The sequence below is a fragment of the Lissotriton helveticus genome, chromosome 3_1 (genome assembly GCF_964261635.1).
Source record: "Lissotriton helveticus chromosome 3_1, aLisHel1.1, whole genome shotgun sequence".
Classification (NCBI taxonomy): Eukaryota; Metazoa; Chordata; class Amphibia; order Caudata; family Salamandridae; genus Lissotriton; species Lissotriton helveticus.
In genome coordinates, this window is record NC_136061.1 from 1,255,989,790 (window position 1) to 1,256,061,878 (window position 72,089).

At 46.2% G+C, this 72,089-nt stretch overlaps 1 non-coding gene across 1 annotated transcript; it reads left to right on the top strand.

The window, feature by feature from the left end:
- The first annotated feature begins 40,377 nt into the window (after positions 1–40,377).
- On the top strand, positions 40,378–40,450 carry TRNAV-AAC (transfer RNA valine (anticodon AAC)). Its single transcript has one exon. It is a non-coding gene; the product is annotated as a tRNA-Val (tRNA).
- Positions 40,451–72,089: the final 31,639 nt, after the last annotated feature.

The window sequence follows — 72,089 nt, forward strand, 5'->3', positions numbered from 1 at the left end:
ACAGGCCAATCAGCTTGATAGATGTGCTTCAAAAGATCTACACCAGACAATAATTGAACAGACTCGATGACTGGATAGAAACTAACAATATAATGTCCCTGTACCAGGCAGGATTTAGATTGTGCCCCAGTACAGTGGATCAAGTCTCTGGAATCCTATGCATCATCTGGAAATACGTCAAGGTAAAGGGGGGCCCATATCTAGGTAGCATTTGTAGATTTGAGGGCGGTCTTCGACCTCGTACCCAGAGGCTTACTGTGGGACTCATTAGAAAAACAAGAAGCTCCCCCTAGCTTGTTAACACAGATAACAAGCATTTGCAATGCAATAGAACTCGCATTACTAAAAGTTTGAGCTATTGCTGTTGCAAACAATAATGCAACGGCAATAGCTCAAACTTTCAGTAATGCGAGACCTATTGCATTGCAAATGCTTGATTGCTTTTGCTGTGCACAATTCATAGCGGATGAAACATGCATATCTACATGCGTCTAAGTGAGATCCTTGAGGGTGGTAGGTATACACGCCTCTGTAATCGCGGCACCCACGCTTTACTTTTAATGTTAAAAGTAAAGCGCTGGTGCCTCGTTTATACCCAAAGTAAAGAAATAGATTTTTTTTTCTACTTCTTTACTTGTGGTATAATCGCGGCACCCGCGCTTTACTTATAACAATAAAAGTAAAGCGCGGGTGCCGCGATTATACCAAAAGTAAAAAAATAGAAAAAATATCTATTTCTTTATCTTTGGTATAATCGCGGCACACACGCTTTACTTTTAATGTTATAAGTAAAGCGCGGGTGCTGCGATTATAACAAAAGTAAGAAATAGATGTTTTTTTCTATTTCTTTACCTATGGTATAATCGCAGCACTTGCGCTTTACTTATAACATTAAAAGTAAAGCAAAGGTGCCGCGATTATACCAAAAGTAAAAAAATCTAAAAAAATATCAATTTCTTTAGCTTTGGTACAATCACGGCACCCGTGCTTTACTTTTAATGTTATAAGTAAAGTGCGGGTGCCGCGATTATACCAAAAGTAAGAAATAGATGTTTTTTCTATTTCTTTACCTTTAGTATAATCGTGGCACCCACACTTTACTTATAACATCAAAAGTAAAGCGCGGATGCCGCACTTACACCAAAAGTAAAGAAAAACGGGCCCTGGTTTCGGTTCCAAGTATCGCGCCCATGTCTGGATACGATAATTGAAACCACGTGATGGTCTATTGGTGTCTATTACGCGCACCAAGCGCGTAATAGACACCAATAGGCCGTGGGCGGAGCAATGCGCCCTCATTTGGCCAATAGTGTGCAGTCTTTCATTAAAAGACGCACGCTAAGGCCAATGGGATAGCTGAAAAGGAAACGCACACGCACGAGTGTGTGCGATACCTAGGTCAGCTCAGATTCCCCGTTTTTCTCCCACAAAATGCCTCGTGCTGCTCAGTGCACTAGGCGCGAGACCTAAAAAGGCTGCACAATGATAATTATGCGAGAGTCCACTGTGGCGTGAATTGAAGTACCGAAAAAATAATTACAACCCAATAGAGCTATACTTACAAATAGCCCAAATACCAATTACCAATAATCAGTCAGTTGGCAGTGTAGAAGGTTCCATCATTTATTAAACAAACAAACTCTGCCAGAGGAGCCTCTCGCGACCTAACCCTTCGAGGTCCGCTGGGAAGACTGCTGGCACATTATCAACAGATCACATATATACTGTTACATTTCGAAACCGTTACCTAAGAAGGAAAAATGCAAGTTGGTACAGGTTGGTGCAAAGGAAAGACCATATATGGAACACAAAGCGCCCTTAGTTTAGTTCAGCTCGTTATAGCAAGGTCGAGAAGGGTGACTCCCTTCTGCCAGCACTAGGAGGGTCCGCACAGCACCTCCTGGAATGTGCTTATCCATTCTACCCCCACCTACAACCTTGACAGGCCTTTCGGGCAGAAGCAACAGTTGGCTACATTTGTCAGCCTATTTCTCGAGGGAAAGGCTTTTCTAAATGCAATGGTAGGTTCCCACTACTAACGCAAGCAGAGTAGGCCACAAAATGGCACCGGTCAAGTTAATCTATATTGCTTGTGATAAGGCAAATGATCGAAATAAGGCATACATTAATCCCTCAACTATTATATGTGTGAGGTTACTAACTCTTGAACACCTTCACTAAGCTAATAGATGCATCACGCTAATATCTAATTGAATCACTACGCTTTAGTAGGCCTAATTCAGATTTTAGTTCCTCAAACACTCCTTTTAGCGTGATGTAGCTAACTAATCCTGAAAAACATCATCATCAATGGCCATCAGCTCACGGACCTCCTGCTGGAGCATCTGAGATTTAGAAGGCTCGGGGGAAGGGATTATCATAGCTGTCAATTTAGCAGCACAATAAGAGCAACAGGCTGGACCACATTGCATGCAAAGGCAGCAAGTAAAGAGGATACCTGCTGCTCCAGCAACTATCATCAATAACTTCCAACCCCAGGTAGACAAAAGCCCCCGAAACCAGCTAGACAGTGACCAGAACCCATTGTCAGTGTGCATTTCAGCAGCGATACGGTGCAACTTCTGGATAGCTAAGTGGCCCGTAGGGGCGGAGTCTGGAATGTAAACATATCGATCACCCGGCATGCCCCTCCTCGATCAGCCAAGATGACGTCAAGAACCATCCGGTTCTGAAGAGAAACGAGCCTCGTCGCCTGAAGCTCTTCAGTTATATTGGTCATAATCTCAGTAGTGATATTTATGACATTCTCCACTATTCTAGACAATCGCCTTATCACCCTACTATTGAATATCGGGCCCTAGAATGGGACCAAACCCGTAGTGAAATCCGTAAATTGTTGCAGGGAAGTGTCAGTCTGGTCAACTTCAGTCACCCCGAGCTGTCTTCGCTGCCTATTAGAACTCGCCCTAGTACTATGGAGTTGATGTGTTTTATGGTAATCTGACGGCGCTATATATACAGGAGGATGTAGGAAGGACAGATAACATTGGCCTGCCCACCCTCGCGGCAACCAGGTATAGGCATTTTCCCCACATTCAAAATACACATTCGGAGGCATTAATAATGGAGGGCTACTAAAAATCTTCATTCTATACATATAATTGCAGATGCTATTCCCAACCTGTACATGCCCAATCCCCTGCACGCAAAAGAGTGAGGAAGTATTCAAAATAGGGATGGGCAAGACTCGTTCACTAGTAACATTCCTAGTAATGAACTGCTGAAAATACTGAGAATGGTTAAAATTAGAAACATCATAAAGTTCATCCTTCAACCAAGTACTGTTTTCACTCTCCGTATATAAGTTCATACATGCTTCTGGGTCCAGTGATCCCTCCCCCCCCATTTCCTGCCGGATCAAACCCCTGGTGTGTTTCAATATAAGCTAAAATCATATTATAATCTTTTTCCGAGTATTGCTTGGGGTTTACCACATAATGGTTATACAGCCTCACAAATACCCAAATATGATAATGGGAGAGAGAGGAATAAATCATGTTTATGCATGACTGATAACAGAAGTCCACAAACCCAACCATCGGTCATATTGGTGGAGATATGGGATTGATGGAGCATCTCTACAAACACATTTTTAGCAGAAGTCTGACGATGTCTTTCCTTATGTGGGGCTAAGGTGAACATCAAATGCTCAGGTGGGGCAACAGTAGTGGGCATAATTGCCTGCATCAGATGCTTAAATACGAATATACTCATAAAAATGGTTAATATAATGGTTATTACTAACACAAATGCTATTTTCACATGCATGGTCCAAGTAGAAAACATTGGCTCATAAAATGGCAAATATCGTGGTGCAAAAGGGCATTCTTCTTCAGTTACAATACGACCAAAAGGGTAAATTCCTAACTAAAAGTCCAAAACTAAACTCGGGCAAAGGAGTCCGTCCTGCCAGAGGGTTCTTCTCCCTGTTTCCGTCTAGAGTCTCACAGGCAGACTCCTATCGTTCATCCCAAGAAAACAAAACACCGTCGCTGTAGAAATCCGATGTACAACCTGGCCTCTTACATATGACAGTCTTTCTTTCTGAACAGAGCACAATACCAAAGTTCCAGCTCTCAACTAGTTCAGTCCAGTGTCTCGCTCAATACCTCAGCCATAAATCTAGCAAAGCCTGCTTATTCAAGTCTTTCCTTACGTCCTAACTGTCTGAGTTACCGTGATGTTTCCTTGGCCGCAGGTTGTATCGCACATGACCCGGAGCTTCCTGATCAGGAAATAGCACAGAGGAAGGTACGTTTCCTTCATCAGAGCCCCTGCTTACTGGAGTATCAGAGACAAGGTTTGGGGCAATCGGGAATTCAACTGGGGCCGTTTCGCCCAATCCCGTCACTCCTTCTTCTTGCCTTGGCTCTATTTCACAGGCGTCAGAAAAAGGAACAAATGCAGCGGCTCTTTCACCTTCCTGGGTCAAAATTCCATCCTGGTGCTGCTGATCATAAGGAAGCGGGAGCGGCAACCGTTTAAGGTGGGAGACGTGTATCCAGTGCTTCTTCCCGTCCACCTTAACAGCTGTCCACGTGGCGAGGAGGATTTGGAATGGCTTTGACCACCTCGAAGCCAAACTGGTGTCTCGTTCGTACTTCTTAACTAGCACCCACTGGCCGGGCTCCAATCGATGTCCGGGACCCTCTGGCAGCGGCTGCAGTACAGATGCTACCTGCTGATGAATAGAACGAAGATCTTTAGTCAAGGTATACAGATAATCAATCATCATAGGATATTCAACATCTGTAAAGGACCGTGGTCTAGGCACTCCCCATATATTAGCAGGCCGCCTCATATGGAGAGAGACCAGAACGGGAGTGAGGGGTAACTCATAATAATGACATAAGGGCCAGGGGCAAGGCTTCAGGCCATTTTAAACCAGTACTCTCTTGTATCTTAGCCATTTTTAGCTTCAATATCCCATTATACTTTTCCACTAATCCTGATTATGGGTGCCGAGCTGCGTGGAATTTCTGTCGTATCTGTAATCCGTTACAAATATGTTTGACAAGAGCCTCATGGAAGTGCCCCCCGTTGTCAGACCAAATCAAACGGGGCACTCCTTATCTTGGGATAAACTCCTTGATAAGAGCTTTTGCTGTAGCCAAAGCGGTGTTATCTTTAGTTGGATAAGCTTCTACCCATTTGCTAAAAGCACAAACCACTACCAAAACATATTTTAAGTTGTTGACGCGCTCCATATGGATATAGTCCATTTGAAGCACTTCAAACGGTAAAGTCGGAGGTGCAAAATTCCCACTCAACACACTTTCCCCTTTTCCTGGATTATATTGTAAACAGACCATGCAGTATTGGACCAAATGGACAGCCGTCCTTTGATTGTTGGGGTTATTCCATACTGGGTCTAACAAAGCACAGATACCTTTAGCTCCAATATGAGCGGGACCATGGGCCATAGTTACAATAGCCTGTACCAAGGCATTGGGCAGCAACCATCTTTGTTTTTCTGTTAAATCAACCCAACAGTTATTTTCATCCAATCTTCCCACTTCCTGCTCCCATTGTATCAATTCATCTGGAGTTGCTTCCTTCTGTATTTCTATCACACTCTCTATAGTATTATTGAACAAATCTGATTCCTCCACCCATCTTGCTGAGGTTGTTACATACATAGTTGATAACATGGACTGAGCCGTCTGCTTCGCAATCTGATCAGCAAAGGCATTCCCCTCGCCCACTTCATCCACCACCGCCTTATGGGCGCTGCATTTTATGATAACTAATTTCTTGGGCAAGGTGAGGGCAGCAAGTAATTGCAATACCAGAGGACCATTTTGTATTTTCTGACCATGAGAGGTAAGGAAACCCCGTTCCTTCCACAGCCGCCCAAAGCTATGGGCCACACAAAGGCGTACTGGCTGTCAGTATATATGTTAACCTCGAGTCCTTCACTTAATTCGCAGGCTCGCAACAATGCCACTAATTCTGCAGCCTGGGCTGATCGATAGGGAACTCGAGAAGTCTCAACTACCGTTTTCAGCGTGGTGATTGCATATGCAGCTGTTGTTGTACCATCTGCTAACTTGAAACAAGACCCATCCACATATAATTCCCCTTGGGGGTCAGATAGAGGAATGTCAGTAAGGTCAATCCTCCCCTTTGTTTCTTCTTCCGTCCGAAATATGCAATCATGTATATCATTTGTAATTTCATTCGAAGGGAGAGGTAACAATGTGGCAGGATTTAACGTGGCACATCGCATAATTGTGATATGCGGAGCAAACAATGTCAATTCATAGCCGGTGAGGCGTGCACTTGTAAGATGCTGCGTTTTCGGTTTTTTAGCAATGCATCCACTGCGTGCGGCACCATTACTGTTAGATTAGAATTTAGAACGAGCTCCTCCGACTGCAGGATGGCCACCGCAACAGCTGCAGTGGCCCTCAGACAGCTAGGAAGCGCTCTGGCAACATTATCCAATGTGGCCGAGAAATAAGTGCAAGGTCTTTGTTTACCACCAAATCCTTGCGTTAACACTGAAAGCAAACAACCGTCGACCTCATGCACATAGAGTACAAAAGGTTTACGGTAGTCAGGAGTACCCAAGACGGGGGCAGAGCAAAGAGCAGATTTCAAAGAATCAAAAGAATGCTGACATTCGTCAGTCCAGGGAAGAGGTTCATGCACATCTTTAGTGGTTAATGGTAACAAAGGTTTAGCAAGAAGTGAAAAATTAGGTATCCATTGGCGACAGTAGGAAGTGATGCCAAGAAAAGCACGAACTTCACGCTGGGTGCAAGGGACAGACATGTTAGAGATAGTAGTAATTTGTTCTGGAGTCAAACACCTACCCTCCTTTGACAGTAGATGACCTAAGTAGGTCACCTCCTGTCGACAATATTGAAATTTGGACAGGGACACCTTATTACCCTTGGCCGCCAAATAGTGCAGTAACGTAACAGTGGCATCCTTACAACCGTGCTCGGTGTCAGACGCTATCAACAAATCATCCACATATTGCAATAATACATTACCCGTGGGAAGAATTAAATCATCCAAAAGGGCCTTAAGGGCCTGACTATAAATACTCGAGCTTTTAGTATAGCCTTGGGGTGCACAACAGAATCTAAAGCTTCGGCCAGATAACGAGAAGCCAAAGATCTGCCTGCTATCTGGATGAATCGGAATGGTGAAGAAAGCATTCTTCAGATCAATGACCGAAAAATATTTGGCAGTTGGTGGGATCATTGTGAGGATAGTAGTGATATCAGTCACCACGGGGTACTGAGGTACCATAATCTTATTAACCTCTCGCAGGTCTATTACAAAACGATACGCATCAATATTCCCGGGAGATCCAGAATCTGGGGATTTCTTTAAAATCGGGAGAATAGGACTGTTACAAATATTGGCAGCGGTTTCTTCCACTTCTCCTTTATCAATCAAATCCTGAATAATTGAAAGTAAATCTCGCTCGCCAGTCAGCGAGATTTTGTACTGAGGTATACGTGGCATTTTCGCACCTGGTTTCAGCGTAATATGGACAGGAGGGATGTCTAATTTGCTGACATCCGCATCCCCTGTTGCCCACAACGAGTCAGGGATGCCATTGAATTCAGAGGGAAGAGGTTCATTTTTAGCAAAGCACTGTTTCATATTCTCTGTGTAGGGTTGTATCGTTAAGTACACACCATCAGGGGAATAATATATTTTTGCGTTTAATTTCTTCAACATGTCAAGACCTAATAAATTCTCACCACAATGCGAAGTCAACAGAAAAGGGGAATCAATTGTAGCAGGACCAATAGTAAATGGGAGGGGTTTAGAGATGGGGCTTACCACCTGAACTCCTGAAAATCCCACTGATACATTATTGTGCCCGGACAAAGCCGCCCCTGGAACCAATGATCGAGCAACAGAACTATTCATTGCTCCTGTGTCAATTACAACATTTTCAGAAGTCCCCATCAATTCCCCTTTCACATAGGGTCCTTGCTGATTGACTGGGATCGACGCTTGGCCCCTACTCTGTCCCTGGCTATCCTATGGGTGAGTAAACCCATCCTGATCGCCATACGCATAATCCTCATTAAAGTATTGCCTACCTTGAGGGTTATCAAAGTGGTTTCGTTCAGACCTGCCCTGAGCGACTTCCTCCCTACGCATATCGCTTCGGTCCTGACCACCTCGACCACGTCCCCGTCCTCGAACAGCTCCGTTCTGAGCCAGCAGTAACGGACTCTGAGCTTTCCAATGTCCTTCCTGTTTACAATAAGCACACTGATTTAGCCCTAATGACTGGGCTGGTCCTGCACTTCTTCCTGTCCCCACCCCTCTAGACACGGGTCCTCGGACTCCTCTCCCTCCTCCTTGTCCTCGAATGACTTGCTGTAGTAACACCCGGGTTTTAGGATCCTTAGTCTTTTTCTCTACTTTATCCTTACTTTCATTTTCCCTGTGCTCATAATATTGAGCCATGCTCAGTATAACGGAGGGGGTAGAGGTCGTCCAGGTACTCTCTGCAGCTTGCAGCCGAGCAGAGACTTCAGGTATCAGGTTGGTCACAAAGCGATTGACAAACAACCGGACCCCACCTTCCGTGGCAAGGTCCTGTCCACTAATATCAATAAAAGTACCTTCAAATCGAGTGAAGAAATCAGACAGACTTTCATCTTTCTTTTGTTTACAAGCGGTCAATTTATCCCAGTCGACTTTGCGTGGGGGAATTAACGTGTGCATATAGGCAATTATTTTCACGGGGAGAGGAGTAATTTCATCTCTGGGCTTGTCTCAAGGCTTGCGGTCCCTATCCCAGTATTTCTTCTGGGTCCATGTTCCCCCTAATTCTGCTCCATGATCGGTGTCATGAACCTGTCGCCATATATCTACAGGGACCAAAAGCCCGAAGAACAGTTCAACATCAGCTAAAGTCATTACAGCTGATGCTGCGGCTTCAGTTAACTCTTTATAGTAAGCGGTGGGATTTTTACGAGGGTCAGGTAGCTGTGATTTTAAAGCAAGGACTTCACTTAGCTTCCATGGCGTATATACCCACTGTTCCTGAATCCGTGCATCTTCTCGAGCTCTCGTAATTTGGTTAGCATTATCACTTATTTCGGGTATCTCAGGATGGAAAATAGGATGCACTTCCTGCATGGGATGTTGAAAATTCCAGTTGGGACTTTTTACAAACATTCTACCACGGTATTTCACCAGGGTCTCTAAATTTTTGTACACTTCTACCGGACTTATATCGAACTTATGAGCTCGGTCCAAGATATCATACAAAACTTTAAGGGCCAATCCATCTTGGAAACATTGTTCCCATGCATCAATAAGGTATCGAGACATTTGATGTAAAGCATGTTGCTGCATGACCGGCTCGAGATCCCTTATGGTACTCCACAAGTCGGCCACTGTATATACATCCTTTCGCATCCATTTCACTGCCTGTTCTTCTATACCCTCTTTTTCACTGTAGCCCAGTGAAGCTATCGTAAATAGACGCCTAGCGTTCAACCCACCTGGATCCCCCAATGGAGTGCAATCCCTATTCTCAGGGATCGCACCAGCTGATTGAGCTATCCATATGGGACTTGGTGCCGCTAAAATGACACGGGAAGTACTTGGGGGCTGCCGTGCATCGGGAATAAGGGTAGCCGTGTCTCTCAATGAGGTAGTCGTTGCACGAGTAGCACCCAAAGGGGTGAGAGACACGTCTGCCTCTAGAGTGGAAGCTGACGGCGCTGTGGCCACGTGTAGAGGTACAGCGGGATATATGCGTTGTGGCGCATATGGTGGGGGAGGTCGAACATCCAGTAAATCCTCTATTTCATCTTCTGCTTCATTTTGAGTCACATAATTTGTATCCACCTGTAGCCTAAACTGTCTGTTCAAGCATTCAATATTTTGCTCAGTCTGATTCTTATCATGGGCAATGGCTTTCTGGGTTATGGTCTGTCCTTGTTTTATCTTCACTAATTTCTCTGCCCTGATATGTCTCCTTTTTGCTTCTTTCTGCCATGTATTGAGAGTGTCAAACATAGCCTGTCTACTGCATCTAGCAAACAGACTGTCTTGCAAACACTGGATCTTTTTCTCATCAAAGGAGCCCGTCAGCGGCCATTGCAATTCTACATTATCTTTAGTGTACTTATGCTATAGGGTATTAAATAAGAGTGGGGCAATCCCATGCTTACAATACATTTCATGGCTGGGGCTCCCCTCCGGAGGGGCCGGCTGGCTTTCATCCAGTCTCGTACCTCCCCGGCAAATACAACCAAAGCATAACTTACTAAAACACGGCATTGCTCCTTCCTATATATTCTAGATGCCACAAGCTGAAAAGGAAAAGGTTAATTACAACACTCTCATACACATGGCCATGTCTTACAATCAGTTTCGGTCATACACAAATAATGAACTAAACGATACTCTTTTCATACACATAAATGACAAGACAACGTATTCCAAACAAAAGGTGGAGCCCGTCGACTCCCACCTATGGAGAACCCCGCAAATTTTCCAAATTCAAAACAAAATCAGAATCAAACAGTCTTGTCCTTAGACTGCCTAGAGGTAGCCACACAGGTTTAAACCACAGATCGACCTTCGGACCATCCGGCAGCCTTCATGGTTCACCTCCCGGACTATTCTGGCTGAGCCCGCTTTTTCAAGCACCGCTCCAGATCTGTCCGAGTGCTACCCAATCTCAGCTGTCGGCGTTTCCGAGAGCAATCCAGCCGGGTGCACACTTCTTCCACAAGCTACACCAAGGCGTCTGGTCACAGTCTCTAGTGTTCTCCAAAATCCAAAACGGGAGCGTCTGCCCGTGCAGTCTCAATACTGCCCCGTCAGACCCCCCTTCTGAGTTCTCCTGTGGCCTGAAACCACCAAATCCCAAATTTAAAATCCAAAGGATATCCAACACGAGACAAAACAAATCACTCACCTGGTGCATTCAGGTTTGATTGCAAGCTTCTCCACTGCCAACTCCTGCAGACTCAACGTAGTCTGTTCACGGGTTACACCCGTAGGACTCCGGCGTGGGGTCACTAACAGGTGAGGCTCCCTCGACCGGGAGAGCGGAGCAACCCTCGAACTTTTGGTCGGTCCTCCCCCCCGTTCAAGATCACCCTTCCCAATGTCCCGTTTTGTTCTAATTACAGAGGGACGACCCCAACGCGGAGTCCCGGCGGAGTCGCCAACTGAAGTACCGAAAAAATAATTACAACCCAATAGAGCTATACTTACAAATAGCCCAAATACCAATTACCAATAATCAGTCAGTTGGCAGTGTAGAAGGTTCAATCATTTAATAAACAAACAAACTCTGCCAGAGCAGCCTCTCACGACCTAACCCTTCGAGGTCCGCCGAGAAGACTGCTGGCACATTATCAACAGATCACATATATACTGTTACATTTCGAAACCGTTACCTAAGAAGGAAATATACAAGTTGGTACAGGTTGGTGCAAAGGAAAGACCATATATGGAAAACAAAGCGCCCTTAGTTTAGTTCAGCTCGTTATAGCAAGGTCGAGAAGGGTGACTCCCTTCTGCCAGCGCTAGGAGAGTCCGCACAGCACCTCCTGGAATGTGCTTATCCATTCTACCCCCACCTACAACATTGACAGGCCTAACGGGCAGAAGCAACAGTTGGCTACATTTGTCAACCTATTTCTCGAGGGAAAGGCTTTTCTAAATACAATGATAGGTTCCCACTACTAACGCAAGCAGACTAGGCCACAAAATGGCGCCGGTCGAGTTAATCTATATTGCTTGTGATAAGGCAATGATCGAAATAAGGCATACATTAATCCCTCAACTATTATATGTGCGAGGTTACTAACACTTGAACACCTTCACTAAGCTAATAGATGCATCACACTAATATCTAATTGAATCACTACGCTTTACTAGGCCTAATTCAGATTTTAGTTCCTCAGAATGGGGAACTAACTAAACTAATCCCAATAGAGAGAGGAGTGAGATAGGGACGTGTACTCCCTTCCACCCTGTTCTCACTCTATATCAATGACATGGTAAACCACCTGAAAAAAACTGAAAATGCCCCTCTAAGTTGAACAGGAACCTGCTACCGGCGCTGCTATTTGCCAATTATACTTGCCTGATCTTGCAGACCCCAAAGGGTTTACAAAACTTGATGAATGATTTTAATATATACTGCCATGCAAAAGGCCTAAAAATAAACACTAGTAAAACTAAGTACATGGCCATAAATCCACACAAGGGTTTTAGAAATGATTTTAAGTTGAACAACTGGAAAATACAACATGCCCCTAATTCTACTTATTTGGGTATACTACTTGATTCTAAACTATCATGGAAGCAGCAGGTAAATCATTCAGCATTACGGCTAGCCCAGGGGGCAGGGGCTATCCTTAAGAAGTACAATCTGTCCTCAGGCAAACCCGTGACACCAGCCCTTGTGCTATCTAAATGTAAGGTCCAGGCAGCAGCATTGTATGGCTCAGAGCTATGGGGCATTGGTGACACTAAACAATTAACAACTGTGGAAAACAAGTTTGCGAGAAGACTAATGGGGCTTCCTTCACCGATACCACTTATCCCAATGTTCCATGATCTAAACATGAGGCACATAGGAAATAGCAACATTACGACCACTGCTTTATTGGATACGCTTGTGGACAACACCAGAGCTAGAGGCATACAGAGAAGGTGTAAGAGAACTGTTGGCTATGGACATATGTCTCACCTTCCCTTGGTTAAGATTTGTAAAGAAATGGTTCATAGAGTAAGGCCTCAGTTCATACTTGACGGAGCTGCATAACCTAACATCTAATTGCAAAGACATGCTAAAGAGAACCTGTTGGTTACATACTCTAAGTGCACTCGATTGCGACCCAAGATCAGGAAGGTTAACACCTCATTTCGTTATTATGAAACCAAACGCGAGTTTTGAAGAATTTCTTGATAATGTACAACCGTACTTAGCATGATTTCTGTATCTGAAGTTAAGGTATAACATCTTACATACTAAGAGCCATGTAGCAAAATGGGGGGGGGGGGAGGGAGACCGTTCGTGCACGTTATGCACTACAGCCCTTTAGGGTCCACGGAAAATACAGCACATATCCTTTTCTTCTGCCCGGCATATGGTAGGGCAAGAAGGAAATGGATTCAACCATTGTGCAACTCACTGGGATTTAGGAAGCACCAAGAGGCACTGAGGGTAAGCAACCTGTAATATGACGTTTTTAGTCAATTTTAAAAAGCGAAGTTATTGGGATGTATGTAATGGAATATCTAGCGACCCGTTAAAATTGTTTTATTCAATGATTAAGGATCATTTTACTGAGAATATTTATATATACTGCTTGATGCCTTTTAGATTGTATTGTGAATGTTTGTACTATTCTGAAACTTTTATGGCCTTTGGCCGAAATAAAGTATTTACAATTTACTGGCCATGGGTATATGAGATAGCACTTTACAGGGACTGATAGGTAAATTAAATACGCCAAACAGGTGTAGACCAATTTTACCAAGTTTACCGTAGAGAGCACATGCACTTTAAAACTGAACAGCAGTGATAAAGTACCCAGTCCTAAAACCACCAACAACAGGTCAGAAAAAATACCGGAGGAAGGCAAAAAGATGTGGGATGACCCGCAAAAAGGGCCAAGTCCAACAGAATGCTTCCTGAATTACTTCTGCATTTCATTGGCTGGTGAAGTTGCACAGGCTAATACCTTTACGACTGAAGGGTTAGTTAATTTCTGACTATTGCATGCTGTGCTTTAGCTCATTGATCTTAGATTTGAATAAATCTCGAATTGCATACTGAAATTGCAATGTATATCTTTTCTTTGTCTCTCTCCCCTCACGCCAGTTATTGATTTATGATATATTTTGGCTTTGAACTGTGATTTATTGTGATTTTTCATGTATTCATTTGAATTAACCAAAGTTCTGATAATTCTAATGTATTCTTATGCATTGACCATCCATCTTGAACTTTAGATAAAGCTACCTTGATAAACATACTGAGTTATGTCTTTCCTTGTTGATGGGAAATATTTGATATAGTATGGTTTTTCACTATTGTTGTTAGATAGGCATTTCTTCATTACCCGTCCTGATGAAGGAATGTTATCCGTCTCTAATTATCAGAGTCCCTATTAGCTCTTACAAAGATCTATCGGAGGACCTCATGATTTGTTAAGTGATTGTAGAGTTTCTATGGGCCCAAACTCTTGGTTATAGTGAAATAAGTTATATGATTTGTGAATGATAGTAATTTTTAAACAGCTTCCGCTGGACCAATCCTATATAAATTGAAGCTGATTTTAACATATGGATCAAGAGTCATCAATCAAAGCTGAAATTGTCTGTTCTTTTAGACAGTCTACTGCTGAGCACTGGCTAACACTACCCGTGAAAGGTGCATACCACATAGTACAGGGTCATCAACATAGAGTAGCAACAGGCTGATAGACCTCTTGCAGCATGCATGTCCTCTGGCAGGTTATGTAATTTCAGACTTGACTTTTACAAAAATGTTAAATAAAGTTGGGCTAAGGCTGAAACCCTTTCTCTGACATTTTTTGATTAGGAGTCCATCTTTTATTGCCAAATCTAGATCTAAGAGTGATTCCTTCTTGAAGAAGCCTATTTCTATTAACTCTTATGGAAATACCCCGGAAGAGGAGAGAGAAATAAATCAATGATCCTGTTAAATGCACATATTCCATTTTGTGCCTGTAAATTCTAATGACCTGCTGTATGATCACCTCTCCCTTCAAAATACTCTCCTGCAAATGGTTCACTCACCTGATCCCTGGAGTCAAAATAGGATGAGTTTTAAAATTTCTCCCAATTGTGTTCCACTATGATATGGGCAGAAATTCCCCAAATCAATCTGTGGGCCTTTCCAGTGGATTGGTACAATAATGGCAGATATTCACTAAGGCAGAATATTCTCTGTTCCACTGACAGATTTTCACTGTTCTTGATGAATGGTATCCAAACCACTTCTTTGATTGACGATCTATCTCCGGGAATATAACCCAGCCCGGGGTGTTCCCACTTTTTGTAAAGATGAGCTCTATAGTAGCCTTATTGAGTATAAAGGGTTCACTACTGGTCAGGAAGTGCACTTTTGGTGGTTCAACAGAATACACATCTTGTACCATACTTTGGGCCTCATTTTCGATAAAATGACAAAACGCGGCGCCACAAGCCATTTTCCTGCGCTGAGCTGCGTTATTTGAAAAGAACAGGGATACATCATATTAAGAATACGACGCATCAGTGTGCTTTCCCCTGCGCTGGCACAGTATAGGCTGCCATGCGCCAGCACAGGCTCCCTTATGTTATGTTGCAAGGGTGCCTGCATTGTGGGGATGATTGCTTTTGTGCAGGAAGAGACCTAAGGTGAACCTTCTTGAACAAAAACAATCATTGATGGCATTTTCCTCTTTCTATGCATGCTGCACAATGTAGCACGCATAGAAAGAGGAAAATAAAAGGGTAAATAGTATATCTCCTCGGTGCACCACTCCTAAGCCTCCCCACTGGGAGGCGTAGGATTCTGATGCATTCCCAGCTTTCCAGAACTTTGTAAATCTGGGAATGTGTCATGTTCCATGGATGTTGTGTGGGAATACCCATAGAATGCCCCTTTCACACTGAGTAATGCGTGAAAGGGGCCCATATTTTCAGGGCCATAAAAAGTCACACAGTTTAACTTTGTGTGGCCTTGTAAATATGAGTAGGGACGCTGCGCCAATGGTACGTCAAACAAAGTGGCTCAGAGGGGGTGCAATGGCCTTGTAAATGAGTCCCTTTGTTCTTTATGTCTCTTAAGAGTCTCTTTCATCGTGCAGGTGCTTATTGGCTCACTGGAGCTTTAGGCCATATGAGTTATTATTAATGTGCAATAGTTTATATTCACTATCATGGAATAATGGAATAATGTGTGTTACATTCATCATACAATTTCATAGCATACATCTAGTTCATATATGTATTCATTAATCTAAATTGGAGGTGCTTATAAAAAGCATAGTGCGGTACCTGCAAACACAACAATGATGGACAGAATGTGGATCAATGTCACACATTCACCCCAGTCCAAAGATCTGGGCCCAAATCCATCGTTTTTCCACTCCACACCACCCTGGGTTAGACAATGGCGATAGGCAAATCAGCGCTGACCCTGTGCCCCATGGGAACAGTCCAGTCCGAACTACAAAAGCCATGTCCTTCCCAGAACGGAAACAAGCATCCGAGGACCGGCCCGGTTTCGAGGTAACACCTCTCATCAGCCCGGCTAGCTTGATTCCAGTGGTGTGGAGTGCCTGGGACTCACGTCTGAGCATCCCCAGTACACTTAGAGCGGTACCTGCAAACACAACAATGATGGACAGAATGTGGATCAATGTCACACATTCACCCCAGTCCAAAGATCTGGGCCCAAATCCATCGTTTTTCCACTCCACACCACCCTGGGTTAGACAATGGCGATAGGCAAATCAGCGCTGACCCTGTGCCCCATGGGAACAGTCCAGTCCGAACTACAAAAGCCATGTCCTTCCCAGAACGGAAACAAGCATCCGAGGACCGGCCCGGTTTCGAGGTAACACCTCTCATCAGCCCGGCTAGCTTGATTCCAGTGGTGTGGAGTGCCTGGGACTCACGTCTGAGCATCCCCAGTACACTTAGAGCGGTACCTGCAAACACAACAATGATGGACAGAATGTGGATCAATGTCACACATTCACCCCAGTCCAAAGATCTGGGCCCAAATCCATCGTTTTTCCACTCCACACCACCCTGGGTTAGACAATGGCGATATGCAAATCAGCGCTGACCCTGTGCCCCATGGGAACAGTCCAGTCTGAACTACAAAAGCCATGTCCTTCCCAGAACGGAAACAAGCATCCGAGGACCGGCCCGGTTTCGAGGTAACACCTCTCATCAGCCCGGCTAGCTTGATTCCAGTGGTGTGGAGTGCCTGGGACTCACGTCTGAGCATCCCCAGTACACTTAGAGCGGTACCTGCAAACACAACAATGATGGACAGAATGTGGATCAATGTCACACATTCACCCCAGTCCAAAGATCTGGGCCCAAATCCATCGTTTTTCCACTCCACACCACCCTGGGTTAGACAATGGCGATATGCAAATCAGCGCTGACCCTGTGCCCCATGGGAACAGTCCAGTCCGAACTACAAAAGCCATGTCCTTCCCAGAACGGAAACAAGCATCCGAGGACCGGCCCGGTTTCGAGGTAACACCTCTCATCAGCCCGGCTAGCTTGATTCCAGTGGTGTGGAGTGCCTGGGACTCACGTCTGAGCATCCCCAGTACACTTAGAGCGGTACCTGCAAACACAACAATGATGGACAGAATGTGGATCAATGTCACACATTCACCCCAGTCCAAAGATCTGGGCCCAAATCCATCGTTTTCCCACTCCACACCACCCTGGGTTAGACAATGGCGATATGCAAATCAGCGCTGACCCTGTGCCCCATAGGAACAGTCCAGTCCGAACTACAAAAGCCATGTCCTTCCCAGAACGGAAACAAGCATCCGAGGACCGGCCCGGTTTCGAGGTAACACCTCTCATCAGCCCGGCTAGCTTGATTCCAGTGGTGTGGAGTGCCTGGGACTCACGTCTGAGCATCCCCAGTACACTTAGAGCGGTACCTGCAAACACAAAATGATGGACAGAATGTGGATCAATGTCACACATTCACCCCAGTCCAAAGATCTGGGCCCAAATCCATCGTTTTTCCACTCCACACCACCCTGGGTTAGACAATGGCGATATGCAAATCAGCGCTGACCCTGTGCCCCATGGGAACAGTCCAGTCCGAACTACAAAAGCCATGTCCTTCCCAGAACGGAAACAAGCATCCGAGGACCGGCCCGGTTTCGAGGTAACACCTCTCATCAGCCCGGCTAGCTTGATTCCAGTGGTGTGGAGTGCCTGGGACTCACGTCTGAGCATCCCCAGTACACTTAGAGCGGTACCTGCAAACACAACAATGATGGACAGAATGTGGATCAATGTCACACATTCACCCCAGTCCAAAGATCTGGGCCCAAATCCATCGTTTTTCCACTCCACACCACCCTGGGTTAGACAATGGCGATATGCAAATCAGCGCTGACCCTGTGCCCCATGGGAACAGTCCAGTCCGAACTACAAAAGCCATGTCCTTCCCAGAACGGAAACAAGCATCCGAGGACCGGCCCGGTGTGGAGTGGAAAAACGATGGATTTGGGCCCAGATCTTTTGACTGGGGTGAATGTGTGACATTGATCCACATTCTGTCCATCACTGTTGTGTTTGCAATTACCGCTCTAAGTGTACTGGGGATGCTCAGACGTGAGTCCCAGGCACTCCACACCACTGGAGTCAAGCTAGCCGGGCTGATGAGAGGTGTTACCTCGAAACCGGGCCGGTCCTCGGATGCTTGTTTCCGTTCTGGGAAGGACATGGCTTTTGTAGTTCGGACTGGACTGTTCCCATGGGGCACAGGGTCAGCGCTGATTTGCATATCGCCATTGTCTAACCCAGGGTGGTGTGGAGTGGAAAAACAATGGATTTGGGCCCAGATCTTTTGACTGGGGTGAATGTGTGACATTGATCCACATTCTGTCCATCACTGTTGTGTTTGCAATTACCGCTCTAAGTGTACTGGGGATGCTCAGACGTGAGTCCCAGGCACTCCACACCACTGGAGTCAAGCTAGCCGGGCTGATGAGAGGTGTTACCTCGAAACCGGGCCGGTCCTCGGATGCTTGTTTCCGTTCTGGGAAGGACATGGCTTTTGTAGTTCGGACTGGACTGTTCCCATGGGGCACAGGGTCAGCGCTGATTTGCATATCGCCATTGTCTAACCCAGGGTGGTGTGGAGTGGAAAAACGATGGATTTGGGCCCAGATCTTTTGACTGGGGTGAATGTGTGACATTGATCCACATTCTGTCCATCACTGTTGTGTTTGCAATTACCGCTCTAAGTATACTGGGGATGCTCAGACGTGAGTCCCAGGCACTCCACACCACTGGAGTCAAGCTAGCCGGGCTGATGAGAGGTGTTACCTCGAAACCGGGCCGGTCCTCGGATGCTTGTTTCCGTTCTGGGAAGGACATGGCTTTTGTAGTTCAGACTGGACTGTTCCCATGGGGCACAGGGTCAGCGCTGATTTGCATATCGCCATTGTCTAACCCAGGGTGGTGTGGAGTGGAAAAACGATGGATTTGGGCCCAGATCTTTTGACTGGGGTGAATGTGTGACATTGATCCACATTCTGTCCATCACTGTTGTGTTTGCAATTACCGCTCTAAGTGTACTGGGGATGCTCAGACGTGAGTCCCAGGCACTCCACACCACTGGAGTCAAGCTAGCCGGGCTGATGAGAGGTGTTACCTCGAAACCGGTCCGGTCCTCGGATGCTTGTTTCCGTTCTGGGAAGGACATGGCTTTTGTAGTTCGGACTGGACTGTTCCCATGGGGCACAGGGTCAGCGCTGATTTGCATATCGCCATTGTCTAACCCAGGGTGGTGTGGAGTGGAAAAACGATGGATTTGGGCCCAGATCTTTTGACTGGGGTGAATGTGTGACATTGATCCACATTCTGTCCATCACTGTTGTGTTTGCTATAAAAAGCATAGTGGCTATAGACTTTACCTGGAGTATGTAGGTAAATTCTTACATTATTTCCTCTACCTGGCATCATGAATCACAATGTTTATTTTCCCCAAAATAAACTCTATGGATACTGTACGTTGGCTGTTCATAGTTCTCTGAGGTAGAGAGCGGGACTTCAATTTTAGGATAAGGAGACAGCAGCACAATACTGCGAGTAACTGCACCAAGGCCGGTGTCTCATAGCAATCAAGGTGCACTGACACAATTTGTTTGCATCTGAGAGATAGGCAGGCAGTGGAATGGAAAGGAAATCAGGTTTGCATGTGTGATGAAAATATCCCTCATTGGACAATCTTTTGATGCTAACGTTAGACATCTAGGGACCTCTAAAATGAACATCATGCGCTACATTGTCTATTTTCATAATTTTCATTTTCAGTGCTTTAGGGTCTGCTACATTAGTCTTTATATCAACATTTATATTGTTGCATTTATTCTGCACAAAAACTTTCTTAATATAAAGCCTTATAGATAACAGTGTGAATTTCCTGTGAGTGTGCATTGGGGCAAATGTTAGCCAGAACTCACAACAATAAAAAGGGACAATCTCTGGCAGGTTCTGTAATGTGCCTAGCACTGTTTCAGTTGAGAAGTTGAGAGAGAGATGTGGGACATAAGTTGTATGTTCTCATGACCCAAGCAGGTAAGATGGCACACAGCTGTATTTGACTTATGGCCATGGGAGATTTAACCAGGCCATGATCATGTGAAATCCCGGAATATGTTATAGGGCAGCCAATATGGATCTGGAAATGTGAGTGCTCTCAGCATCAATGACATTGGTGAAGTTACTTTGGGTTAATGTGTGCTGAGCTCAGTCTCTGGCTGTGCACACCTGAAGGATGAGCCTATGAATGCTGGGAAGATAGCGCTGAGTCGAACATCCTTGTCATAGGATGGCTCTGAAATCCAGGAATGTCTGACAAAATATCGAAAGACAAAAAATCGAGGTACAAAATAATCGGAGCAATAATATTGATGTCAACAATATCGAAATCCTTTCTACAACAAGGTAAGTACAAAAATATCGAAAAAAATAAATCGATGTTAAAAATATTGTTTTTAAAAAAATTGCTTTTTTAATTAAAAAATATGTAAAATAAATTAAATAATACTTAATAAACATAGTCAAAACTATTTAATGATATTTTAAATTAATAAGTAATATACATAATGTAATAAAAAATAATTAAACATATACTTCTAATATATAATATGTATACCTACTTAATAATCAGTTTTAATAATTATTTTAATAAGTTATAAATAATTAAAAATATAAATTACAAATTCATCTATACCCATAAGATATTAACATAATTAAAAATTTAATAATTATGCAAAACAAATTAAAAAGAATTAAATTTACTTTTAATATTTTTTAAAGTAATTATGTACTACATTATCTAAAACAATGCAAAAAATATTAAATAACAGAGGGAATAAAAAACTATTGCAACTCCAAAAAAACAACAGTAAGTAAAATGTTGGATAGCGTAGGGGTTAAAATTACTATTACCACTCCAAAGAGTGCAACAGTAGGGAAAGTGTTGGATAGCTTATGGGCAAAAATTACTATTCCAACTCCAGAGAGTGCAACAGTAGGGAAAGTGTTGGCTAGCGTAGGGGTAAAAATTACTATTCCCACTCCAGAGATTGCAACAGTAGGGAAAGTGTTGGATAGCTTAGGGGTAAAAATTACTATTTCCACTCCAAAGAGTGCCACAGTAGGGAAAGTGTTGGATAGCGAGGGGTAAAATGTACTATTCAAACTCCAGAGAGTGCAACAGTAGGGAAAGTGTTGGATAGCGTAGGGGTAAAAATTACTATTCCAACTCCAGAGAGTGCAACAGTAGGGAAAGTGTTGGATAGCGTAGGGGTAAAAATTACTATTCCCACTCCAGAGAGTGCACCAGTAGGGAAAGTGTTGGATAGCGCAGGGGTAAAAATTACTATTCCAACTCCAGAGATTGCTACAGTAGGGAAAGCGTTGGGTAGCGTAGGGGTAAAAATGACTATTCCAACTCCAGAGAGTGCAGCAGTAGGGAAAGTGTTGGATAGCGTAGGGGTAAAAATTACTATTCCAAATCCAGAGAGTGCATCAGTAGGGAAAGTGTTGCATAGCGTACGGGTAAAAATTACTATTCCCACTCCAGAGAGTGCAACAGTAGGGAAAGTGTTGGATAGCGTAGAAGTTAATAACATACTTATAAATAAATTAATATTTTAAAATATTAAAAAAATTAATTAGTAAATAAATCTAAACTATTTACAAATACCAATAAATAATTATTAAAAACATAATTACCAATGAATAGTTAAGTAACAATACATTAATAATAAATACCAATTAATAATAATTAATAAATATTAATTTCAAAATAATAAACATTGAACAATAACATATTTCTTTTAACAAAAGCATAATAATTATTAAAAAGTAATTACCAATTAACTAATATTGAACCAATAAATCATTTGTTAAATCAAATATTAATAATTATCAAACAGTAATTGCCAACTAATAATTACTTATTAATATATAAATTAAAAATATCAATAAATATTTTTTAGTAATATTTAATTACCAATTAATGATTAAACAACAATACATTAATTTTCATAACCAAAAAATTATTCTTTTAAATAATTACCAATATATAATTAATATCCAATAAATTACTTATCAATACCCAACTATAAATGTAATAACTACTTAATTACATATCAATTACTTTACACACTATTCCCCTATAAACGCACAACAAACTCCAATAATAAAATAATACACTTAACATAATTATCAATTAATCAATTAATTAAAATTAAGTACCAATTAATAAAAAAATATTACCAATTAATAATCAATTAACAATAATATAATTAGCAAAAACAATTAATGAACATAAATTATTACTTGTTATACATTTAAATTACTTCCCACCCTATTCCTCTATAAACCCATAACCCGCTACAGAACATAATTATCAATTAATCAATTATTTAAAATGAATTACCAATTAATAAAAATGAATTACCAATTAATCAAAATTAATTTATAATTCCTTAAAATGTATACTTAATTTATTATAATTAAATTACTTCCCACCCTATTCCCCTATAAACCCACAACCCGCTACGGTACTAAAATACTAAATGTAATTAAATTACATAAAAAAATTAATAAAACACATAATAATATACATAAAAATAATATAAAAATCTATATGAGTAACATCGATATTACTAACATCGATATTAGTAACATCGATATTACTTATATCGATATTAACAAAATCAATATTACTTACCTTCTAAATTCTGTCCCTTCGAGATTTAAAAAATCGATATTACTTACCTTCTATATTCTGTCCCTTCGATATTAAAACATCGATATTATTGTAGGTCGATATTAAAATATCGATATTTTGTCTGCCTACCCCAGGACAGATTGAGTACAAATGAAGATCAGGTCTATGGAACAGTGGACAGATGTTGCTGAGCATGGCTGAAGATGATAGCCACCATATAATCTCTGCTGAGAGAAAATGTGTGCAGAGCATGTATCTGGAGAACATTGGTCATGGTGACGGCATTAGGCCAGTGTATTCCTAGGATATAAGTCTTCGGTGCATGGCATGGCCAAGGGCAAGCACTGCCTCATGCATTCATTGGGAATATGTTAGACCTAGCATCCTTGGTGTGGTTTCTCATGTCTTTTTGCCTCTACCACCTGCATTTTTGACTGTATGCTGGTCTTCGTTTTTGCTGGTTTGTGTGCTCTGGGCACTTTACTACTGTTGATCAGTGCTAAAGTGTAAGTGTTCACTGTGTAAATTATAATTGTGATTGGTTACCCGTGATTGGCATATTTGATTTACTGGTAAGTCCCTATTAATGACATGTGCATTATGTGTGCCCAGGGCCTGTAAATGAAATATTACTAGTGGGCCTGCAGCACTGGTAGTGTCACACTCATGGCTAGCCCTGTAACCATGTCTCATGCCTGCCATTGCAGTCAAGTACACTTTTAAATTGCCATACCAACCTGGCAAGTGCACCCACTTGCCAGAATCAAACCTTAACTTTTACTACAAGTAAGTAACCCCTATGGTAGGTCCAAGGTACCCCCATGGGCAGGGTGCAGTGTATATGAAAGGTAGAACATGGACAGATGTGTTTTACATTTCCTGATTGTGAAACACTGACAATATAGTTTTTCACTATTGCAAGGACTAGCTCTCCCACAGGTTATCATTGGTGCTACCTTGTAATATCTACAAGTGTAACTTTCAATTAAGAAGAGCTAGAGATTTGGCGTTTGGGCTCTCTGAGCTCAGAATTTAAAAATACCTCTTTTAGCGAAGGTGGTTCTTAGGTTGTGTGGTTAAAAGTGCCACTTTTAGAAAGTGGGCATTTTCTTGCTTTACCATCCTGTGCCTCTGCCTGCCTGTGGAATCCACATTTGGTTTAGACTGACAGTTGGGCTAATTGTGCATTCACTCTAGACGGTCACACAAAAAGTGCTGGGGTGTGCCCTGCATTTCCTGATGGCCAATTACCAGGCTGATGGACCTTCCTGAGCTAGAGTGGTATGAGGAGCTTTCACTGACACCTGAATAGGGCTGCGCTTGGCCTCTAACAATGCTCTCTTCACCCCCTTGTGGTCTGAATGCAGGATCTGTGCACTACAAGTCTATCCTTTGAAGTATGCCTGCTTCAAAGGACAAAAGAGGTATAAGTATTTGACCTATAACCATGGACTTTCAGAACACTTCTGGACTGAGGACTCTGCCAAGAAGAAGAGCTGAAGAGCTGTAACGAGGAGAACTGCCCCTTTACTATGTGTTGCTTTGCTGGGTGGGCCTGCAGTTGCTGCTTCTGTCTGTGGGCAGTGAAAGAACTGGACTTTGCTTTCTTGTATTCTTATTTTGCAAGGTTCTCCAAGGAATTGTGTGTGCTTGCTTTCTGTTGGAAGTCTCAAGGCCGTAAATGACTTCACCTGCAGCATCCCTGAACTCCACTGACTCACCAAGTGGTGCTAATTCCAGTTCTGGGCCCTTGGAGCTGGTTCTGCTGCTTCAAGACTTGAAAATCCATGAATCGCCTTTCCATCACTGGTTTTCCAGCCAGAAGCTTGCAGTGTGGTTAAAAAAGCAACGCATTGCTGCTGTGCGGCTGAAAAACACATTGCCTGTTTGTGCCCAAAGAATCGATGCATCCCAAATCCAGGGTATTGTGTCTCAGACGTTCATGAGCCCCGCTTTGACTTCAACACCAGCCCTGCTGTGCGGCTGAAAGAATTGACACATCACTGGTCTGCAGCTGGAAGAATCGATGCAGCACCACTTTTACTGCCATCGCATTAACCCCAGCACGTCCGTATTTCCACGCATCGCACCTGTGCGATAAGTCTCTAATGCATCGTCCCACTGAAAGAATTTGCCTCTGGATATCAAAGCATTGCTTCTCCTCACAGTAAGGAATCGATGCAACGCTTCTCCTACAAGCAGTGGAACTGACGCCCTCATTCCCCTGGGACTCAAGTACCAACGCATCACTTTGTTTTCTGATGCTTTACTGCTTTGCAGCTGTTTTTCATCTTGGAATTTGGCCCGTCAAAGGTACTTTGTGCTAAAATAAGCGCATCCATTGAATTCTATAGACAGAATTGCTTAAACCTTTTAAAAGTGATATTTTGAGTTAGGTATGTTGGATTTTTGACATTTTGGTCTTGTTTGGTTTAGATAAAGATTGTTTATTTTTCTAAACTAGTGTGGTGCCCATTTGTGGTGTTTTCACTGTGTTACTGTTATATACAAATGCCTTACACATTGCCTCTGAGATAGGCCTGACTGCTTGTGCCAAGTTACCAAGGGGGTAAACAGGGGTTACATTAGCTGTGTAATCCCCTTACCCTGACTGATGGAAAGGTTCCTATTTGGACAGGGTGCAAGCTACTGCCAACTAGAGACCCCCATTTCTAAGAGCATGGTTGAAGGCAATGCCTAGACAGATATTCTATTTAGCCCAATGGTCGCTGCGAAATTGATCCTGGGCCTACCGATTTTTTCCACTCAGGACAGGGACTGAACAAATACCAGTGCTATGGGCATGGGCCCAGGCATGGATGAAAAGGATTCAAGCCTTAGTACTCTTCCCCCTCCACAGTGGGCCTGGTTTAAGTCCTCTATCTGCACCCAGACTCCGATGGGTGAGCAAAGGATGGACCCTGTGGACTCTATGGATTGCGTGCATTGATTACTTTCAGTGATCGTTGACGATATCGCTGTTGATGTGATATGTGGTATCATCGATTATGTAATTTGTAATGTAATGAGCGGTGAATTGACGTGATATGATAGTTCAGTTTCTCACTATAACTAGTAAGTTTCAGTGGTATTTAGGTTTTGGATTGCAAACATAACATCCCTTCATCCTTTCAACTTGTTACTCAGTGGCATAGCCAGTGTGTCATAGGCTCTAGTGCAATAAAGGAAATGGCCCCCATGGCTGCAGACTGAACTGTGAAATAAAACCACTGGGCCCAATGCCACTGCCCCTGTTGCACCACTGGCAGCTACGTTCTGTTGTAACTAAGGGCCTTATTTATGGCCAAGTCACGCAGTGAAGCGCAGAAAGTCACCTTACTGGGCTGCACTTTGTAACAGGAAACAGGACAAGAATGTGCTGTATTTAAGGCAATATGGCGCATTTCTATTTATTTCCTGTGCTGGCACACTTTTGGCAGCCTAGCGCCAATGCACCTTCCTGCACAAAAAAATCCTGAGAGGCTTTTTCTTCTTTTTATGTGTGCTGCAGTATGCCTCAGATATAGATAGAAAAAAAACCTAGGAGCAATAAAGATATTTATCCTCATTACACCTCACCTGTGGTTCACTTGGTGCATTTCTGGGTCTACCACTCCTGGTAAATCTGAAAACGCATCAACATCCATGGATGCTGCATGGAAAGACCCACGCAACACCCATGGAAACACCACCCTGGTGCAGAGCAATGCAACGCAATGACTTGCACTGTGTTACATTATTCAAGATTTATGAAGCCACTCAGGGCCACGCAAGGTGGCCTTGTGTGGCTTCATAAATCTCATTTTTAAATTGGTACGCTCCTGCACGATGTTGCATGGTGCAAGAACCACCCAAAGGGGCTCATAAATAGGTCCCTAAGTTGGCAGTAGTGAAGCTATCTTTATAGTTACACTATGCCAATCTCACCATAGGAATATATATTTTTCTTTTTTATCTTTAATGATGAAACTGCAAAAACCATATGATAATCTTGTTTGCCTTTTCACTGGTTTCTGATAACAAGCCAATAAACTAGAGATCATATTGGGTAAAATAAAATAGGTAACTTGACAGTAGGGCCACCAAGTTGGCTTGTCAATTAATGAACACATTGAAACATTATGGAATCTAATTGGACGAGGGGAAATGTTATCCCTTGGTCAAACACAGGTTTACATATCCAACTATAGTGTCTGGACACTAGTAATCTGATTGGCTTGCTGCAACAAAAAAAAAGAATGCTGTGGCAGCTATTACTGGATGGTAGGCTGTGCTCCCTGATCTCGTCACTCATGGCTGTACGCCTTGAGCAACTGCAATAGGCGAATAAAGCATGGACAGAGACTGGCTGTAGATCAAACTGTTCATCTTGATGCTGACCCTAATGACCTATGGCTGTGCACATCTCGGATTGGTACGAAGGGAATAATGCAGGACCTTGCCATAGGCTGACATTGCACGCAAAGCCCTACCTCAGCGCCCAAAGGCCATTATTGGCGGGCTAGGTGGGATGGGGTCTGAGCATCAAGTCTTTTGCCAAGCCAAACCCTGCACCTACAGCCCACTATGCATGGGAGAAGGCAAGGCACAGCTGGGTTGGGTGGGACAGACCCTGTGCCTTGAGAGGTCTGCGAACCGCCTATGACATTGCACAGCTGGTTTGGGTGGAAAACATGGGTTGGTGGAAGTGGAGGGGCAGTTAAGGTATGCTGGTCCTCTTGTGCAGTGCCTTGTATGCAAGCAAAAACAGTCTGAATTTGCAGCATTTGTGCATCAACAGCCAGGGGAGTTCTCTGAGGTGTGGCAAGGTGGGTTTGTTTGTCTTGGGAGGTCCAGGATAAGTCTAGCTGTGGCGTTCTGAATGGTCTGAAGTCTGTGGAAGAGGTGGTTGGACATTCTGGCATAGAATGCTTTGTTGTAGTCTAGTCTGCTGGTGACTAGAGTTTGAGTGACCATATGCCTGGTGCTCCATCAATGATGAGGAATGGTTAAAAATAATAGAGGGATGTGTCTAATTTTAATACAGGAAACGTGGCTTACCGATCCTTTCTATATAAATGGTTATCAGACTGTTTGTACTAATGCTAGCCCTTTCAGAATGGATAGGGCCAAAGGAGGTTTAGCGGCCTTAATTGCAGTTTTCTCACCGCTCACACTTAGGAAGGCCAATACATTGTCACAGTTTTATCAACTTCTGCATTTCTCTTCAGAGGGAAACTTGTCTATTATTTTAGTGAATTTTTAAAATAACATTTTCAATAATACAAGAGGTAGGGTCATTATGTCACTAGAAGAGGACCTGGATCACTTTTTGGAGGATTTAGGGGAGAACCATGTATTGTTCTGGGCGGGCGATTGTAATTGCAAAAATGCAATATTGAAGTAGGAGAGACATGTGGTTATTGCGACCATTTTGGTGACTGTATCGCCCACTTTGCTCATGACCCTTATGGGAAAGCGATTAATTATGCAATTCATAAATACAATTTAGTACTTTTGGATCCTATTACATCTGTTGGGGTAACAACTTTAAATATGTATGAGGAGGCTAGGTCATCTTCAAATATTGATAATTTTATAGTTTCGCAAACTGTAGAGATTGAGTAGAATTTTTTTTAATCCGCGTGAGTCTTTATAGTGATCATCACCCGCTAATTATGTACTTAAGGCATAGCCTGAAACCTAAAGTAAAAGGGAAGGTAGCGGCTACAAATATTGGAACCCAGGGTAAAAATGGAGCTTCCATAAGGTGGTCAGGGGTCGACCCCACCTCTTTTATGGAACATCTTAGAGAGAAAATACAGAGTGAATTGACATATGTTTAAATAGTTCCACCACAAAATCAGCCATTATTTCGGCTTTTGTAACATAACTACAGAAACAGTGGGTGATTTAACCACTAAGATGAGAAAGAATGTTAGAATGTTTCTGATTTCAACCCTAGAAGGTTTAGTCAAGTTTGCCTAAGGCTAAATAGGGATCTAAAAAAGGCTTTGAAAGTAAGACCAAGGGATGGCGGAGGAATTACCCTTTTGCGGAAATCCTATAAAAATGCCTTGAAAGAAAGAAAAACGGAGATCCTCGAGGAGGCCTGGAAGAAATTAACCCAGGCCGCTGATACACATGATGCGGTCCTCTTCTGGAAAGCAATTATCTATCAATTTTTTAATGAGAATGCAGCAGTTAAAATTGACACCGTAGTCCCTCCTGAGGACTGGATATCTCACTTTGAGAATCTTTTTTATCCCGATTCTGTGAAAGTAACTAAGCGCAATAATGGCATTATCATTTTAGTGGAACCTGTAGAATTGTCCCCTATGACCCTAGAGGAAATCCCATCTGCCTTACAAAATTGTGCTAATGGGAAAGCTGCTGGTCCGGATGGGGTCCCAAATGATGTTTTTAAATATGATATGTAGGGTAATTGCTACCGTCCCATATCCCTTCTGGATTCTATCTCCAAACTAATGGGAAGGATAATGTTGGGGAGGTTAGAAAAATGGGCCAATGAAAATAACATCTTATCTGAGGCCCAGTACGGATTTAGAAGGGGTATTGGGACAGTGGAACAATGTGTGAAACTGGAGCTGTTGATAGGCAAATATACCTTAGCAATGGAAGGGCTCTTACATCTCTGTTTTGTCGATCTCACTAGCGCCTTCAACCTTGTTAATCCCGCCAAATTATGGCAGACCTTGAGGGCGCTAGAGGTTCCTGATGACATAATTGTATATTTATCACAGATGTATACCCTCTTAACCTCTAGAGTTCGCTTTGGCCCATCTGGGGAATGCACCCCGGAATTTAAAGTAACACGAGGCATCCGACAAGGATGCATGCTTGCTCCACTTTTATTTTCGCTATATATTAACAATGTGAATGCCTTTTTACAAAGTCAGATACCAGATGCACCAAAAGTTGGGATGTGTATGATCCCTGTACTCTTATAAGCAGACAATGCTGTCCTGATTTCTAGGACAGCAAATGGACTGCAAAAATGTATTGACAATTTTGCATTATATATGTCCGGAAAAGATCTACAGATAAACTTAAAAAAACTTTTGTTATGACTTGTGGGAGTATTAGTTCTAAGACAGACAACATCATGTGGGAGGGGTAGCTATAAACAGAGTTGTTACTGTTTCATATCTGGGCCTGCTATTTAATAGGAATGGCACATGGAACTCCCACATAGATATGTATAACTGGAAATGTCTAAAAATTACTGAGGGGATTTTTAGATTTTCTACAAAAATAGGTAATAAACCTATACGGGAAATCGTAGCTTTATATCAAAGTAAATGTGTTACAGGATTTTGCTATGGGGCAGCACTATGGGGGGGAGCACATATTACCCCCTCCAAATACAAGAAAATAAATTCCTGAAAAGATTGTTGGCAGTGCCTAGCTCTACTGCGAACTATATTGTACACAGAGAATTATCAATATCTTACCTTAGCGACCTAATAAACAGGCAAGCTCTCACTTTCTGGTATGGAATATGGTGCAAAGATGAGACCATAATTACCAAAGAATTAATTATGGACTGTTTAGCTCTCGACAATTGCAAGAAAATCCCTTGGTTGGAGCATATCTATACCCTTTTGAAATTCTGTAAGATAGATACTGATAGAAAGAACCCTGTAGCTATCCAAGATTTTAGCAAAAGAGACTTAAAGCTAAGATACATGAATTCTGCAGAATGCGAAAGGAAGGCTGAAGCTAGCCAAATGCATAGTGTTATTTCTTACTGTGAAATTAGACCTGTAAGAGGCGTACCAATGTATTTAACACAGGTTAGGAATTTACAACACAGATTTTACTTAACACGACTTAGATTAGACACGCTTCACTACTTAACAGCCTTCCCCAGAAGGGAAAAGTGGTGCCATAAACTCCTGTATTGCCCATGTGATGGTAAAACACCTCAATCCACGATGCATTTTATTCTTTTCTGTAGTTTTTATAAAGATTTCTGAAAATGTATTTTAAAACCTCAGTTTTCATCTAATACGCTTTTCCATTACAAACATGCTTTTAACTTTATATGTGGCCTGTGCAATGAAAAAAGTTATCATTGCTGTTATTCTGTTTATACTATTAGCAATAAGGAAAAGAAAAGCGTATGCATTTTTGGACGCTCTGCAATACAAAAACTTTGATGATTAATTATAGCCTGTTACATACCCTGTTCTTTTATGTTTAATAGCGTCCTGCACTTTACTCACTTGTTTAAAATGTCCGCATCCCGTTAGGATTTTGCACCTTGCACTTTACTATTTATTTGATATATCTGCACTTTGCATTTTAGGCATCCGGTCACTTGGTATATGCATTATTTTTCAAGTATAATATGTTGTGTCATACTGAATGTTCATGAAATGTTTTAATTTTTATTGTTTAATTTTGACAACTAACTGCAGCTTGTATTGATTCCCCTTGATTAGCATGCTTTTATGGTGATATCATTTCACTGAATAAAGTTGTTTTTGACTACTGCCTGGTGCTCTTGGGGATCAATTTAAAGAGGAGCTAACTGTGTTTACTTTTGATGCCATGTCGAGTTTGTTGTCTAAGATTATTCCTAGTTTCTTGCATGATTCATGAGTAAAGGTGTTGGGCCAAGCTCTGATGGCCGACCAGGTTAAGTCCATGGGAAGTTCTTATTCACAGAGATTAACACGTATCTGAGTTTACTTTCAGTCAGTTGGTTTTCATTCATTTGGGTACGTAGATCATGCACTTGGTGGAGCTGGATCTGGTCATGGAGGACTTATCAGACATTGAGAGGATGAGCTGACTGTCATCAGCGTAGGAAATGATGGAGATGCTGTGGGATCTGATGAAGTTGCCGAGTGGTGGCATGTTAATGTTGAGCACGATGGGGCTGAGAGATCATCATTGAAGGACTCCACAGAGCATGTCTTTGGGTTCTGAAGTGTAGGATGGGAGTCTGGCTTTCTGTATTTTTCCTTTTATAAAGGAGCATGTCCATTTGAGGCCTGGGCCTTGGATGATTTTAGTGCAGGTGTCTCCAACCAGTTGAACCTGAGCTACCTGTAGTGATCATGAGGTACCAGTAGCTCGTAGACACCTTCATAATAGCTAACAGCCTTGAGTTCATTTTTAAATACGCTCAGGGTCACATTTTCCTTTTAAAGTTAAGGAAAAGCTATGTTTTTTTTACATTATTATCACCAGGCTGCAGATAGAAGGGCCTGATAATGAGCAGTGCTGGAGTCAGATATATGACCCAGGCTGGGGCTCAGAGGTGAAAAACAAACATACTGAGGTGTTTACCTCTTAAATAAAAGTCCTTGTCAAATCAATATTGAAGCATGAGAACAACATTGTGTCTCTGAATGCTTTTAAATTGGAGAAAATGAAAATGTAAAAGTTACCAAATGTTTAAGTTGTCTTCATTTATATTTTCTCCCATTTCAAAGTGTTGCATTTACAAACAGCAGGCCTCTAGCTTCCAGGGTCCAGTAGATACTGTGCCATATTTATAACTGAAAATACAGTAATTGTTTTAAATGGGAGATATTTAAAGTGAAGAAAAATATTTCCATGAAACATCGAGGCATATTTACAATAAACTGGTGCAGTGCGGTGTAGCTCCAAATTGCTAATGCCGTGCTCTGTCAGTTTAAAAATGCAGGGATGCACCATATTCACAAGGATGAGGCGCACCCCTGCGTTCCCTTTGCGCTGTCGCTAAATCTAGCTGCCTAGCGCCAACGTAGGCACACTTGTACCATAGTACAAGGGAATGATTGTTCATGTTCAGGAAGGTGTCCCTTCCTGCACACAAACAAATACTAATGGCGATTTGTAACTTCTGTGTGTGCTGTGGAATGCAGCACACATAGAAGTTGCTACTTGTCATTATTTAATGATTGTTTCTGTGCAGGAAGGGACACCTTCTTGTGCATGAACAATCCCTAGTGGCGATTTTCTCTTTTTATTTGTGCGGCAGAATGCAGCACACACAGAAACAGCAAAAATTAGGAGAAATTAATAATTTCTCCTCGTTTCAACAGGTTAAGACCAGGATTTCTCTTGTTTTATTTTTGGCACTGGCCCATATTTGTGCCACCCTTGTAAGTAGGGGGCAGCATCAAAAAGCAATGGGTGTTGTGGTGGAATGCTCACTGCAACACCCATTGCCCGCCCCTTTCATGCTAAGTGCTGCGTGAAAAGGAACCTTATTTACAATGTGGCGTTAAGCCACATTTAATGGCTTAACGCCACCTTGTAAATAAACCAAAGGGATTAGCGCCACCAGAATGCCATACAAAGTGACGTTCTGGTGGCGATAAGTCCCTGTAAATATTCCCCTCTTAGTCTTTCCTCACTTTCAATTAAGCTTATTAAGTCCTGAAGTTTAATGTAGCATTTTTCTGCCCTTTAAGTTCCTCACATCTAACCAAATGGCTGTATTCTTTCAGTTGCAAATTTGCCATCATGTCTACAGGCCACTGGGAGCAAGTTGCTGGCTGTTTCTAAGTATGACACTTGGAAATGGGAGAACATTTAAATGATAAGTTTTAAGAAATCCATTTATCATAAGGTTAACTCTTCCGTTTAATTTTCTCTAATGTTAAAGTATTGCCTTTCCACCAGTAGGTATCTTACTCCCAGAGTCTGGTAGTCATTGTGTCAGATTTATAACTTAAAAATGCAGCCATTATTTTAAGTGTGAGAAAAAAGTGCACTTTACTTCATTTCCATTTTTTAAACAAGTGGTTGTATGTTTATGTTATACATGTAACTGAGCTACATATGGTGAAAGGTATTTCCTGTACCACAAGTACATACAACATAGGTTATCAGTCACTGATACACATATATTCCATTCACACGCAGAACATGTTCATACCACTCCAAAGACCATGATCCCACCGACACACATGGCAGTCCGGTCATAGTGCCCCTAGCCCAAGTATTTTGTTCAGACCATAGTATCTGGCTCTATGGATATTGCTCTTAGTCCATAAAGCTGGGCTTGAGGGGTATTTGAAAACAATGCACAAGTTGCTTAGCTTCAGTAACGCATGATGATTTTCACAGATCAATAGTAGCTTTCACTACATAATGGGTTGGAGACCTTTGCTTCAGTGAGTAGTTTTTTGCTGAGGCTGGAGTGTGACCTGGCGTTGATGCAGTGAACAGGTCCAGCGGTATGAAGACTGCTGTTTCTCCTCAGTCCAGTGAGGTGCAGATCTTGGGCCTTATTTGTGAAGAGCTGCGTCACATTAACGCCGCTGTTGCATCACTTTCAGTGATGCTGCGGTGATGTAAATAAGTTCCATGTTGCACCATATTGATGAAGTGATGCATCTAGGCACGTAAACCCCTGAGATACATTATACTGCGTCAGTTATAATGTATGCAGGGTGGGCGTTCCCCCGTGAGAAAGGGTCGTAAGAGTGGCGCAGTGAAATCTGTAAGATTTCACTGCACCACTTCTAGGATGCCAATGCATCACAATCTTACACCGGCCTCATGACAGCTGTAAAGGTGACGCAGGCCCTTTCACGAGGACACATTGCTGGAGTTGCGTCTGTTTTCAGACACACCCCAGCAATGTGCCACTTTTGCCCCGACAGATACGTCATGATTACTGACATATCTGTCATTCCTTGCGACATGATGCGCCATACAGTAAATATGGCGGATGCATCATGTCGCACGGAGGGAGCTCTGAGAAGTGTTGCGTCACTGCTCTCATGCAGAGATGCAACACTTCTCATAAATGAGGCCCCTTATTTTTAGCTGCAATGAATGCTGTCTCTGTCCTGTGGTTGCTTCAAAAACCAAATTAGTTGTGGTCGAGAAGATTGTGAAGTAACAGATGGTTAGTGAGTTGATGGTTGATTGTCTTCTCTATTACTTTTGCTGGGTAAGGTAGGAAGGTGGGGAAGTGGCTCATCTCGTTCTGGTCTATCGAAGGTCTTTTGAGGAGGCCCGTAAGTGTGGCATGTTTCCAGTCCTCAGGGAAGGTGGTTGGTGGAAACAATGGAGTAGTTGATGAAGTGAGTGAGGAATTTGCAGATTAGAAATCATCCTAAGTTGTAGTTATGGTGCGGACAAGTGCCTGATGGGGCGCCGTAAAGGATGGTTTTCATGATAGAGGTGGTGTCTCCATCAGTGAGTGCCCTTCAGTTGGTTAGGTGTGGGTCCGAGTGAGAGATGAGTAAGGTACAGATGCTGTCCTTGTGGTTCAGTTGTTTTTTGAAGTTATTATGATCTTTTGAATCTTGCTGTGGAAGAAGTTGGAGAAGTTGGTACATAGTTTGTGAGAGAGGGTGATGGGATTTCAGAAGCTTCTGGGGTAGCTAATATCTCTTTGTCATTGTTGAAGCTAGCTTTGATTCAGTCTTCTCTTGGTGTCTCTCAGACGTTGGTGGTAATATCTGTGTGTGACCTTGTAGGTTGATCTGGCATCGGCGTCATGGCTGGCTCTCCATTTCCTTTCCAGCTGCTTGCAGTATCTTTTGAAGTTTAAGAGTTCTTCCATGTACCAGGAGGCCTGTTTGCTGGTTCTGTGATGTTTATGGGTCATGATTGGTGCAAGAACATATGTGCAGGTAGGGATCCACTGGTCAAAATTATTGATGTCCTCGACTAGGTTCTTGGTGGTGTTGGGTTGATTTGTTTCAAGTGCAATACATAGGTTCACTTCCGTTATTCTTTTCCAGTTTCAGCTGGGTACACTGGTGCTGATGGGAGCTTTGGCTTGTGACATGATGATTTTGAAGTGGATGATGGAGTGATCGTCCATGTGAGTGGTAATAAGGAGCAGTATCTGATGCTGTTATAGAAAAAAGGATTGTGCTTAGAGTGTGTCCTGTACTGTGTGTGGGGTCCGTGATGAGCTAGGAAAGTCCTATACAGGTTCTTGAGGACGTCGGTGGAGTTGTGGTCAGAGGGATCTTCCATTTGGAAGTTGAAATCGCAAAGAAGAAGAAGTTCTTGGAGTTGATTGCGAGTGGGGGCGGGGGGTTTGAGGAAATCAAAATGAGGTTGCTAAAATTCCTTCATGGTCTGGGAGTTCTGTATTCTATGGTTCATTTTTGAGTGGCGTTGTCATTGATTTGTAGCCTGAAGTTCCATGAAAGGGGTGTCTGGGTCTGTGGAGGTAGTGCATTTGAGGGTTTCTTTGTTTATGATTGTGAGCCTCCGAGTTTGTTAAGGGGCCTTGGATCACGATCTTGTATACTTCTGGAACGCCACCATGATGTTTGGAGATGAGGCAGTTTTCAGCCAGGTTTCCGACAAGAAGAGGTTTGTTGCACTGTTGCTGAGTAGGCCCCAAATTTTGACTTTGGGTTACTTGAATTAGAGGGTGTTGAGAAGCATGCATGTGAGTGCTTGCTAAGTGTCTGGTGTGGTGTTTGGTGAGGTGAGGTTATGATGGGGGCATGTGAGTCGGAGGTATGTGTTGAGTTTGGGGACATAGTTCTGCAAGTGAATCAACAGTGGAAGCATGAAAAAGGTCCTAATGTGCTGATGAGCGCAGTGCAGTCGCAGTGGATGGACAGATGTCCTGGGTTGAACATGCAAACGGTTGCTGTTGAGTTGCCACAGAGGGTGAGCCAACCAGGGATCAAGGTCCTGGGCGAGGTCCAGGTGCGGACGAGTGCAGACAGGCTTGACTTTGACACGCCTTTGGTGTTCCTTTCATGCCGCCATCAACTAGGTCGAGCAGGATGGAGGCCACAGTGGAGCAGTGGGTGGGGTTAGGAAAGGGCAGAAAGAAGACACAGGAAGAAGCAGCAATCATGGGAGAGCAGGTAAGGAGCGGGGCAGGAGGAGAAAAAAATGCAGGAGAGGGGTAGGGGGTTATGGGAGCCTAGAAGAAGCATGAGAATGAAAGGATTAAAAGAATGTGAAAGGTACAGTAAAAGGCACACAATTTCAGAGAAATGCACAAAAGTAAAAAAAAAGCCACAGAAAAATTAAGAAAAGGCCAAAAAAGGTTTGAAAAAAAGCAGAAAAGTTGAAAAAAGGCACAAAAAGGAAGGAAAATAGCAAAAAAATTAACAAAAGTTAGGGATGGCACAAATGTTAAGAAAAGAGGCACAAATGTTCGGAAAAGGCACAAAAGTGGAAAAGGTACAGGATTAAGAGAGGAGTAAAGAGAGTGACAGGCTGTCTGTTCCGGCGGTGAGTGCCTTGTGCCCCCCCCCCCACCTCCGAGAGCATTGTGTTGGGCACGGCCATTGTCATGGCTGCGGCCGCTCTGTGGGGGGGATGGACAGCTCCAGGTGTGCTTAGGGCAGCGGCCCCTTCTCCTGGTTGTTCGATTTCGGGAGAAGGGGTAGGGATGGGTCGGAGGCTCCTTGCCGTCTGGTGCGGCTTCCTTGTCTCTTGCAGGCAGGTTGTTGTTGGGGGGGAGAGAGCACGGCAGGGCCCCCTTTCCCGGCCTTTTCCTTCCAGGCGGCGGCATGGTGATGTGGGGGGGAGGCATGCGTTGCTTGGCTTCCCTCAAGGAGACCTACGTCGGCAACGCCGGTTTGAGGGCTCGGGGGACTGTTGGTGCAGTCCGCAATTGATTTCGCGGGGAGGGGGGCGGCGCGCACAGGGCTGTTCTACCCACCTCCCCCCCCCGTCGGACGGTTCATGGGCCCTGATGCGCAGGGTGACTTGTGGTTGTGTGGGGGAGAGGGCGGCGAGCCCCAAGTGGCTCCCCCGCACCCCTTTGTGGCTAGTTCTGTTCGGAGGCTTTTGAGGGGATGGTTGGCTGCTCTGCAGCCATGCGGCCCACGGCCGAGCCAGCCTTGGTGTAGGGGCACCTGACCGCGCACTGCGGCTGACCAACCACTGTGGGTAGGTACCAGCGTTTTCCGAGGGTTGATGCGTGCCTGGAGTGCGGGGTTCGGCCAGGGCATTCATTCTGGTGGGGGCAGGCACTGTTTCTAGCCAGTGAGAGAAGGCGTTTAGTGTGCCCAGGGTGTGTTGGCGTGTGCGGGGCCGTCCCAGTCACCTGCTTGATTGCGGCCCTCGGTGGCATTGTGGCGGTGTCCTTTGTTTCCGCGGATCACGTTGTGCCTTTCCCGTGAGGCAGAGGTTTGTTGCTCTTCCCCCCCATCGAAGCCTCATGAAATGAATGTGGCTATTATGGCCAATTTGTTGCGTCCTGTGAGAGATCGCAGCTCTGCGCCTGCCCGAGGCCACGCAGTGGCCATTGAGAGGGCGGGCCAATAGTCACGGAGGGCTGACCCGCCCCCAGGAAGTTGTTAGCCTCCCCTCCTCACTGGTTTGAGGAGGCGGCTGGACGCGAGTCTCGTCCGGGGGCGGCAGGGAGGGGCCTCCGTGGGTACTTAGGTTGCCGCACCACGTTGGAGGGCCTCTTTGCCGCCCCGGACGCCATCGGTTCTCTTCGGGACACTCTTTTTAAGGTGAGCAAGGCCTTGCCCGGCCTATAATTCCCCCCCCTTCCCCTCCGCCTGCTCCTCCTTGAGTCGCGAGCCTGGCGAGGCGGCCCATTACGCGTGGGCTGCTGTGGGGGGGGACGTCCGGTTCCCGATGTGGTCTCCGTCCTTGCCCCCCCCCCCCTCATGGCGGGTGGGGTTTAGCGGGCCGGCCGGTATTTTCGTCGGTCCCGCCGCGGCTTTCGCGACCGCGCTGACAGAGTGCCCCCATGCGGGCTACCCGGTGCGTTGGCCGATCCTCGCCCTACCTCTGTGGTGGCGCTTTCTTCCCCTCTCCGACCCCCCCCCCGCCTTAACTGCGTGCGGTGGGGGGGCCAACTTTTGCAGTGGTTTTCCTTCCTTTCAGGGGCGGCAAACGACGCGGCGACGAGACCAATGAGCTATAGCTCAAAGGAAAGTCTCGTACCTTTGGTGTGTACAGCCCTCACAGACCAGGGTTCGAATCCTGCCAATGCTGTAGAATTATCCCAAGGTGGGAAAATTTCAAAGGTTTTATTTCCCCCCTCCCGCACTCTCTCGCTGGGTGCGGGCGAGACCGGTTAGCCCACGAGGCCGTCTGGCTGGCCATTGGGGGTGATGTGCCTCCCCCCCCCCCTCTCCTATATCCTTTGTGAGCCGGGCAGCTCGACTGGCCCTCAGTTGGGTCCCATAGGAGGGAGAATGTCTTCCGCTGGCGGGTTGCCGCCTGTACCAGAGTGCGAGGGGACTAGGTGTCAGCACATGTGCTGGGCGCATACTATTGTCGCGGCCCGGGCCTTGAGATTGCCGTCTTCGTCACTCAGGCAGTGACCGTGAGTGGACTCTGATGGTCCCTAGAAATCCCGTCTCCACCCCCCCCCCCATTGCCCCCGTGTGGGCCTCAATTGAACGCCGCGCTTCGTTGCAGTGCAGCTGGTCGACAGTGTCGTGTATCTTTGGGGGCTTTGCGATTGTGTCTATTTTGTGAGGAGATGGTTGGTAAAGGGGGTCACCGAGCATAATCTTGGCGGGGCAACGCTAAACATTCCTGGAACCGCATTGTTCTGTGTAGGTGGGGGATGTGTGCCGACAGCCATACTGTAATTGGAAATTGCTGGACATTGTATGCATGTTATCGATTATTTCATTTATGGTATTGTTTACATGCGATGGCTTATCCTATTGATATATACCACGTATGGTGGGCGGTTATTTTGTGTGGGGCAGGTAATCTTTTACGTTCTCTGGCCTGTTATGCTTGCTGAAACCGAGTATTTTGTTGCATAACCTAGCACCCCCCCCCTCCCCTGTTGCTTGCCATGTGGTGGGCGGTCTCGGTGTGTGATGTCGCCATGTCCGGGTTTGCGTGCCGTTTAATATTTTGTTTCGGCAGGGGATTTGTTTATCACGCTTTGCACGTGGCGGACAGCCATTGGGGTCAGTAGTGTATGCTGTCTCCCGTGCTGATGTCGCAGGCCGGATATCGGCAATTCCTTTGGTACCTGTGCGACTACCATGCCCCGCTTTATTGTCACGTCAGGCTAGCTCAGTCGGTGGAGCATGAGACCCTTAATCTCAGGGCCATAGGTGCGAGCCCCACGTTGGGTGAAAACAAGTAATTTTTCACAGCTACATTTCCACACCCCCATGCTCCGGTGCCACTACGGGACCCGGCGGCATTGAGCATCGGGCCCCGGAATCGATGGGAGTCGCGTCTATGACGCCGCTATTCATGTTCTCGTGAACACGTAAATGATTGTCTTTAATTGGTGGTGTGTGGCGCGATGGGTTAAGCCTGGTTCACCTGCCGGGTGCGGCTGGGTGTTCGGCGGCTGGTTGCACGGGCAGCCGGGTGTCGTAATATCGGTAGCTGGTCGGGTGGGTTGGCTACACTGCAGGTGGTCGCTGCTTCAGGCCTCATGCAGCAGTATCAGTTGGTGGGGGACGCTTTTAAGCAGCAAGGTCGTTTCTGTAGTGTAGTGGTCATCATGTTCGCTTAACACGCGAAAGGTCCCCGGTTCGAGACCTGGCAGTAACACTGAGCGTTGGCTGCTTTCAATGTGCCATTTCTTCACGATTGCAGGCTCAGATCGCACCCCCGGCGCCTCGCGGTGCCAAGCAGCTTCTACCCCCATTCCGGGAGGTCAGTATACTGGCGAAGCAGGAGGGGCAGGTTCAGGAGGGAGCCCTGTGCATGAGATTTGAGTGCATTGATGCAATCGCTCGGTGGCCACAAAAAGAGGTGTTTTATGCAGATTTACAAGGGTCATGGCGTTGGCAGCAGGAGGGATATGCCTTTCCGTGCGCCATGGTTTTAATGGGGCCCATATTTAATCCAGTGCGATGGATAAGCCTTACGGGCGCTAATTTGTTCATTGCAGGTCTGATTTAATTTACACGTGGCATTAGATGTGAGCGCGGGGGTTCAGCACATTACGCGCGTAAATGTGTGGGAGCATAGTATCATCGGGCCATAATACCTCGCGGCCCACTTGTGTTAATTCTTGATGTAACGCGTTGCGTGGCATTTTCAGCGCGAGGGGTAAGCATATTCTGTGCACAGTTTAGTTTGTGTCGTTCATATTTACAAGGAGGTATGGTATGATTGGGCCTTAGTACATCTAGACCCAATTGTGTGACTGATTTAATTTGCACGTGGCACTAGATACTCGAGCGCGAGGGCTCAGCCGACTACGTGCTAATTTGTGGTTTTGGCTGTATTTACAATTGGAGTACAGTATTATGTGCCATAGCACCTCGAGGCCCTATCGTGTGACTTCTCTAAATTTAACGTGACATTGCGCAAAGCTGCGAGACGGTTAGACTGTTGCGGGCGCGAATTCGTCGCTTGAGTCCATTCATAAGTAGTAGCATTGGGCCATATTACCTCAGGGCCATCTGAGTGACTTTCATCTTTTCACACTCGGTATTGATTTCGCAGTGTGTTTACTTATCCTAATCCGTGCGCAGTGGCGGACATATGTATCTCGTAGCACTAACAAGGGACTTAGGCAGTTTGAACACGTGGCGACGCATATTTCAGGGAGAGGTAAGCCATTATGGCTGTAACTTTGTTTTGTGTTCGCATCTCCAATTGTTGTTTCCAGCACCATGGGGCCATGGTATCCTTAAGTCCAATCGGTATAATTAATTTTATTCGTGGGCTTACATATCTCAGCGAGTAGGGTAGGCCGATCACGTGCACTAGTTGCTTGTTCATTCTCCCGACATCTCATCTACTAGGGGTCTTTCTTAGTGTGCAGATGAGGAACTAAACTACTAACACACCTACGTCCAGTTGGGAACGAATACTTGCCTAATACACAAACATTAGATGTAAGTTACTTCTGGTTGGCTGAAATATCCTTCCTGGTATTTGTTCCCTTGTACGTGTGTTTCGAAATTGTCAAGCTATTTATAAGGAAGGCACTTTGCGATTTTGAATGAGTGTCAGCCGTGACGGTGCTCACCTTCAATACCTGTTACTGCAGTACAATACCATCCCACATCGGTGGTACTTTCCTCTCACATCCCTAGGAACAGGTGTGTGCGCTCAAGCCTAATGTCACCAGGTTTGTTTATTTGTAGGATGTGCCGTTATGAAACTTCTCAAATTTCATTGCCTCGGTACGCCAACTTGCTCCTGTTTGAGAGCCCGACATAGTGGGAATTTGACGTTAATGTGCAACTTCCGGCCACAAGGGTATCTTGCTATAAGTTGTCCAACCATCCCACTACAATGTGAGGCATTTAGGGGACAGATGACAGGCCCTCGATTCCAAGAAAAATATGGGATATCCTGCCAGCGTCATCAGGATTTTAATAGGACAGTTACACCAACGATGGAGGGTGCGAGGGGTTCATTACAGACTCCAGAAGCGATTCCTGCTTCTATGTATCTACATCCTATCATGCCCCACCTGTTTAGTAGTGCCATACCCTCAAGCTTTACAGAGTATTAGTTGATCCTCTGATTGCGAGCCCGCGAGTTAAGGGTGCTCTTGCTCGGCTCACTTGCGTACTATTGCTATAGTCTTCCAATTTGGTACCACTTACAGGTCTGTCGCAAGCATTATATTCTGTCTGCAAGTTTCCGCATCTGCAACTTAGTGTCAATTTAGATGGGGGGTTAATTTAATCCTGGTTGGTATCTCAGCTTTACTACACACCAGTAACCCCCAGACAAAGTGTTCGAGGTCACTGATAGGCATGATGGGCCCTGCGCTATTTGAAGTATAGATGCTTGGTGGCCATCAGTATACAGGATTGTCTTCAGCCCTACAATAGAATTATTTCTCAGTTCTCTGCCAGCTGTTGAATCACTTCTTGAGTAATTTTACATGGGAGTCCTCTAGGGACTGCCCCCTTCTAGTGCGTCGTTGGCAGTTCAGCCTCAGGCTGAGGTTTCAACAGTGCCCTCCTTTCAGCGAAATGAGTGGAACATTGCAGGCTGGTGACCCTACATCCCACGGAGCAGCAGGTGCTCCTAACTGTTGGCACAGTATTGCTGTCTGTCAGATCCCGGAGCCGTGGATAAGCAGACAGACAACAGCAGTAGTGTGGAAGAGCATAGATTAGTGGCATGGGACCTCTCCTTCCCATGGGGTTAAATTAACATCGCAGGTCCTGGTCTTGTCCATACAACGAGTTCGTCGCTACCTGGGCCTGGCTGCACCGGCACCTGCTTCCACACTGTGTGCTGGGGCATGCCCCGCCCCCCCCCCCCCCCCCCACCCAATTTTCTAGACTAAGAGTAGTCTTTGCATACAAGTTGCTAACTCTCTTAAGCACTTGCCCTGGTGGGCCCCACTAGTGCATCCACGGCGCTCTGCCACTTGTCTCTCACACTTCTCCAGCCTATAAGCGGCGCTCTGGCCTTTCCCAGTGTCGGCACCCATGAGCTTTATCATCGGTAAGGCACCGAACATTTGCTATTCTGTGCCCTGGGTGATCAGCCTTTTGATGTTTAAATTTTGTTGGTTGGGTATGTGGGCCACTTCTGATGTTTAATTTCTTATTGGTGGCTGGTGGACAGGCCTACCCAGGAGTGTTTGGTTACGCAGGCGTTAGTGCCGCTGGTGCGTCAGGTAACCAATCTTTTCTTGAGTAGCACGTAGTGGTGCAAGAGGTTAGATAAGGTATGTGATTACTAGTTATCCCTGGTAGAAGATCACCTGACAGTTGTCCGGTTGCTGGGAAGATACCTCCACACTCGGGGCAAGTAGAATTACTAGAAGTGTAGGTCCGCCTCCAAGGTGGGGAAAGGTCAGGTAGTGTCAGTGGAAGTGTCCCTTGTTGGGAAATCTTGCGTGTCAGCTTGAAGACACACGACTTCACCTTTCTCATGCAGTAGGCGGCGGAGTCACTCTAAGCTCTCGTCCACTGTGACATAGAGTTATGTGACGCATGCTTATATATGTCGCATGCTTATGGTAGAGAGAGTGCACTCTCGGTACCTGGCTGACTCCTTCCTTGGGTTAACAATGTGAGCCCACCCCCCCCCCCCCCCCTTAGTATAGGAGACCTCTTTCATGTTGAGTTCTTCTTCAGACGAGAGAGGGCCCGCAGTGCTGGGAGGTGTCTTTAAGAGAAGAACCTTTTGGGCCCACCCCCCCCCCCCTTAGTATAGGAGACCTCTTTCATGTTGAGTTCCTCTTCAGACGAGAGAGGGCCCGCAGTGCTGGGAGGTGCCTTTAAGAGAAGAACCTTTTGGGCCCCACCCTATGCCTTCTTCTGGCCGGGGCGCCCTATGCCTTCTTCTGGCCGGGGCGCCCTAGGGCTCGGGCCATACACCAAATCTGACCTCTGTCGTGTGGGGGCGGTTTCGGCGGCCTGCGCCCCCCCGTGTGTTAGTAGACAGGGTGGCTTGGCACCGTGGCACCCTTCCCGGGCTTTGTGATCTCCCCCCCTGACAGCATTGCAGCGGGTCAGTGCGGGCTTGTACAGTGATTGGGCTCTTGCATCCTGTTGGGCAGCTAGGACACAAAGTTTATTTTTTGGGTATAACGTCATCCCAGTACTCCGGGAATCACGCACAGTGCTATACACACTGGCTGCCTGAGGGCTATAAATTCCTTTATGCCCCTCCCAAAGTGAGAAGCTGGCCTGACTTTCCATGTCACCAACCTGGTGCCCCCCCTCCCCCCCCCCCACCTGGGTTTAGTTTATCATATCCCTTATGAGGGTCGTAAGTCATCAGACAGGCTATCCTCGAGGTAGCATGGACTTGCAGCCGTCTGGCTAAACTGGGGGGCTTGTGATCCCGGCTGTTACCTTGGTAATACTATAGATCACATGTCAGTCTACCTCGCAAGTTCTATCCCAATAGATGCTACGCGCACCGCAGGAGGCGTATGCATCCTTCGTGACTTTTGTTGCACAGCGTATACCTAGCAGTTTCAGTTGAAGTTTGAGAACTGCGCTGTGGCAGTAGTCGTACATCATTGGGTATAGTTTACTGATGCTTTGTACGAATGTTATCAGCAGGGGAGGTCCCCTTGTCTCTTGGGCTCTTTCATGGGTATCCCTTCTGACCTGGGTCAGTCTACACCATTGCTGTAGGGGAATTTGTCCCCTGGGGTCCTTGCTGACTACTCTCAGAGGGCTTGTGGTGTCAGCGGCCGTGTCATGTTGCAGGTCTGCATTGTTCTGGGGCACTTTGTTTCTGTCCCAGCAATCCCTTGCGGGGGTCTTAGTCATCCTTCAGACAAGCTATCAACAGGTAGCGTGGCCTAGGCCGCTTCCAGACTAATCCGAGGGGCAGGGGATGCCTGCTGTTAATACCCGTGTATATATGTTTTATCCCTGCAATGCCCCTGTGCTCTTTCGAGTATAGCTGCACAAGCGTCATTATAAGCACTCTTTCTCCAAGTCTGCGGAGAACGGCGTACAGCAGGAGTTACTTACTGGGTATAGCCTGCTGACGCTCGTGGTTAAAGGATGTGGTTGAGTTGTTGGGCATGTGCTGGAACACCTATTGTCGATTCAAAGCACCTTCAGCAGTTTGGCCCCTCCTCAGCCTTTGTCATTCTCCTGGTAGTATGACTTCTGGTAACCAGGTTAGGGGTATGACTTCAGGTAACCGAGTTAGGTTACTCCTTGTTGGATAGCCTTAACACCCGGGGTGTCGGCAGAGTAGGGGCAGAGGGGCCTGGGTGACTTCAGGCATGTAATGTTCATGTCAGTATCTGGTCGCTTCGAGGTGGACAGTGTCCACCGCTCCCCTGTTGCTGTGGTCTTGTTCTTAGCCGTTTAAATGCTCTCCAGAGCAAGGTTCAGGTTTCCCTAAAATCAAAGTGGTGGGGGCCGTGAAAGGTTTCCCCCAACGGAGGGGCCTGGGATCCAGCAAACGCAAGATGTTTCAGGACGAGGTCAATTGTTACCTCGTGGAGGATGGTGTTATCTCACGCCCGCAGGCTTTGACCTGTTCCTCCTAGTTTTTAAGAAGCTTTATGAGCAGAGGTTGCAGGTAATGAGGAGTAGCAGTGGTGGGGGGGCCTGTGCGGCAGCGGGTACCACCGCACAGGCTGTGGCGGAGTTACTGGGCGATCCGGAAGAAGAGAGGTGCAAACGATGTACTTCAGCGGGCACATAGGGGTGCCAGAGCCTAACCTGTATCCTCATGGGAGGTGCAGGAATTCGTGTCGGCGCCCCAGTAGTCCTTCGGGCGGTTGTGGGCCTGTGCAACCGGGGGTTTGCCTAGTCACGCCCCACAGGGGGGCGTGTCAGTAGTTATAATTTTATTAATACAGCAGTTGGGTGCTTTGCCACTGTGCTGTTTGGCTCAACAGGCGGGCAGGTGGCGAGAAGGCAGCCTGCCCGGGATCGCCCGTAATCTTCACCCACCATCATTACATATGTTGTATGTAAATAAACCTGCAGCAATTGTTTCCCAAACTAATACGTTGTCTGTGCATTATTTTGCATGTTTGGGGAACCAGGGGGCGGGAGACTTCATGTGGCCCTGATGTGACTATGCGCCTGCCCGAGGCCACGCAGTGGCCATTGAGAGGGCGGGCCAATAGTCACGGAGGGCTGACCCGCCCCCAGGAAGTTGTTAGCCTCCCCTCCTCACTGGTTTGAGGAGGCGGCTGGACGCGAGTCTCGTCCGGGGGCGGCAGGGAGGGGCCTCCGTGGGTACTTAGGTTGCCGCACCACGTTGGAGGGCCTCTTTGCCGCCCCGGACGCCATCGGTTCTCTTCGGGACACTCTTTTCCCTCCCTTACCTCTAACCCAGAGTGTTGGTGTGGGGGGATTGGTGGAGGTTTTTAATGTGTCCATTTATCGTTGCAGGTTGGAGTTAAGCGGAGTTACTGGGCGATCCGGAAGAAGAGAGGTGCAAACGATGTACTTCAGCGGGCACATAGGGGTGCCAGAGCCTAACCTGTATCCTCATGGGAGGTGCAGGAATTCGTGTCGGCGCCCCAGTAGTCCTTCGGGCGGTTGTGGGCCTGTGCAACCGGGGGTTTGCCTAGTCACGCCCCACAGGGGGGCGTGTCAGTAGTTATAATTTTATTAATACAGCAGTTGGGTGCTTTGCCACTGTGCTGTTTGGCTCAACAGGCGGGCAGGTGGCGAGAAGGCAGCCTGCCCGGGATCGCCCGTAATCTTCACCCACCATCATTACATATGTTGTATGTAAATAAACCTGCAGCAATTGTTTCCCAAACTAATACGTTGTCTGTGCATTATTTTGCATGTTTGGGGAACCAGGGGGCGGGAGACTTCATGTGGCCCTGATGTGACTATGCTCACTGTGATTACGGCAGGTCTGGGGGCGGGTGACAGACAGGAGATTACTGCAAATTCCAGTATTTGGAAACTTCTGAGGGGGAAAGTGGTTCTGCCTTCTCCTCTGAGACGAATTAGCAGTCCTCTCGGGCTGAGGGGTCATACCCTCGTCGGAAGCGGCTCCCCCTCCTCATTTACCATTATGAATGTAGGATGTTGATTTATGGGCACGCAGTCCGGTTGTGGCCTTAGTCGCTTTATATTTGTGTGTTTTTCCCACATCATATGGTATTTAATTCCCTATAATTCATTTATGTCGAATTGAGAGAGTGGGTGACAGCCAGATATGCATTTTATTACACAATCTTTGCATATTGCATCCAAGCGCTTCACAACAGACACAGCCTGTTGCAGCTTGGCCAGCTGGAAAAGCAAAAGGTGGTCGCTAAGGGTGACCTGCTGATGTGTCAGAAGTCTGGTAGAAGGCGAACATGGCGCTCGCGTGCCCGAGCACCCTCCCCACGGGTCCACAAGCATTGAACAAAATGGCGCCCCATGTATGAGGATACACACCCCCCTTTTCCCCTAAGTGCCACGAGTGGTTTTAATTGGTGCCCAATTGATTGGGAGCGCCCGGAACGGACACCGTGCGTGTTGGAGGCAGCTGTTAGAAGACATTTTGCGGATATTACTGCTATTTTGTAGTAGAAACTGCTATGCAGGGTTTTAATGGCGGTTTCTTTTCTCTGATGCGTGGGGGCAGAATAGTAGGTTTTTGTTTGTTCTCGCATGCCGATTCTGGAAGGAGAATGCCTTTTACGTTGTCGTAGATTTTTCATTTAACCCATAACCCATTCAAGGTCCGCACGTAGCGCGCTCACCACGACCGCCCGCTGGTTCCCTTGTTGGGCACGTTATCCTATACTATGTTTTGGCCCGCTGGTACTTCTCCGAGGGGCACGAATTTCTGTTCAGGTAGCGTGTTCACAGCGCCCCGCTATGTTTCTCGATGGGTTTGGAATTCGCAGGCGGGGCGATTACCTCCTCTGCTCCCGGGGGCTGGGATTGGAGCGTTGCGGCAGGCCGGAGGCTCGGGTTTGAATTGTGGGGCTGGCATGGGTCATGGGCCCACGTATCTGGTTGGGATGGCCATTGTTAACAGCAATTATGGGGTCCATGGTTTGTTTCCTGCCGGGGCGAGCGGGGTTGACCGTCGACGGAGACAAGCCAGCTGCTCGGGCCTCCTGTGCGGCTGAGCTATGGAGTGCACTTGGCGGTGGGGAACTTTAGCAGCATGGGGGGTGGCATGCATCCCCGAGGTGCTCGACATCCCCATTGATGCCACGGATAGGCAGTGTCCGGGAGGAGAGTAGCACGTCGTGCTCGATGGGAGTTCTTTTGCTCTCAGCAGCTTGTCGGCAATGCCCTGATCCCGCCATGGCAGCGTTGGGGCCTGCCTTGATATCCAGTGCGTGGGAGGTGCAGTGGGTACGGGGAGGCTCTACCCTTCGGGTGCATTATGTTTGGCGGTAGTTATGCCTGTTGTCCCTGTATTGGTCATCTCGACCCCCCTTCCGGCCACACGCGTGTCATCTATCCTTTTCAGGTACTGGGAGCAGCTCTATTCTCGGGGCCGGCATCTCGCAGCTAACAGTGGCGGTGGCATTCCAAAACTCTGGGGATGTCGTGCCTCGTGGGGGGGGGGGGCGGTTGAGTGAGCCAAGCCGGCTGCTCCGGCAATTTTGGTGGCAGAGCAGTAGTGACCCGCTTGTGTTCCTCGATGTGCACAATTTCTGTTGATGCAAGGGAACCGGGTTTGAGGCTTGTTTGACGCTCCGCATCCAGATGCAGTTCAAAATTATGTACTCACGCTTATTTATACCTTTATTAGCGCGGACTGTACTCGAAGGTGTCAGAGCGCTTCACAATGGGAACAGAACTGATACAGGAGAGCACGATTATGAACACATTACACAAGCAAACGCTAAGCTACAGGAAGCAAAGTGCATTGCAGGAGGAAAAAGTGACATGTGTGCAAGTTTCAATTGCGTACAATGTACAAGTAGAGGTAAATTAGTGCAATAAAGTGCAGACACTCAAACACAAGAACAATCGTTACGCAGGTAATGGTGGCACTTGTGCATGTACTGGAAGCAAAGACATTATAAGGGGTAGCATACAGTGTGTTACATAAGGAGAGTGACGTGTGCTTGTTACAATAGAGTACCTGACACAGGTAGCAGGATGATATTGCAATAATTGGCAGACTCTCCAACCACAAGAACACACTGGTAAGACACTTCCGTAGTCAAGGAGAACAGAATTTTCCATATTAAAAGGTCTTCCGTCAGAAGAGGGCATGGCGTAAATTTGGAGGTGTCTTTGAAGGAGGTGAACTTTGAGGTCAGTTTGAAGGCCTGGGAGGAGGAGGTGTTTCTGAGAAGAATTGTAAGGAGACAAGTTCAGAAGTGACTCTAAATCACACACTCCAAGTGCAATGGTCATTATCAGACTTAGCAAGTGAATATTGACTTAAGTTTTTAGACTCTACACTTCTGCATCAGGCTCTGGGGGTACGCAAGTATGTGCCCCACCCAACTCCTTACGATATTGTATTGTGGGCAAACTAGTTCTCGTAACTGCAAACAAGCTAGGTCTCGGTGGCATGGGGGCATTGATGGCCCTGTCTCATTGCAGAGAATCCATATTGCTATTAGGAGGGGGGGCGGGGCTACTAATGGATGTTTTATTTCTCAAATGCAGGAACCGTGCTGGAGAACTGCCCTACTCACATAGGGGTCCATCTGAACTGTGCATAGTAGGTAGCCCCTGTGCAATAATTGGATGTTATCTCTTGTAAAAACAACTGATGCGGCTGAGCAATTTGTTGTTTTATTGGCCAGTAATTGGGATGTTCTCTCTTTAGGCATTGGCAGAGTGTGGGCAAATCAGGCATTCCCTGTGACAAAAATAAAATGCGTTGTCTTTTAAACAACTGGTGCATATGGGCATATCATGCATCCCATGTGCAATAAGGGAATGTGGGGTTCTGGGTCAGCACGCCCAGGATTGGAGTGTAACCTGTTCTAATTTCAGGACAAGCAGATCAAGTACACAGGCACCACTCTGAGTAGGACAGGTGGGAATGGAAGCAGGAATGGCCAGGGGTGCTCCGGGCTCGGAGCCTGAATGCTGTTCCTGGGTTAAGTGCTCTTGGTGGGCAAGGGACAACCTGGTTTCTGACTTCTTGTAGGGGAAAGTAGAAGCAGTGTTATGCGTGGCGGTTGTGCATTTACCATGCCCCCCTTACACATCAGCCCCAGTTGTGCTTAAGTACATTATGCAACTGTTCGCCGCAGCTCATAGGTGACAGGAGGGGTAACCACAAGGGTAGATGGGCAGAAGACTGGTATGGTTTTCATTGGTGGGGTGCCCAGGGGTCTTCTCCAGAACTTATTTGAAGGTTAGTACTTGTGTCACACTATAGGGTTGCACACAGCGGGGGTGAGGGCCTGTCCATGTGGGCTGGGGCAACGGTATTGTCAAGTGTGGACTTCCGTATGCGCGGCTAGGGCCCGCCAAGATCATGAGGGACAGTTGCCTTCAGCCCAGGGCATCCTTTTAGCCTTGAGGGGACCTGGTTCGCTTCTCTGGACACACTGCTGTGGGATAAAAATTGGTCAGTTCTGTTGGGACGTATGCTTCATTGGGTAGAGCTCCTTAGAGGAAGGAGTGTGCAGCATGGACCTGGGGTAGCCAGCTGAGGCTTGCTCCTGGGTTTGGAAGTTGATGTGATGGGCCAAGGGGTGCTGAACCTTGTGTGAATGATGTAGTACAGCATCTAGTTTACCAGTTCGGTATGGGACCATCATTAGCAACAGCAGCTGCTTATATGGATAGCAGTATAGCCTATTTTAGTTCACCCAGGGTTGGGGCGGGCAAGGTCAGCAGCTCGGCAGCCGGAAACAAATTAGAGAATAATGATATCCGGGTCAGAGCAATGTGCACTCGGCAGTCAAGCAAACTAGTTTCAACAGAATCCTGATACGCTGTCGGGAATAAATGCAAGGTTATGGGCTACACATAAATTGGCCTTTCTGTGTGCAGGGGGCGTGAGTGAGCCATTCCCAGGAGGGTGCGATTGGCCTTGACAATGCTGAATTGGAGGGGATGGAGCACGAATAGGGACACCTCCGGAGCACAGTTTCCAGTGATACTTGAGAGGTTCAGGGACATTTCTGATCAGTTCACAGTCCTGTGGAGCGCAGATCTGATAGGGGATTTTGGTTGCTGGGCAGCACAACTGTCCAGAGGAGGAAAGGACATGTCTTTGCTTGAGCTTAGGGAGGCCTCTGAAGGAACAGGCTGTAGGTCACTAGGTCTAGAGGACCACTCATGCCGCTTTTGAGGCAGCTCTCTTTTCAGCAACTTTTGCGCTGGCTTTTTGTGGTTCATTGAGAATGGGGAGCTAGTGGCGAGTTCCAAACAGGACACACCAGGAGTAGCTTTGTGCAGACGGGTGCTGTTCTGACGGGTGAGGTCCTGACTCTAAGGTTGAGGAGATCTAAAACGGACCAGGAAAGGGCAAGAAAAGTTATATTGTTAAACAGGTTGGAAGTGCGAGATATTTGGCGCTGTTCCCCCCCCCCCACCCACTGGCGAGGGGCCTCCGGAAGCATGCTGATGGGACCCTTTGACCAAATACCACGTACAGCGAATAATGGAGGTGTATGGTATTCGCAGGCAACAAGGTCCAGGGCAAGCGCTTTTGCAGCCACTCCTTTGGAATAGGGACAGCAACCACGACTTTCCAGGCAGGCTTGCCAGTGGAACACATAAAACAAGCGGGCGTTGAGTCAAGTTGCTACAAGAATTACATACGTCCTTAAGAGGCAGGTTTAGGCACTGACCGCGAATTTTGATGTGCCGTTGTTGTGCGACCCGGAGTCGATGTAATCATTTTGCAGTGTTTGAAGAATTTGGTTGGTGTACATAATGAACGATGTGTAAAACACCTGCCTGGGGCGCAGGGGCCTGCTGCACATGATGAGGAGCACTTTGTGCGAGTTGAGCAACTTGCTGGGGACCTGTGAGTTATGGTGGTCCGAAATTACCCCAAGGCTTTATTGGCGGGGCGCAAGGACAGGGGAGGCGATGGAGACCTCTTGCAGGTGGGTCAACAGCGCTATGTGCAAATTCACTGAGCAACGTGGATTTGGTTTCATTAGACAGGGGTTGCTACATGCAAAATGCACAGGGTGCTTTGACGAAGATGGTATACACATAACAGAAGTGGGGATGGCCCTCTTCCTGCTAGATTTAGCGGAAGCATCAGTAGCAGCAGGGTAATTAAAAGATCACTAGAAGGTGGGGGGCTCTGGGGCGGCGGCAGCTACACCCAGAGCCATGGCGGAGTTACAGGGCGATCCAACGCTGGAAGGTACAGAGGGGTACCCTCTACAGGAGCACAGTAAGGGTGCGAGAGCCAATTATCCCCAGGGAGATCCTCGATGGGATCCTGGAGGAGTGACAGCGCCCCGTTAGTCCTTCGGGCGGTTGTGGACCTGAGCAACCGGGGGTTGCCTGCAACGCTCAGCCCCCCGAGGGGGAGGGGCATGAGTAAGGGGTGGACTGGAGGTCTGCTGGGGGGAGGGGGTTAGACCTTCCCCCCAATATTGACAACGCCCCCGCGGTCAACACCACAGGGGGGTTTATGGCTCATCAGGTGGGCAGGTCGCGAGGGGCGGCCTGACCCTGGATCGCCCGTAAGATAGCCCAACGTGTTGGCATAATGTTTATGCAAATAAAGCTGCAACAACTTTCTCCAACAAAAACATTGTGTGGTGTCTGTTATTTGGGAAATTGTTGTGAGCGCTGTGGGGTATGGGCCGATATTGGCACTATGACAGGCTGCCCCGGGCCACCGAAGAGGGCCACCTACGAGGGTGGCCACCCTTAGTGCCACAGGATGGCACAGACCCCAAAGAGCGGTCTAGTGTTCGGGACTCGGAGGGTCCCCAGTGATGTCACTTCCGGCGGGGGAGGGGTCAGGGCCAAAGGTATATGCCCGGGGTCGCGGGCCTGGTGCCCTCTTTGACCCCTGACCGGCCGCGGGGACGGACCCTCTCCCCCCTTGACTCGGATGAGCGGTGCTGCCCGGACGCTGTTTTCCCTCCCTACCGCTAACCCGGCTATCGGCTAGCAAGGGGGGGGGTTAGTTATCTAAAACTATTTTGCTTTGTGTTGCAGGTGGAGTTATAGGGCGATCCAATGCTGGAAGGTACAGAGGGGTACCCTCTACAGGAGCACAGTTAGGGTGCGAGAGCCAATTATCCCCAGGGAGATCCTCGGTGGGATCCTGGAGGAGTGGCGGCACCCCGTTAGTCCTTCGGGCGGTTGTGGACCTGAGCAACCGGGGGTTGCCTGCAACGCTCAGCCCCCCGAGGGGGAGGGGCGTGAGTAAGGGGTGGACTGGAGCTCTGCCAGGGGGAGGGGGTTAGACCTTCCCCCCAATATTGACAACACCCCGTGGTTAACACCACAGGGGGGTTTATGGCTCATCAGGTGGGCAGGTCGCGAGGGGCGGCCTGACCCTGGATCGCCCGTAAGATAACCCAACGTGTTGGCATAATGTTTATGCAAATAAAGCTGCAACAACTTTCTCCAACAAAAACATTGTGTGGTGTCTGTTATTTGGGAAATTGTTGTGAGCGGTTTGGGGTATGGGCCGATATTGGCACTAAGTATGGTGAGGCGGAAGCAGAAGGAGCAAGGCGGGGCCTCGAGGCTCAAGTCTGGGTCCGAGAGGGCACAGAATGGTCGGGTAAGTGGAGGGGAGAGCTTGGGTATAGTGACCTGCTCCAAGGAGAATGTTTCCCCACGGACTTTTTGCCTACATCTTTCCAGAGAGAAAATAAAAAAAATCTGCTTCACAAAAAGTAAATAAAACGGGAGAACTGGCCCATCCCAGGTTGTTGGCTATCACAATGCGTGCAATCTGTGGATATTTACACAGCCATGGGGACATTCATTTAATTCACTTGTGATTATATGTATATATAACTTGAAGTGTACAGTTAACTTATATGGTTATTTGTTTGCCTTTAAACTAGCACCAAAGGTCTTTGTCTTTCCCGGAAAGTTATGTATGTCAATGTTTATAGCCGTCTCAGTGCACTGGCTTCTGACAAATAAAGCAAGTATCGAACCACAGTCAGTCATTTCTCATAATGCCCTCTTCCTAATAATGATAGGAGGACTGGAGATAGTTTATAATAACTGGTGTCAGGTGAGTTTACACCTTTGCCTTTCGAATTTTAAGATCATTTCGAGGGCCAAACCAACTGACGCTTCAACAATATTTGTGATCAGTACCCTGGACAAAAATACTATTTTACACCGGTCGTCGCTGCAAATATTGGGACTAATTTTCCAGAAATTGACGCATCGGCATTGGTGCATCCGTTTCCTTGCACCTGCGGCAAATGTTCTTGTGACACCATGGATGCGCTGTATTTACAATACAGGGCTCTATCGCCCAAGTTTTTAACAGATACATCAGGAATTCAAACACATCTGTTGGCGCAAAAGTGAGGCATTCCTGGAGTTGGTTGCAAAACTTACTCAACTCTGGTAATGCGTCATAACACATAGGTGAGTCCCACAAACTATTCTTTTAGCACAAGCTCAAAGTCTAAGTAATCTGAGCCATGGAATATTTACCTTCCCTTTTACTTTCATGTTTTCAGTACCCTCCAAGTTTTGCTATATTGGTTATTTTACTCCAAACACATTACGTCATTGGTACCTTTGCAATTTTGTAACATAGCGGGTTATTTACAAGCCCATTGCGCCACCAGTGTATCGCTTTTTATGCAGCACAAGGGGCTTGCAAATAAGCCACGTAATTCCTCACCCACTTTTGCAGAAAGAAAAGGGGCTTATTTACAATCCCCTTGCACCTCCTCTACATCATTTTTTTAATGCTTAGGTGACGCAATCAGTGCGCCACATTGCTACATAGCGACAAACAGACACATTGGGTCTAATGTGTCAGTTCGCATAGCCCTGCGTCACACTATACCTGCGCTAGGTTTAATGTATGCAGGTTAGGCGTTCCAATACAAAAAAAGCCACGGTGAAGTGTTGCAGTGAAATTTACAACATTTCACTGTGTCACTCTACGACTTGGCTGCGTCAAACCCTTAGGCCTGTTCAGACCAGGCATAAGGATTGACGCAGGGTTTTTACATTGGGACTTGCCTATGTGTTCTGACTCATTGCTGGAGTTGCGTCATATTTACAACCAACTCCAGCAATGCATCACTTTTGCGCCAACAGATGTGTAAGGATTGCTGATGCATCTGTTAAATACTTGCTCCGTGGAGCCCTGTATTGTAAATACAGCGCATCTATGTTGTCACAACAACATTTGGCAGAGGCGCAAAGATCAATGCATATGCGTCAGGTTTTTGTAAATGAGACCCAATTTATATATGACATAGAGAAGGTAATCAAAGAAATCATGATCGTAAAACTAACCATAATATAGCATTCATGCACGTGCACTATTTTTGCTGCTTATACATTAACAATTAGTAAATGGTGTGCATTATGCTTAGGCATCTTCCAATCAGAGAAAAACTCCTGATTATGTAAACAACATACAGTCAGCAAAATGAATTTGATCCATTATTTGCCCTAATACAAAAATAATAACGCGGTGTAGAGAAGAGCAAATTCATTTTATCTGCTTGTAATACTCCAGTCTTTCCTCAAAGGTTCATGCATTGTGGCACCAGAGTGTTCTTTCCCATCAGTCCAATATATATATATGCTTTTTAAAGCAGGAGTGTTAAGTTTTTGTAGACTAAACCGCCATAAATTCAAACCTTTCATAATTGAATGTCAGAAAATGATTAGTATTTAAGTGGTTTGACGCTGGTTCCATCTATTGGCCTTAATTAAAACTACAGCTACTTTCTGTGTCACTGCGTGTCTTTAGTAAGTAATTCTTGTAATATATCATTAGGGCTCCCAGTTTTATGGTATTTATTTTTATAACATTTCCGTCTCAATTTATCCATATTTATTTTTGGGTCATTTTATCTGTATTTACCATATTTATTTTGTGTATAAATGAAGTTGTAAAACTGTACATTTCCATATGTCCATATTTATTTAACTGATAGGACACGCACTCATACTTTAATGTCTGTCGTAATTTAGGTATTTAAGCTGACAATTATTACATAACAATATATCCATTAAATATTAGCATTATACCACAAATGTATGTTGACATATGCCATTATTTAAAGAAATGTCATTCTGTTTGTTAATTTCCCATGCTGTCTATCAGCTCAGCTGTTAGTCTACAATTCCTGAAAGACAGCTCGGAGAGTCACTTAAAAGAAGCAACATTTTCTGTATTTATCCACTTTTAAAAATAAATACAGACAAAAAACACATTGTTTTCTGTCTGTATTTATCTGTAAAAATCCATAAAAACGGAAAACAGGCAGCCTTATAGGAAATGTAGGCCACACAGCGAACTGAGGGTCTCATCTACAAGAAAATGATGCAGTGCAGTGCCGCAAGCCAATTAGCTCTGACATGCTGCGTTATTTTAAAAGCATAGGGCTGCGTCATATTAACAACAATAAAAAGCATCCCTCTACTTTCCCCCGCGCTGGTGCATAATTATCTGCCATGCTCCAGCCCGGGCACCCTTGCGTCATTTTGCAGGGGGCCCACGGATGATTGTTTTTGTGCAGGAAGGGACCCCTTATTGCACAAAAACAATCAGTAATGGCATTTTCCTCTTCCTATGTGTGCCGTAGAAAGAGAAATTAAAGTATTTCTTCTCATTGCGCCATTCCTACACCTCCCCTGGGGAAGTGTAGGATTTTGATGCATTCCCAGTTTTACAAAATGTTCCCACACAACATCCATGGAACTCCCCTTTCACGCAGAGTAATGCGTGAAAGGGGCCCATATTTGCAAGGCCATGAAAAGTTACGCTGGGTGACTTAACCTGGCGACTTAACCTGGCCTTGTAAATATGGGCACAGGGCCGAATCTAGGGTGCTGCGATGGGTGCCAACTCACCAGTCGCTGATTTGGGGTGGGGGTGTCATGTTTGCAAGTATATTATTGTTTCAAAAGCACCTGCTGCCAAGTTCTTTGCCTCCAGCAATTTTTAGACATCAATACAAATTTAAACAATACTGTCTACCAGTATGGATGACATATGACTCCTACACCAAGTAGTCTTCTGTCTTATGTAACATTTCCTATACACTGACTGCACATGAATGATTGTCTCTGTGCAATGTGTGTGTGATGTAAAGTCTTGTGACACCTTATACTGGTTTGAGTGGAGCTATAAAACGAAATGCATCTCAGAGACAGTGGTTATGGAGACCTGAGAGGCCCTGGTATATATTTTTTTAAACATATTTTATTGATCATTTATGATATCACAGCAGGTCAACAGATAAGATACATTCCAAACATACATTCTGTAGGTCTGTTTACTGCTGATGTTCCCATTACTGTCTAGAAGCCCCCTAGCAACCGTTGTGACTGCAGTGCACCCCCTCCTTTCATCCCTCCCCTTGCGAGTCCACATTATTAAGTAAAGTGCTAATATATACAACATGTAGCTGTATGCGTATCAGCTAATGAAAATTTAGTATGGGGTTCATACGGTGTTAGGTTAGGATGTAGGTCAAATCCTGAGTATAGGGTTGCCTCATTTATGGTCGGGGGTGTTATGCTTCAGGGTCTGATCCTATTAGATATCGTCTTCCCCTTCTGGACCCTCCATATCCAGCTGTATTAGGCCGTGCAATAGGGTTTCCCATGCCCTGGCAATTTCCATATTCCACATTCCTCTCTTAGCCTCCCCCATCAGGACATGCACTTCGCAATCTGCCCATTTTAGGAGCTCTGCTTTCCAGGTGGCTATCTTAGGACCTCTTGGCAACTTCCCATGCCTGGTTATTTCCCTTTTCGCTAATATGAGCCCCAGATCTAGGAATCTGCTAGTAACCTTGCTTTTGGCTGTGTGGGGGAACTACCCTAGGAGACAGTGGGCTGGTGAGCAGGGAATTTCTTCATCTATGGTTTCTCCTATTATGAGTGTTACCCCTCCCAGTGTTCACGTAGGTGGGGGCAGGTCCAGAACATGTGCAGGAAATGTGCCTGTTCTTCATCACATCGTGGGCAAATTTCCCTTTCAGTCTGGAAGTATCTGTGTTGCATTTGGAGGTTAAATAGGCTCTATTCTTTACATAGACTATATAGGCAGGATATCGCTTTAAAGGTGCCCGCCAATCAGGTTATGCAGTAGGAGCTCTACTGGGATGGAGGCTCTGTAGATCCCGTCTTCTAGTGTTTACGTATTGCTGTCGTAAGGGCTCTATGTAATAAGAAATGTCCCTGTGGTAATCCAAATTCAGCACAGAGCTCCCCAAATGGTAGTAGTTCCGTGTCTCTATAAAGGTCGCCCATTTTTGTCACCCCAGCCTCCATCCAGATCTCCAAGGTCCTACCATTGTGTCCGTGCAGAAGCGCTCTTAGCGGTAAACAACCATTACAACGAAACTTTTACAACGCACTACCATTACAACGCGGTCATTACAACGCAAACTATTACAACGCATTGCGCTGGGGGGTGCTCTAGGATAGGGAATAGGTTAATTTACTATCCAATAACCTTCCCTAGTGTCCACGGAACTATTCACTATCCAACACCAAAAGCACTATGCGTTGTAATGGACTGTGATGTAAAAACCGCGTTGTAAAGGCAGGCGTTGTAATAGCCTGCGTTGTAACGTCATACATCCGCTCTTAGCATGTCGAATGGGATGACTGGTGAATACACTCTTCACTCCTATTCATTGCAAGCCCTGGCGCCGGTATCTTTTCTGTACTTTAAGTGCATGAGATTCATTCCTAGCTGATCTTTTCACCCTGAGATATATCTGTAGAAGTTCATGTAGGACTGGGTCAGTCGCCCGTGCTTTGTCCGTCTGCCGTCGCCTTCGTGGTATACTTTGCACCAACCACTGCATTTGTGCTGCTATGTAATAGTTCTGCCACCTGCCCTAGTCGGTCGTTGCATTGTGCGTAAGGCTACTCTCTGGTGCCCTGAGCTCCAAATAAAGGTTCGGATCTGGGTATTCTGATCTCTGCAAAAAGCTGTGTGGATCCACAATGGGAGTGTGTTAAAAAAAAGTATAGCAAATGGGGGAGCGCTACCATTTTGAGTAGTGCCATCCTGCCAGCTACTAAGAGCGGCAAGTTTCTCCAGAATTCTAGGGCTGCTTCAGTCCTCCCATTGTTCTTCCTATGCTCCCCTCATATATATCTGTCCAGTCATGGTAAATATGGATGCCCAAATGCGGTAAGCAGTTGGGTTCCCACCGCAGGTTTCCAAGATCCGGGGGGGGGGGGCAGCCCGTCCATATCACTGGGAAGTGTCAAGACTTATGCCAACTCACCTTATGACCTGAAGTGTAGCCGAAGTCTCCAATAGGGCCGGGCCTTCGCCAAGTCCTCACTTCCTCTTTCCAAGAACAGTAGCAGGTCGTCCGCGTATAGTGCTATACAGTGGCAAGCCTGGCCAGCCCTCAACCCTCAGTAGTGGCATCCTGTTCTGCCACGCTCTACTAGCCACTGCCTTGATACAGTTCTTCATGTGTGTAGTCGAGCTGTGGGCTCAGTATAAAGGAGTCTAGTCCACTTTATAAATCTCTCCTCCAGTCCCATGCACCTCATCACCTCATACAGGTAGTTCCTTTCTAGGCTGTTGAATGCTTTCTTTATGTCAACCGCAAATATCGCAGCTGTTTTGCAGCCTTGTCTATTCGCCTCTGATATAGTGAGTACCCGCCTGATATTTCTAGCCATGTTATGGGCTGAGATGAACCCAGCTTGGTCCTCATGCACTAGTATGTTCATGTGGGGCAGCAGGGCGGAGGCAAGGATCTGACTAAGGATTTTATAATCAATGTTTAAGATCAAAAGTGGATGGTAGGCCATTTTGTCGTGAGCCTCCTTGTTGGGTATCAAAATAGGGACTATGACAGCCACCATGGTGGTTACTGGGAGGCAGCCCAGTCCGTCAGCTGCCTTATACAGCTTCACCAGTTGGGGAGTCAATTCAACAGAGTATGTGGAGTAAAACTCCACAGGGAGCCCATCAGTGCCTGGGGTCTTATTGCGTGCCGCAAGCTTACTAAAATGGAAAAAAGGCAGGATAATAAGGGAGCACAGAGGGCTTTGCTCCACCCCACCACCAACGTGATCAGTGCCTGGCATCTACACCGGGCACCCGGGAAAAAAGCACTACCAGAAGATTGGAAGGGCAATCAATAGCAATCAATGAATCAGGGATTTGTGAAGCATGCTACTCACCCAGGATGTATGACGTTACAACGCATGCTTTTACCACACATGCTGTTACAATGCAAACCTTTACAACGCATAGCACTTTGGGGTGCTGGATAGTGAATAGTTTAATTTACTATTCCAACTCCAGTCCCCGTGGACACTAGGGAAGGTGTTGGATAGTAAATTAAATCTATTCCCTATCCTAGAGCGCCCCCCAGCGCAATGCGTTGTAATGGTTTTCGTTGTAAAACCTGCGTTGTAAACGCACTGCGTTGTAAAAGTTTTGTTGTAAAGGATGTTTCCCACTCACCCGAGACAGTCTCAAGGTGCTGGGGGGGGGAGGGTCTTGCAGCTCCGACTCAGCCAAAGAGGCAGGTCTTGAGGCTTTTTCTTAAGGTGTGAATAGTGGGGGAATGCCTGATGTCGAGCGGGAGTTCGTTCCAGATCTTAGCCGCGATGTAGGAGTAAGCTCTTCCACCTGTTCTGGCTCTGCGGATGTGTGGGTTTTCTTCGAGGGCGAGGTCAGACGACCGGAGTTTTCTCTTGGGTGCGTGGAGGGTGACACTTTCATTGAGGTATTGGGGTCCGGTGTTGTGGAGGGATTTGTAGGCGTGAGTGAGTAGCTTGAAGGTGACTCTTTTCTCAGCGGGGAGCCAGTGGAGGTCTCATAGGTACTGGGTGATGTGTTTGTGTCGAGGGATGTAGAGGAAGAGCCTGGCAGCAGTGTCCTGGGTGGTCTGGAGTTTCCAGATCAGGGTTTTGTTGATTCCGGTGTAGAGGCATTTCTGTAGTCCACTCTGCTGGTTAGGAGTGCATGGGTGACGGTCTTTCTGGATTCAGGGGGATCAATTTGAAAGTCTTGCGAAGGATGCGGATGGTGCTAAAGCACGAGGAGGAGACGGCGTTGATCTGTTGGGTCATGGTAAAGGAGGAGTTGAGTGTGATGCCGAGGTTCCAGGCGTGGTTCATGGGAGTAGGGGGGCTGCTGAGGGTGGGGCACCAGTGGGTATTGGCCCATGCTGAGGGGGCAGGTCTGAAGACGAGGATTTCTGTCTTCTGCGAGTTGAGCTTGAGATAGCTGCTGCTCATCCAGTATGCAACGTCTCTCATTCCTTCTTGGAAGCTGAGTTTTGTGGTGTCTGGTTGCCTCATGAGGGAGAGGATGATCTGGGTATTGTCGGCGTACGATACTATGTTGAGTTCACGCTGCCTGGCGATGGCGGCGAGGGGGGCCATGTAGATGTTGAAGAGTGTGTGGCTGAGCGACGATCCTTGGGGTACTCCGCAGTTGATCTCTGTGGGTTCGGAGAGGAAGGGTGGGAGTCTGCTTCTTTGGGTTCGGCCGGTGAGGAAGGAGCGTAGCCAGTTGAGGGCAGTTCCCTATATGCTGGCGTTGGGGAGTCTGGTGGTGAGAGTGCTCTGGGAGAAGGTGTCGAAGGCTGCAGAGAGGTCCAGTAAGACAAGGGCAGCCGTTTGGCCCTGGTCGAGGAGAGTGCGGATGTTGTCTGTGGTGGCGAGAAGGGCGGTCTCGGTGCTGTGGTTGCTGCGGAATCCAGACTGGGAAGAATCGAGGATGGGCGTTTTGTAGGTTTGTGAGCAGTGTTTTTTTGGAAGGAGAAGTGTATGCAGTAGTGGTCCGTCCAGAGAGGCTACGTGGTGTGGCTGAAGCAGATGTTATTCCTTCCATTTAAGATGGGGTCGAGAGTGTGTCCTGCCTTGTGGGTGGGGGTCGTGGTGAGCTGTTTCAGTCCGATATTAGAGAGGTTGTCCAGGAGGGCAGTGGAGTTGGGGTTGCTGAGGTTGTCAAGGCGGAAGTTAAGGTCTCAGAGAAGTTTGTAGTCCACGGAGGCAATGGCGTGAGGTGCGATGAGTTCAATGATCATTGTGGTCCGAGGGGTCTGTAGGCGAGGGTGCCACATAGGGTCGTTCTGGGGCTGGTCTGGATCAGAAAATGGAGGTGATCCGTGTCAAACAAGGAGTTGTTCGTGCTGGTTTAAGTGTCACCGCCCCACCTTTCTGTTCTGCCTAGAAGTATCTGAACCTCCCCCCCACCCTCACAGGTCACTCCGCACAGTATCTCCTTGCTGGATCTTAGAGGGACATTTGGGATACGCTGAGTAGCGGTTGCAGGTTGGGAGCTCACCTAGTCAATGCACTAAATTGGGAGTGAATATCATTGTGACATTCAAGGGCCTAGATTTACTAATTTTTCACATACTCCAGTGCAGCAAATGAAGTGCTAGAAGTGGTGAGTAGGAGGGAGTTCTTGTGCTCGATGGCGACTCCTTCTCCTGGGTGGTAGGGGCGGTTCTTCCTCAGGATCTTGTATCCATCGGGGACGGCGGTGGCGATGTCGGGGGCGGACGTAGAGTTGGTCCAGGTTTCCGTGAGGAAGGCGACGTCTGGAGAAAGGGTATCGAGGAGGTCCCAGATCTCTACTGCGTGTTTGTGCAGGGAGCGAACGTTGAGGAGGATGCACCCCTGGGGTCTGGGAGCACTGGCGTTCGGAGGGTGGGCAGCAGCAGTAGGGATGCGGAGGTTGGAGGATGTTCGGCGACAGAGTCGGCAGGAAAACTGGCTGTGGGTAGTGTCTGGTATTGACAGCTGGCAGTTGTTGTTTCTTACGGGACTGAGTGCATGGAGGGCGGTTGAGTAGTAGTGGTGGGGAGTCAGAGAGCCAGTGTCCCTGGCGCTGGTCGTGGTCAGGTCGCGGACAGACGCAGACGGGCTAGCCTTTGGCGTGCTAGCGGCGCGCCCGCTGAATGGCCGCACAGCAGCCGCCATTATGTAGGGTACAGGGGAGGGATCGCAGCTGGGAGGCGGCAGCCAGAACCGATGGGGGGCGGGGTGCTGTGGGGGCAGCAGCAGGAGGAAAAACGTCATGAATAATAATAATAATATTCCACATTTGTAAAGCGCACAATCACAAAGGACACAGAGCAAAAAACGACACTAAGAGAAAATAAGGATGAAGAATAAAAAGAAGAAGGATAAAAAGAAGAAAAAAAATAAAAAACGAATAAAGGAGGATAATAGGCACAATGAACACTAACAAAATGAACAATGAACACAAACAAAAACGAACCAAACAGGCACAAATAAGCACAAACCAGGCAGACCAACAGGGCCTCGAACACCTCCCAGGACAAAGAGGTGCAGGGGGCAGCAGCGCAATGACAGAGCTGTGCAAGGGTGAGCAGAGTTCTCTGACCAGGAGGTCAGAGGTCTTGCTCAACTGCTCCCACAGTGGCCGGCATTAAGTAGGGGATGGAGGAGGGTTCGCAGCTCGGAGGTGGAAGCAGGAACCGGCAGGGAAGGTGTCCATGGGGGCAGAAGCGGCGGGGAAAATGGTGTGAAATGACACAGGGCAAAAAAGGATACAAAGAAAAAATCAGGATAAAGAATAATAAGAAATACAAAAACAAACAGAATATCAATAAGAAAATAAGGAAAAACGATAAAAAGAAGAAAAGAAATGAAAACAAACAAAGGAAGACAACAGGCACAATTAACACTAACAAAAACAAAACAGGTACAAATAAGCACAAACCAGGCAGACCAACAGGGCCTCGAATGCCTCTCAGGAAAGAGAGGTGCAGGGGGCAGTGGCAGTGGTACAACAACAGAGCTGCGCAAGGGAGAGGAGAGTTCTCTGACCAGGAGGTGAGTAGGCACATCATTCCCTTGACCTTCTCAAGGACCAGGCCGACACACGACATCCAAGAGGTACCGGGACGAGACTGCATTAAGGGCCCAAAGGGTGGCTGGACACATTCCTTCAGGGAACAAGGCCTGTGAGAGGGGTGCATTGCCCAGAGTACCCCCGGTGAAGGGAGAGAGCAGTAAGTAAGTGCAGTGTTGCATACCGGCAAGGAGATCCCCTGTCCTGTAACCAGGGAAAAAGAGAGTACTTACAAGTGGGTGAGGGCCATGGGCGTAGGAAGTGTGGGGGACGTGGGGGATATGTCCCCCCCAGATTTTGGAATGGGGGACACGGGGGACAAGGGTGGGGGGGACAAGGGGACAAAATAATTTCCCCTCTCCCTTCTGTTATTCAGCAGGGCCATTAGCAAGCGAAAGCGCTACCTAATGGCCCTGCACTTGACCTGCCTGGAGTCAAAGAGGCCACCCGCCCTCTGCCCTTTGTTATGCTGCAGGAAGGCTCGGAGGCCTGGGAAGGGCAGAGAAGGGGAAAAACTATCTCTTTTCCTTCATACCCATTTCTGTCTTTGTCTCGCTCCTCCTTAAGTTCTGATTTCAAGAGCTATTATTACTCTCTCTTGCATCTCCTTTTCTTCATTTGTTTCTCTGTGAAATGGATCCAAAATAGGCGGACACTGGCTGGATATTTCCTCATTTACTGACCGTTTTATAATTCCAAAGAAAAACCTTGGGGCGGACCTAAATTAAGCAATACAGAGTGGTCAGCAGACAGGTCAGATTGTTATTTACACCCACACACATTAGAACCACTTTACAGAGTTTGCCAGTGAAAGCGCTACTTTCTTTTTTTCTTCTTTCTTTGAACAACATTGTTTTCCCACGGGAAGTGCACCATTTCTAAAGAGACTGCAATACCTGGTTGAAGAGTGGCGTGGAAACGTTTAATATGATCGTTTTCAACTGTTTTAATTATTTTAGCTTATAAAATGTGTACTCTGTGTTCAGGGATGTGCTTTTTTTTTAACCAAACTGCTTACATTTTGAAAGGATATAAGCAATGGACATTGAAACGGGTCCCTTCCTGGTCCTGTAGCCATGTCCTGAATTTTTCAGGCAAAATCACTTACTGATTTCTGAATAATGAGTTTAAAACTGTTACGGTAACCATGTTGTTCCTGATTACATTTCACATGATTTGCTTATTCTTGCATTCCTTATGAGTGTTTGCTTTTTTCAGGGTGTTATTCATTTTTTTATCAGGCAGAATTTTACTGTTGTCTAGTGCATAATTTGAATTTAGTTGCAGCACAATTGAGTTGTAGCTTAAGGCAGTGCAAGTTTCTCTCAGTGGGGCACTTTGGTGTTCAGTGTGGGAGAGGATGTGGCACTCTGGCCAGAGCTGCTGAATTCGGAACTGGAGCACCATTTTCAGCCTTCATGACCAGTCCACCAGACAGCACTCCTGACAGAGCTCATTCCGATGCTACACCTTAGAAGGCCCGATAGACCTTAGAAGCCCTGGTGTCTTAGCACCTGCAGGTGGACCCCAACGGTGGCAAGTGTGAGTTAACCTGGAAGGCCTGTCCACCACAATCCATACTGCAGTTCACCTCCAGTCTTGCGAGCAGGAATACAAAGAAGCACACCCTAGATCGACAGTGACTGTCACTGAGGTCACAAGATCCTTGAGGCCAGTCCAACGCACCCATTGGTACCTCCATTGGCCTTTTTCAGCAGTAGTGGTGCAACTTACCAGTGGTTGGCAATGTAGGATTTGCATGCACACCAAACTTAGGGGTTGATTATAATGAAGGCGGAACCGCCACGTCATCCCGTCATTGGCGGTCCCACTGCCATCGGTGACTGCACCAACGCCAACCATATTACAATGGCGGGTGCTTTCCTGGTGGTCGGAAAGACCAACCGCCACGCACCCGACTGGCTCCTTGAGCCCGCCAGTGCGGCGGAGGGGCTCTTGGTTCCTACAATGCTGGTGGTCCCTACTAGGCACCACAGTAGGGCTTCCTATACCCCTTACCCACCAGCCTATCCATGGCAGTTCACCCGCCATGGAAAAGTTGGCCGAAAGGGTCATTGGAGGCCCATAGCGGGCCCCTTTCCGCTCAGCCCCCAGACTAGGGACCTGACAGAGCGTCCGCCTCCCCCCTTCCGCTCCAAAACCATAGAGATAATCTGCGGCGTACCCCAAGGCACATCCCTCAGCCCAACGCCTGTTCAACGTCTACATGGCACCACTCGCCCATGTCACCTGACAGCACGACCTAAACATCGTCTCCTAAACCGACGATACCCAGCTGATCTCCTCGCTCACCAAGGACCCCCACACTGCCAAAACCAACCTCCACGAAGGAATGAAGGCAGTTGCCGACTGGATGAGGGACAGCTGACTGAAACTGAACTCGGACAAGACAGAGATCCTCATCTTCGGCTCAACCCCATCGGCCTGGGAGGACACCTGGTGGCCAACGGCACTAGGAGCATCCACCAACCACGCACGAAACCTAGAGATCATCCTCGACCCCTAACTCTCCATGACAAATCAGGTCAACGCCGTCTCCTTCACCTGCTTCAACACCCTCCGCATGCTTCGCAGGATTATCAAGTGGATCCCCACCGAAACTAGAAGGACGGTCACCCAAGCCCTCGTCAGCAGTAGACTGGACTACGGCAACGCACCCTATGCAGGAGCCCCGGCCAAACTCCTGTCACGACTGCAACGCATCCAGAATGCCTCTGCATGACTTATCCTCATCATACCCCGCCACAGCCACATCACACCCCACCTGAAAGACCTGCACTGGCTCCCCATCAACAAGAGGATAACCTTCAAGCTCCTCACCCATGCACACAAGGCACTCCACGACACCGACCCGGCGTATCTCAACAGACAACTCGGCTTTTACACCCCCGCCCGCCAGCTCCACTCCGCAGACCACGCCCTCGCCATCCTCCGCCGCATCCGAAGAGTGACCACCGATGGCAGATCACTCTCCCACCTCGCCACCAAGCATGGAACACCCTCCCCATCCGCCTACGACAAACCGAAGACCTTCTAACCTTCAAGACACTCCTCAAGACCTGGCTCTTCGAACAGTAGCAGTTCCCCCCCCTAGCGCCTTGAGACCCCCACGGGTATCTAGTGCTCTTTACAAATGCTATGATTGATTGATTTACATGTCAGTTTTTACATTGCAGCAGATGATGCCACCAGCAGCACCTGCTGTAATGTAAAAGATAGGCACTGCGAACGCCATAGTGGTGGTTGCATTGTAATGCCTATCGTCAGGTCGCCACCTTGAAGGCCAGCGGGCCCATTCCCCGATTCGATGGCAGACGGACTGAAGTCCGCCTGCCTTCGTAATCAGCCCCTAAGTTTGCAAACTTCATAGTCTCTGCTTCATGCACAAACACTTTTAACATGTGCAGCCTTCTTTCGGGCCACTGGAGTTATGCAGCAATGGAGCCCAAAATTATGTTGCAGTGTTTACTAAATGATGCAACAATAAAAAGGCTGCAGCGTAATGCGGTGCATTTTATGATACTTTATTATTTTAACATATTTATACATACTAACAGCCTCTGCAAAGCTTTTGCCTCATTAGTACCTGTGTAACATGCAAATGCAGCACAGGGAAAGGTGACCAGTCAACCTTTGCAAAGGGCCCTACACTTCACAGCAACATAAGTCACAATTCTTTTAGTAATTTTTGAACCGTTTGAGCTACAAAATTGTTTTGGGTCAAATCGTTAGATTATGCAGCAAATGATGTATTATGTGGCAAATATGATACAGCCATAGTTAAGTGGAATTTTTTTGCCACTTAACTTAATTTTGCCCCAGCATTGTAGTTGATCAATTTATAAGTTCCCCAAACCCAAAAGTCGAATTTGGGCACAATTTGTATTTTAAAAGTAGTCCCACAACACAGGGCTACTTTTAAACTGACCTCAGGCTTCAGCAGTGCACACATGCAAACGCAGAAAGGGCTGCTGACCTCTAAACTGCCATGCCCTAATATATTCTAGGGACTTAAAGGTAGTTTTAATCTCCCTGCCCTATTTTGAACTAGGGCCTTTTAGAAGAGATCATGCCAATCATAGGGGTACCCTAACCCATAGTGCACCCTAGTGTATGTAGGTGTTTTCACAGTATCTTTAAGTGTCTCTTTCAGAATAGCACTGGCCCTGTGCCTGTTCAGGCAGAGGCCAGGGTCAGTCAGAGTCAGGTACCACCAGTAACAGTCAGCAAAACGTTGGGGAGTTCCCAGGGCACAGGATGGCTTTGCAACACTAAAGAAACACACACTCAGAATTTAAAACATAACACCATGGTTGGGGGGTTCTCTTTAATAATCAGAATTGATTTATATCCTAATGAACCCCTTTTCCAACATTAGCATAAGGAAATACTGGGGAAAAATCATAATGTTTTAATCTGTACCTTGAACTTTTCTTGCAGCTCTTTGGTGACGGATAATAGCTCACTGTTCAATGTTAGGATTTTAACTTATAAACTGCAAATACCAACAGAATCTCTCAGACAAAAGCACTAACTCACTGACCAATTTACATGATATGCATTTTGTGATCTGCGTGGTACACATTCTTTGCAGCATGCATATTAACCCACTGTGTCTACCTTACCGAGAGTCAAAACTTCCACTAGACAAACCTCCGGTCTCTCTCAATAAAGAACAATAAACACCAAAGTTATCTTCACATTTTTATTGTTGCCTGAAAATTGCCCAGAGACCAGGAATGCAGCAGCAGATACTTTTCAAAACATAATGCACTTGCAAACACGACACCCCCACCCTAAGTCAGCCACCTATGTTTGCTTGGTGCATCAAGATGATTCATATACATGTTTTTTTTAACATTTGGTATGATTACTATATGAATGTAAATAACAATAAAGCATAAATGAAAATTGCGACAACATGCCTGCTTTTCTTAATATTTCACTTCGAAAGTATACGATTGTATTTGTTTAACGGGCTGTGATTTGTATAGGGTCACTGAAAAGTCCACAAGGTTGTCCCTGTCCCCCCCAGAATTTTAGTGTCTCCTACGCCCCTGGTGAGGGCCAACATCCATGATAGCAGACCATAAAAATATAAATTTAACAAAGCAGGGAGGTAGAGTAATGATGTAGGATTCTTACTCCACGGGCTTAGTTACATAAACAAAGAGAATCCTACTAACAGTGACAGAGGGAAGTGTTGCCCACAAAGGTGTGGTAGCACTTAGTGTTTTGTAAAATACCCCTCACACACCAAAAGGCCCCTTGGTGTCATGCTTCATCATAGGGGTCTTCGCACCCCTCTAGCGGGATGGGGCGTGCTGCGACCTACGACTACGCGGGAGCACTAATAGAAATGACTATGTGTGATGCGTGTGGTGCAAGTGATAGGGATATTTATGTGAGTGGTGGGATTTAGTGAAGAATTAAAAAGTACCTGGCTCGTGGGTGTAAGGAAAAACTTTATTCACAACCCCGGGCTGGTACTACTAAAAGAAGTGAAGTGCGAGGTTTTCTCTGTCGTATTTATGGACAGCACCTCATGTGTGCGTCGACATGTTTCGGAGCATGTGCTCCTTCTTCAGGACGGGGGCAAAACTTCCCCACCTTACTCACGTTTCACTAGTTTTGTAACTTAAAAGTTTTGTGTAAGTAAAAAAGTGAGAAATAATTTCTAAGTGTATAAAAATCTATAGGCTATAATGTGCCTACAGCAGTTTCGGCTCAAGTTACATGCAATTGCATGACCTGAAAAAGAAAAAGAAAAAGGAGATGGTCACCCTAGTCAAGGGTAGCTCAAACAGGTGCAGTCACCTGGAACAAACCATTTGCGCAATTGGCCCTGTAAAAGAAAAACTAACAAGACATACAACATAGAAAACACACATTTTTGTCTCTGAAATGAATATAAAGGAAAAGTTGGTCATACTTAATAGATATAGCTTGCTTGCTTCATGAGCGCTTTAGAACGTCTGGGGGGTGATTGCTATTTGTGCAATCTAAGTAGAGAAACAATTTGGGTTTTAGAATCATTTCTTACTTACTTTCTCATGAGGAATGCTTGTGTATGGCCAAATCTATACTCACATACTCGGGATGAGTTGTCCTCCGTCTTACCCCACACACTGCTCCGCCGAATGAGTCCGAGAGGCTGCTGTATGTGGTATTTATACCCGGTTTTCCTGATTAGTGGAGCCGCCTAATGAGCCCAGGCGGATGTGATGTTATACCCAAATAAGGGTAATCCGCCCCTTTGTTCTAATCTATAGGCTGATTGTGGGTCCTTTTAAGGCAGGTCCGGTAGAACCTGTTCTCGTTACAGCCCCGTGTCCATGCGTACGCCCCCGGGGTCTGTCTTTGCTTCGCGCATTCTCGGTAAGTGTCTCCCGTATCGGGCATGTGCGACGGGAAGACACTGAGTCCCGCGCGTGCGTTATAGGCTCAGAACTGATCGCACTGAATGGTTTTCTTATGTATCGTGGTCATCACACGATTTGTTATTGGAGAGTGGGGGATACAGCCAAAGTAATTACCAAACATGGGGATTTCAGTAGGGCCATTAAAAATGATACAAGCATTGTCATAATCACACGCATTGTTAAAGGAGACTAGGGGATCAAGCCGAAGTATTTAACGAGCATGGAATTTTACCGATGGGGCTATTTCAAGTGTGATAAAAACATAGTCATTTTTGATTTAAAAGAGACACTAGGGGCCAGATGTAGGTAATTCATATTTACCACCTCTTAAATACCGAATTTTACCGATTCGGTATTTAAGAAGTGGTAAATATGAAGGGGGGAGATGTAGGTATTTCCAGATGTGGAAATACCGAATCGTTAAGATTCGGTATTTACCGAATCTGGAAATAACGAATCGGTATTTCCTATTGATTCCTATGGGCTGTAGCCCATAGGAATCAATGGGCAATACCGATTCTGTAATTACAGAATCGGTAAATACCGATTTTAGCAAGGGTGCAGGGGGTGTCACTTTGACACCCTCTGGCACCCCTGTTTTAGGCTTGTGTGCCACATGGCACAGGTGTACATGCACAGATGTGCATGTACACCTGCATCGGTATTTTACCATGCAATTGTATTGCATGGTAAAATACCGATTTTCAAAGCCCTGTGTCAATGTGCAACTTGGCACCTACATACCGAAAATGCATTTTCGGTAATTTTACCGACCGGTATATTTACCGATTTGGTAAAATTACCGAAAATGCATGTTTTTTTCCCCCTACATCTCAAAATCCAATTACCGGTCGGTAACGGCCGAATTCGGCCGTTACCGACCGGTAATTGGCCACCTACATCTGGCCCCAAATCCCATTCCAGATTCCATGATATAGTGATTTTTTATAAATTTGGACCACAGACACACTGGTCCATGTTTCTGGCATTATTGATCTGTGGGTACTGGCACAGTTGATAGGTTGTAGGCATAACTGTTAATGAGACAGCTGTCCCCAGGGGACGTCATCATTCAGTCCCAGGATGTGTGTGCCCAAGCAGAACACCCACATTTGTTCCTTTTGAAATAAGTCTGCTTCTGATGACAGTGGTTCAATTATTGTCCATCTTAGATCATTTACACAGTGTTGTTTTTCCAGGTAGTGTGTTGCCATCTTGGTCGTGCTTTTTTTGCAACATACATTGCTTTTATGCTAATTTATCTGTGTTTTTACAGCTCTAGTTGTCATTCCCACGTATTCCAAACCACAGGGGCAGGTGATCAAGTAGACGACATTCTTGGTATTACAGTTCCTGAGATGTCGCTGTTCCCAAGTAGTGCCATTTCTGAATGTTAGGATGCTACTCTTTTGTGTCAAGTG